We start from the raw sequence: 72,089 nt of genomic DNA, 5'->3' as shown, positions 1-72,089 counted from the left end.
GGGACACCAACAAGCTCTGTCTCTGCTCAATGCTTTATAAACTAATCTGTCTTTCCTCCTTCCTCCTCACCTTTACGTCTTGCATCAAGCTTCCAGTGTTTGTACCTGTGACAAAGATGATAGTGTCTGTTTCACCTCTTATTTCCCATCCACTCTCACTGTGCATAATAAAAAAGGACAACACTGTTTTGTGCAAGAGAGAAAGACAGCTTCCATTAACAACCATTAGAGCGAGTGCTAAAGGCTCTATATGACATTTAATGTTTCTGCTCTCTCTGATTTAAAGTGGTCAAGACAATGATAAAAGGAATGAAGAAAGTGAGAGGAAGAAGATGTGAATATATCGGAAGGAGGAAGCCTTTGAGTAATGGCAACGAGTGCCAAATGAGAAAAAGGGTTTTAATTATTAAGCAGCTATTCTTTCTCGATTTTGGGGCAATCGTGAAACCCAAATCGTCCTGTCATTACATCAGACATAAAATCAAGAACCAGAAGCAGGATTAGGCGAATGATTTCGCTCACATCTGACTGCTTTCTCACACAAAAGTGGAGCTCATCTTCCACTCGTGCTTCTTCCCCATCGTCAACCCGCTCCATCTTACTGTCTGCTGCAGCTTCAATTCTCTTCTTCTTCCCCCTCGCACTTTTAGCTTATCTCGTCCTTATTTTTATGCCTTGAAACACCTGCCTCCATCTCCTTGCCGAGTAGTCCAGTTTTTCACAGCGTCACTCGTGGTCTTAATGACACTCTCCCCCCTTTCTTCTTTTTTTTCTTTTTCACATCCCTCTGATCGGTCACTTTCATCCTATCTCTCTACAGATTGCATTTGTTTATCTGTCCAACTCTCAATGTGTTGTCATTTATTATTCATGAACCTGCTTCAGATTGAAAAAAAAGAAAGAATAAAGATACATCTGCATCATGAAGAGGATCCTTTCTGCCTGAATGCGTGTGCGTTCGTCTTCTGCTCAGCTCTGCATTGGTGAAGTGAAGCAGCTTCCGACTGATTTTACTGCAGTGTGCTCGACTAGACTTTCGAATGCTTGACTAAAGAGTACAGATAGAAAAATCTACTAAAATAATCATGCTGAATGTTAAATGATGGCAAATACAGGGGAAGTTGAGCACAAAATGTTCCGACAGAGCACATACATCTGATAAGTGACAGCTACAGATAACGTGGAGCCAATTTTATGAGTTTTCAGATAAATAAAAGGCATCTTTTTGCCTGATTTAGTTTCTTTTTCTGTTTACCTGGTCTGTCTTGGTGGGAGATGAATGGACTGATTGTTTGTGTGACTGGGACTCTGGAGGGTCTGCATGTCAAATTCAAATAAAACAACCGCATTTCTTGGGTTTACTCCATCACAAGAACATGACAGGAAATTTACACCAGTTTACAAAGACAAGCTCACTTTTAACTCTGTTCTTGTCATGGTCCGGAGTCTGCGACTCCGTGTTTATGTTTAGTCTATTAGTATTCTGTGGTTTTGGTTACCTTGGGTGTTTGTATTCTTCTGTTCATGTTCCTATGTTCTGTGTCCCCCAGTCTGTGTTTAGTTGGTGTGTTATGTCATTGCGTGTATGTGTTTCCTGTTTTATTGTGAAGGTCTGCGTCTTATGTGAGTGTTCTCAGTTTGCCTCCCTAGTCTCGTCACGATAATCACTCCCAGCTGTGTTCCCCACCTGCGTGTAATCTCCCTGTGTTCTCTGGGTGTATTTAAGTTGTGTCTTCTGTCATGGTAGTTGCTGGTTCGTCTGTGTTATTTCCCTTCCACCCTTCTGTGTTGATTCTCTGGTCATTCTCCCTGCATGTCACGTTCGTATTCCGGTTAGTGTTTTATTTAGTTTTCCCAGTTTAGAGTTTTCACCGTTCTGTTCCTCGCCACCCTGTCTGTTGTACCTTTTAGTTGCAAATAAACTCACCCTCCACTTCAGCAGCCTGCAGTTTGGATCCATTATTATTCACACGGCTTGCCCCAGCAAACCGTGACAGTTCTGGCCTTTCTGAAAATGTGGCAGTGAACAGAGTAAGTGCTATGTTGGTTACATGCACCAGGCCAGGAAGAAGTCAAATAAACTCGGAGTAAAAAGTAAGGAAATTGTGAGGAAATTGGTTGATTATTTATTTGTTGTCAGAATGCTTCTTGGCATTACAAGCTATACCGTTGGAAAACCTGTTTATTTCCCCTTAAATGGTGCCACATTTGTAAAGATTATGCATTTATGTCTCGAGCACATGGAGTCCGACATGGTTTTAAACTACTTTCAGTACAAGGTTGCTTAACTTCATTATATTTTACTACTCTCAACAATGTCACATCCACTGGCATACAGTCATCCGGTGCGCGCACACGCACGTAACAAATGTGAGTCTCTGTTTTTTGTGAGACTTCAAATAGCCGAAATACCTCCACACTACGGAACTTCTCTGGCCTTTCCTTTCGACAATCTCTCCGGCATTGGAACCGTCATCTGTGTTCTCTTCGGTAACCTGGTCACCCAAGCTCTCGGTTGATTTTTCTCTAGTCGGCACACTCATTTCCTCCATTACCCGGCCGCACGGCGGCTGGCTGATTCCCAAACAAATACACATGTGCGGCTTGGCACTTGAGCTGTACGTAACAAGTTACGTGACGTGACGCTGCGGCTGTGATTGGTTCGGTTCTGTGCTACTTAATTTGTATTGGATATTCATCTTTTTTATAAGAGAGGAAGAGAGAGAAAGATGAGGTCCATCATAATAGTTTCATTTTTCTATCGAGAAAAAGTTATTTCGCAATACATATCATTATCGTTCTATCGCCCAGCTCTAGTTTCAAGTTACAAGTACGAATTCTGACCCAGTTTTTCTTCCTTTCATCTGATTGGCCAATGTCATGTCAATCACAAATTTAACTATCCAATCAGAGAACAGATGGGTTTGACTGTCAGAGGGGCACTTTTTTTGAACTGCAGGTCCTTGAAGGGTAATACAGTTTGAAGCTGGAGGATCTCTATGTAAATATCCGATAGAAGCTAGGTCCCCAAACTTTCAGTAGCTGTTGAAAGGATAAAGTTGTGGTATATCAGTGGTTAGAAATACCATTATTACTTTAGGATTAGTTTAACACAAAGTCAGGGCTGACCCGGGACCATGGCTGTGAGTCACAGTGCGCAGCATAAAGGTCCTTTCACATCGGACACAGCATGTGCTGCTAATGCTAACTGCTAACTAAAAGCCAAGGATCCAGAATTTGTTGCGCTGGCTGCTGAGCTCTGTGGGTTTTTGCAGCAGCTCTACCTGTACTAGATGCACCTGCTCCTTGTTGTTTGTATCTCTGACTTTATTTCCTCTACAAGAGTTTTTTTCTTTTTTTTTTGCTGGTTCTTCAAATATTCAATAAAAACATGTATGCTCATTCAGAACGAAGAAAGCTTTGTAACTATCCCCACTAGTGAAGACTGTCATTTCCACAATACTGAGACCCCCCAGGTCCACAGCGCTGTTGAAAAGGCTCTGGAGGTCCCTGTATTAACCCTTTAAAGCCAGTCGGAGCGGACACGCTCCATTTTGCGTAACTAATTTTAAATCACGGTAGCACTGCAACCACGTAAGCTAGCGCAATAATTTTTTTTTGCATATGAAACCGGAGGAGTTGTACTTGCATCTTATGCCATCAGCTTGTCCTAGGTCACAGTTTCCTTCCACATACAGCTTTGCAAAAACTGCGTAAAAAGCACTTGCAGCAAAAAAACATAATATTCCAGAAACACGCTTTGCCGATCCGATCAGCTGTTTGTAACACTTCCTAGTCCATCAGCGCGAACTATCGCATGTCCGCCATGTCCCGCCCGAAACCGGAAGTGACGTCATTTTGCGGAAATGTAGTTTTTTACCATCAGGGCCTTATGAGCCTATATTTGTGTTTTTAAAACTTATGTTTGACTTTATGACTTTCTGTGTCGTTTCTGGGATGCTTAGGACTCATATTGCACTGCTGGAAATAGTTTATTTTGATGCATATGCTGTTTTTTTTACAAATTTGCATTCTAATATTTATTTTCGTTTTTCCTGCAGTATATTAAAATTGGTGTATTTCAAAAATAAAACTATGAAGACACTCAAAATAAATTTCCTGTGGTGGGAAACTATTTTGTGCAACTTTTTTGTATTTACAAAGCCTCTTAAATTTCTCTAACTAGAAATATATGTTAAAAAAACAAAAACGATTTTCAAATTTTTTTTAGTTTATTGCATATTTTGCAATTTATGTAATTACTATGCACTTAATGCTTACATATTATTAAAATGTGGGCTTTAATGGTTGATTTGATGTATAGCGACTTGGAATGCTCCCACAAATGGCACTACAGCATGTAAAAATATAATATAAGCTCTGGCGGCCTTGGTTCTATACTAGGTCTTAAAGGGTTAAGCACGTAAACCTGTGTTTTCCTTCGTGGCGATGAAGGAAAACGCTGGGCTGGCATGTAAAAGGGCATTTATTCCCTTCAAGGACCTTAAGCTCCATAAAGCACACCTCCAACAGCCAAACCCACCTGTTCTCTGATTGGATAGTTAAATTTGTGATTGACATGACATTGGCCAATCAGATGAACTTGAGTGCAGTTTCACACGTATTTTTTGGCTAAGTCCACACACAAATCTTTTTTACGCACACACAAATTCTTTTTACACATACAAATCTTTTTTTACACACACACACAAATTCTTTTTACACATACAAATATTTATGACCGCAATTTGAGCCCATACCAGTCTGCATGACTGAGTGCTTGATTTTATACACCTGTGGTAATGGAAGTGAGTGGAAAACCTGAATTCAATGATCTGGATAGGTGACTGAATAATTTTGGCAATAAAGTGTAATAAAAACAGCAAAGCACAAGTATCTTCAGTCTTTGCAGGGACTGAGGTTAGTCTTGCCGAGTGTTTAAGTGGACGTCTGTAAGTACACCGCAGAACATTGCAATGTCATAATGATTAATGTAGTTCATTTCATCTGTCATTAGTTTCAACGGTTGGTGTATATGCCTATAAATAACCATCATACTGTACCCATGATCACATCTTGCTATGCCCCAGGCTCCGCTGGTCCTCTCTAATACAAAGCGACAGACACCCACTCATGTAAACACACATGCTGCTAATTTAGATTCAACCACTTATTCATCAAGCACAATCTATTTGCCAGTATGATTTGCACAGACAGACCCATTTATGTTAATCACTATGATTGAGAAGCACATCATCTGCAGATTAAGCAGATCTTGGTTGTACAGCCCGACCTTCTTCAAAACTTTCTTGCTTTTGTTGCTCTGTGTGTTTTGTACTATGTGAGCATTTCTGATCCAATGCTTGTCCTTTTTGGGTTAATTTAATTTTAATTTGAATAAAACACATTATGCTCATCTGATAATTTATTTCGCCAGATCTGCATCTATTCATCTTCAGTCTACAAGAGAAGAACCTGTTTTATCATCTCCTATAAAGTATTGTGTCCACTCTCAAGGCTGTTTGAAGCAGCTTCAAAGGGGGCCCACTCATTCGAAATTCATTTCAAGTAACACGTGAAGCCGCTTTTCATGGGCTAAAAATAGTTCTCATTCTCAGTCAGGTTCGGTAATAGAGGCAAAGCATTAGAAACACGGTGTGCAAAGCTTTAACTGTCTGTTCTTTGTGAATTTCTGAGAGGTCTCATTTGAAAATGCTACCATTCTTTGTTCGAAGAAAAACAAATACAAGAAATAACGTCTCTGCTGTTGAAATTATTTAACAGACAGTTGGCAGCACATGTGCCTGCATTTGTAATCCAAATTTATTTTCTCTGTCCACTGGTCCATGTGATGTTGATGTCCAAGCTGGTTGAGATATGTTCCAAAATGTTTCGGGTGCCGTTTGAACAGTTCAGCATCTTGTTTTTCAGATGCTGCATATACATGAGTTGAATTTTAATTCTACTCTTGTATATGTGTTGCTGTTTTCTCCTACATCATCATAATAACATCAGCAACTGACCAGCCATGCTGTCTGAGCATTCAGAAAGCGTTAGCTGAGAAGTTAGCTAATGCTATTAGAAACTATCACAAACAAACCAACATGAGTGACCTAAATTCGACTAACAGCAAAGCTAACTTGAGAATATATTTGTTATATTTGCATAAACAAATAAAGAAAACGCTTGAAGTGGTTAGCATTTGTTCCAGAAATGAGGTTTCGATTAACAAAAGCATTTTTTTCTTCTTTTCCCACCACATTCCAAAGCTATGACATCACAATTACATAACTGGTCACTTGCAATGGTGGACCAATATTTTTATGATGATGCAGTAACAACTATAACACATGGATATCAGATGTACCTCTTGAAATTGTGAAGCAGGGGCTACAGAAAGAAGCTTTACTATAAGAACTGTAGAAGAAGTGAATCATCTCTGGGAGCTCGCAGTCAGGTCTGGAGGTTCACTGATGCTGACAAATTGGCTTTTAGTAATTTGCCATGACCAGATGTGACTAATGAACTCTCTACTTCTGGTTTCTACCGTATTTTCACGACCATAAGGCGCACTTAAAAGTCTTAGATTTTCTTCAAAAAGTACGGCGCGCCCTATAGCGCAGTGCGCCCTGTGTGTTGTAAGGAGGACGTAGTAGAGAACACCATGAGAACGCTAAAGGGTGAAGTGTGGGCGTTGATCGTATATACCGGACAATCGCACATACCTGTATAAAAGGACAGGTATGTGCATTATGTGGAACATCGTTGTTTTAACAACCCTGAAAATGGCAAAGAGACACGCTTATGAAGCACAGTTTAAACTGAAGGCCATCAGCTATGCGGAGGAACATGGAAATCGAGCAGCGGCGAGAGAATTTAAGATTAACGAATCGATGGTTCGCAAATGGAGGAAGCTAGAAAACAAGCTCCGGCAGGTCAAGAAAACGCAGCTGAGTTTCCGCGGACATAAGGCGAGGTGGCCCGAGTTGGAGGAAAGACTCGAGCGGTGGATCATCGAGCAAAGAACGAGCGGGAGAAGCGTTTCGACGGTCACCATTCGGCTAAAAGCAGTTTCACTAGCTGAAGAGATGAACATTGAACATTTCCAAGGAGGTCCGTCTTGGTGCTTTCGTTTTATGAAACGGTGCCATTTTTCCATCCGGACCAGGACTACGGTAGCGCAGCAACTTCCAGCGTATTATAAGGAAAATCTGGCCATCTTCCGCTCCTACTGCAGCAAACACATCGGCGACAAAAACATCCAGCCCAGCCACATCACAAACATGGACGAGGTCCCGCTCACTTTTGACATCCCGGTGAGTCACACTGTGGAGAAGAAGGGGACCAGCACGGTAGCGATACGCACAACGGGGTATGAAAAGTCTTCTTTTACTGTTGTGCTTGGCTGCCATGCTAATGGACAGAAACTGCCGCCTATGGTGATTTTTAAGCGAAAGACTTTGCCTAAAGAGAAGTTTCCAGCAGGAATCATCATTAAGGCAAATGAAAAGGGCTGGATGGATGAGGAAATGATGAAAGAGTGGCTGAGGGAGGTGTATGTAAGGAGACCAGGTGGTTTTTTCCACGCATCACCATCGCTGTTGATCTGTGACTCTATGCGTGCCCATCTCACAGCCGATGTGAAAAAACTAGTGAAACAAATGAACTGTGAGCTTGCTGTCATTCCGGGAGGCCTGACAAAGGAACTCCAACCGCTGGACATCGGTGTGAACCGCCCGTTCAAAGTAAGGCTGCGAGCGGCCTGGGAGCGATGGATGACCGATGGAGACCACAGTTTCACCAAGAGTGGAAGGCAGCGCCGGGCGAGTTACGCCACAATTTGCCAATGGATTGTAGATGCTTGGGCTAACATGTCTGCTGGCACTGTTGTTCGAGCTTTCGCAAAAGCCGGCATCATTTCCGAGGAGCCGCACGGCACAGAAAGTGACTCTGACAGTGAAGAAAGTGAACTTGGCATGTTTGATGGAGATTTAGTGCAGCTGTTCAATTCAGACACAGAGGATGAGGACTTCGATGGGTTTGATTGATGATAAAAATGTGAGTACCAAACTTTGTTTTGCTCCTGCTTTATTTTTAAATACGCACACTTGTATGCTTGTGTGTTGTTGATGATGACGATTACTGGTAATAAAAATGTGAGTACCAAACTCGGTTTTGCTCCCGCTTTATTTTTAAATATGCACACTTGTATGCTTGTGTGTTGTTGATGATGACGATTACCGGTAATAGAAATGTGAGTAAGGTACCGAACTCAGGTTTGCTCCCGCTTTATTTTTAAATACGCATACGGTACTTGTATGCGCCCTATAATCCAGTGCGCCTTATGTGTGTGTTAAATACAGTAATGGCACACATAACTGAGACTGCGCCTTTTAGTACAGTGCGTCTTATGGTCGTGAAAATACGGTAAATCACTCTGAGTGCCAAGTCTGACCTCTGTCTTAGATAACACCAGTGAATAAACAGATGGTAGTAAAGGTGAAGAAAGTAAGATGTGCTCATTTTGTACAATATTCTTTTATTTGTATTCCAACTAGAAGAACAATGAATGTGATTTTTTTGGTTCTATTAAGCAAGGGTGGTGTATTTACCTCCAACTGTGTTTGAGAATCACAGTTCGTCCCAGCCACTATGGTGGTAAACTGATTCCACGTTTTTTCCCCTGTGTTCGATCTTAGCAAAGTTGGAGCGCCTGTTTCTCCTTCAGCTCATTGCTCCGCTCTCCAGTGGATTCACATGCATAGCTAACCTGCAGCTTCCTGTGGAGCTCTCCGTTCAGAGCCAGAGTCAATTCGTCTTACCCTCGCAGCCTGCCACCTCCACTTTGGATTCCAACCTGCCTGCTCAACATCCTGCCCTCAAACAGCCATCTCCCTCTTCATTATTCATTCTCCCACCCCAAATAAGGGATCTAAACTACCCACATCTGCCCATACAGTCTAGTGTTTCAGCTCCGGTCTCCAATCTCTCCACTCAGCTTTTGATAGATTCAGGATTTGTAAATAAAACCCTTAAACTTGCTCAGCGCTGTCATGTCTGCTCCTTGGATCCAGAAAACCTGGTAATCATGAAAGCCACATCGTGCAAGTGGGAAAGGAACATGGACAGATTTATTTAGATTTTCTGTTATTCTCATAACAAAAGCAGGTGCTTGTTGCGCAGCTATCCTTTGCGATGATAGTTAAAGACTCAAATCATGGCTAGAAGTTAATATGAAATCAACTTTCCTTAAATTTCCTTGTTTAATTAAAGAAAACCACCAAGTGTAACCATTTCCCAACCCCATCTTCCCCGCCCCCCAAATAAAAGATCATTCACTGTGTATGTGTCATGATAATCAGCTCATCTGTGAATGATGACTCCTCCAACAGTCTGCCTTTTCAAACTGTGGCATGGTTTCCAATTTGGCAGGAGGCACTTGATCTGCTGAGGCAACGAGTGCAGAGAGACTTTAACTATTTATGGGCATGTTTGGAAGCCCGTTCAGACTGGAAGAATAGAAGAAGACAGCGGGAGAGAGGAGGAGGAGGAGGCAGTGGGGAGGGGAGAGCTGTGACATAATGCTGTGAGGCAGAGCTCCGTCTGCTGGGACTTCCATGATCCCACTCGGTTCCTGGTAAACACACTGCTAACAGCTAGGTGAGGGAGCGGCTATTAATAGCTCTCCGCGTACCCGCCGCACCCACCCTCCATGCCACACACACACACACACTCATGCATAAATGTATTCAGTGACACATGCATACAAGCAGCCGCGCTCATACATAAACAAACACAGGTGGATGCACATGCTGCCACGGTCACGCTCTCCTCTCCTTTCTTTTGTCCCTCATCTTTCTCTCCCACCCCACCCTCACCCTCTGTACGTCTCTCCTTTGTGCTCCCATTCTCCCTCCGTCTCCTCTTGGCACCACCAACTCTTCTCCCACTTATCATATGCTCTGTAACAGATGGTGGATATGATAATTACCAAACAGAATAAACAGTAAGTAAATGAAAAAAATCCTCAGTGACTCCATCTCTCTCACACACACGCTTTTGCCACCTCTGACAGTCTGACGACGTTGTCCAGGAGAGAAGAGCAAATCCTAGGTAGGATTTATTTTTTATTTTTTTTTGGGCAAAAGGCTTAAGGTTTCGCAGTCACAGTTACACAATTTCATGAAATAAAGATTGCAGATCTTTATCCCTGCCGTTATCAGTGTGACAGTAACTCTCTCCCCAAGAGCAACCAAACCAATTACAGCGCCAGCAGTTTTAATGAATCCTTTGATTAGAACGAAACACCCCGATTGCAGTTTCTGGTGCTAAATCCTGCCCCTCATTACAAACCAGAATAGTACATTCCCTCTTGCCCCCTTTTCCAGCCCATCTTCCTTCATTTCTCCACATGTGCCCTGTTTCTTTTCCTCTATTTGCACATCTGTTATGAATGCCCCATTTTCATCATGCTGTTAGATTAAGTGGGCTACGAGTATTACAGGTGGGTGCCATCAAAATGCTAAAACCTCTTGACTTTTATTTTTTCTTTATATTATTAAGTAGGTCAAGCAGACAGTACAAAATGTGGGTTAAAAAATATGAAGCTCAGCCCAGCGGAGAGCTGCACGATGACAGCTAAACTGATTATCAGGATTATTGTGATCAACACTGAGATCACACTGAGTTATTTATTATGATCATTAGTGAGGAAAACTGTTTTACTGAGCTGTCATGTAAACAAAACACTGCATTCACAACCACGATGTGCTGCATTCCTGCATGTCCAAATCATTGCATCCAAATAAAATGAGTCCTCCATATTCTCTTAAATTCAGCAGCTCTTAGAATAACCATAAAAAATGAATTTTTACTTTGTGCTGCAAACTTGAGTCTTTCAGCAAGTGTTCAGCAGCTGTGAAATCCATCTCCTTTTCCCATGCAAAATGTTGTGCCAGTGCAGAACTGTAATCTGATTACTTTTTCAAGTAACTAGTAAAGTAAGGGATTACTATTGCAAAAACGGTAATTAGGTTACCGTTACTTTCCCGTAGGAACGCTGCGTTACTAAAACCGTGATTTTTTTTGTGAGAATGTCTCATGACAGTGATGTAAGCGAGTGCGATGTTCCTGACAACAGCTGTGTGCAGATCAACAATGGAAAATATATCGAGTGCAGGAGAGAGTATGAGTGTGCAGCGTTTAAAGCGTGGAAGTACTGACCTTACTTTGAGTTTGATGCCATAAAAAGTGACAAAAACATTAGTGTCCATTGTGCGTGGGAAGAAAACTTATTTTTACAGCGAAAAAAAAAACCCTAAACAAGCACCGAGTGCGCAACGACGTAATGGGAAATTCACAGAGAAACTCGTGGATTCTTCAACTGACCGCGGCACACCTGCACCAGGGTAAACCTCTGGTGCTGGGGTAGGCCCAGTCCTGCTTTACAGGTGAAAATAGAGCAAAAGGACCGCTAGTCTTTGACTTTATTTATTTTCTGCTGTGTTTTACTTGCATCTATTTGAAAGACTGAGTGTAAACACAAAAAATATTTTATTTTATGTGCTGGAATGTGCAGAAAATAGGTTTAAATGTTAAACTAATTTATTCAAGTCAGAGAATGTTGCATATAATTTTATTTTTGCTTGATACATAAAGTTAAAAGATTAAAACTGATAAAACAAGTTTAAAAAAAGAGACTTTTCCATTTCATTACATTTTGTGTGATGGATTATGTAGAAAAAGTAGAATTGGGCTGAAAGATCTATCGCTTTATCACCTATTCAGGTTGTAAATCGTGTTTTTAAAAAGTAACTAAGTAACTAATTACTTTTGAAAATAAGTAATCAGTAATTAGTTACTGATTACTTTTTTCAAGTAACTTGACCAACACTGCTCACCACCATGTTTACTGGAAACATACACTGTATTGCTAAAAGCCTACACTGGTCCATCCAGACGTAGGCAGACTGAAAAGGTGTGTGATTGAGAGGCGGTCTAATATCTGTTGCATATTTGTCTTTTACCGTTACTGTTTACCTTGTTACCATCTGGCAGACGTTACAGGAGTCTGTCTGCTCGGACTACAAGACTTAAAAACAGTTTCTACCATCAACCCATACGACAGCTCAACCACAACACTTTAAACACACACAACACAGTCCACAGAACGCACTCAGAAGCTACCCTGCAGCTTCACAAGTACTCTGTATAATCTGCACTGGTCACTCCACTTTACTGATATTTATATTTAAAAAAGAAAAAAAGTGCAATACTGTAAAACAGAGCGTTCTCACTCCCGAGGCGTAACATGTCGACGTTTTGTCACGTCCTGCGGCGTTCCTGAGGAACGCGAAAGGAGACCTTCGGCGTTCTTATGGTACGCGACGGGTTATGGCTGGAATCCAGTGCAATGACGCTCCCGCGGTAGTAGACGTTCCAGCCCTGTATTCCAGCCCTAAACCTAACCTTATCCCTAGCCCTGACCATAACCTTATTCCTGACCTTAACCAGGACTTTAATGATGTTAAATAGCGTGTTTCTAAGCGATTTGAAGAAAAAGAGCGAACATGTGTAGGTTCAGTCCAGACGGTTCTCATATTTCCTCTTTTTCCGAGGTCGTCATTTAGGAACGTGGTGGGTAGCCGAAAACGTAATATGGTGACGATTTGTCACCTAGCGTAAAATGTTACGCTTTGGGAGTGAGAACGGGTTGTGTAAAAAGTGCCACTAAAAAACTTTTGTACTGTTCAGTAGTGATGGGTCGTTCGCGAATGAAATGACTCTTAGAGCCGGCTCCTTGACATGAACGATGCGAGCTGGCTCCTTATCGCGAGCCGTCACGTGGGTTTTGTTTTTTTTCTTTCTCTCAGCCTCTCTCTCGCACTTTTTTCCCCGCTTCACTCTGCACGCAAGCCTTGTGGTTTACACTGGGCAGAGGGGGAAGGGGCGGTAGCAGTAGCACAGGAACAGAGCCAGAGGAAGAGAGAGAGAAAGAGAGCCAGGGACAACAACGTCACATTAGAAAGGTTTAGTAATCATCCACAACTATTTTCAGTTGCAGATGATAATGGATTCAGAAAGTTTATTCATGCAGGCCCATATGACACAGAATATGCATCTTCTTTTTGTTTTCATATTTTAATTTATATTTAATTGTGTTGTGGTTTGCAGTGTTTTGTGTTGTTTCACTTTAAATTTGTAAAAGGAAAAAGCTGAAAATTTAAATAGTTAAAAGTTGAAATGTGAATAGTTGATTTTTGTATTATATGATTCATTTATTACATTTTATGTGGAGTGAATAAATAAAAGTATATTTACGGTGGCCCCTGGAGACAAAGCACGTACAAACTCAAAAACACGTAAAAACTCCGAAGCACATAAAAACTCAGAAGCACATAAAAACTCAAAACACGTACAAAACACAACAGAAGTGCTCCAGGATGCTAGGCGCAGTGTTGAGCTTTTGTTACCTAGTGGCTACACAAGCCAGCAAGTACCAACGACTGGATTTGGTGTGTGGTAGTAACAGGTAAATGAACCCTTTTTTTAAAATTATTTGAATATATATGAGTGCCTGTGTATAAATACACAAACAATACACATGCTTTCAATTGTGTAATTTAAGTGATCTAGTAGCTCTGCTTTGGAAGTTCAGTTCATGCTAGAAATGTGTTTTGAAGTTTGTACATGTTTTGTCTCTAGGGGCCACCGCATATATTTATATATAAACATATATAAATAAAACCACTTTTTTTTTACGTTAGTAATTCCTTTTGTGCATAATTTTATATTATTGTTAATAATAAATTAATTAAAGCAACAAAACAACCCGAAGAGCCGGTTCGGAGCCGAAAGAGCCGGCTCTTTTTAGTGAGCCGAACCGAAAGAGCCTGATCTCTAAAAAGAGCCGGAAATCCCATCACTACTGTTCAGTTTGTACTGCTGCTCATTCCTGCCACTGCAATATCCCATCTGCCGCCCCCCGTCACATTGCTATTTAAGATTTTCTTTATTTAATCACTAGTGTGTACATATATTCATTAGGGGTGCAACAATACTCGTATCGATATTGAACCGTTCGATACAGTGCTTTCGGTTCGGTACGCATATGTATCGAACAATACAATTTTTTTTATTTATTTTATCAACTTTTCTTCTGATGATGCTGTCTGCGTTGAGCGCTCAGTGGATCTGCGTTCGACTACTCCACCTAGGCTGCACTGTCGAGTGCAGATCCACTGAGCGCAGCGCAAGCTAGCATATCAGGCGTTGTGTGGAGGCGAGGAAAAGGAACCCAAACGCAGGACTCGCAGGTAGGTGAAGACTGGTGAAGGTTTATTATAAGGAGTGGATGAACAGAACAGAGGTAGAAAATGGCTGGCTGGCTGGCTGAAGGACTGACTGAATAGCTGGCTGGCTGAACGCAGGCGGAAACGACAACATAACATCAATGACACGACAAGGGCTGAAGGGAAGAGAGGGCTTAAATACACGACTAACAATGACAACGATTGGAGACAGGTGAGTGAACAGCTGAACCTAATGAACTAATGATAAATGGGAAGAGGACTGAACATAATGCACACAGACCAAGGCTAACACAATAAAACAGGAAGTGGAACAGGCAGTAGATAAACAGTGAACGTGAACTGAAAATACTGGGTCAACAACCCAGAAACCCTGACATAGCAAGACAGAAGCTAAGCTTGTTGCGACATGGCAACTGCCTCAACGTTACCTGAAATTGAACCTCCCCCACCCTCATTCAGATCTGGCGTTTGGAACCATCTCGGTTTTCATGTGAAGCATGACCCTGATGGTAAGCGCGTCATGGACAAAAGTTAAACAGTGTGTTGGATGTGCCACACAATGCTCAATCTTGGGAACTAGTGCGTTAGCGCAGTTAGCTCGTTAACGTGTTGACGCCGTCCAGCCCCACGCACGGGGCGATCCGTGGTAACTCGTTAACGGAGATTTTCCGCGTTATGGCGTTAATGTCATTTTAACGAGATTAACACTGACAGCACTAGTGGGAACACAACGAATATGACTGTACATTTACGCCGACATCATCCTAGTGCAAAGACAAGTGGAAGCAGACAAAAACAACAAGCACGCATGCTACAAACTTCACCAGAGTCATTTAGACAGCCGTTAGCACATGATTCTCCTTATGGGGACCTGATATGTTTAATATGCTGCTGAGAATATAGCCCAGAAGAAGCGTATAGTATAGCTTTTATTTTAGAAAGAACCATTTCTCTGTAATAAACTCTCTTTTCCAAAGATGAGTAATTTCTCGATCAGATAGATTTATTTTTTTATTATTTTGTTGTTTCAGCAACATTAAATTTAAAAACTGTACTTTTGAGTTAAAATATATATTTACAATTTTAATAAATGACAAATTAAAAAGGAATGACCATTTTTTGTATCGAAAAAATATCGAACCGTGACACCAAAGTATCGAACTGTGAATTTTGTGTATTGTTGCACCCCTAATAAACTAACACCCAGCACGCCCCTGCGGGCGGTTTTTATACATATACATATATATATATATATATATATATATATATATATATATATATATATATATATATATATACATACATATATATATAATTTTTTTTTCTTTTTTTCTCCTTCTACTGTACCATTCTGCTGAGTGACTGTCTTCTGCTCGTCGAATACATTTCATTGCAATGTTGACCCTGTGCTAACTTGCATATGACAAATAAAACTGAAAACTACTGTGATGTCACTGGTTCGAGCTATAATCAGGAAACTCCAAGCTTAGGTAAATAGCTTGGACTGACACATGCAGACAGTGATTTATGGAGCGCATGATTTGCTTTGCCTTACTTTTCTAGTGGTGGAGCACAGTACTGCTGATTTAATTGTAGGATTTCAAAATTGTGATCAAGATTCAAATTCAATTAATTGTGCAGCCCTAATTCGTAGCACAACTAACAATTTTTACTTCTGCCTTGTGGCAGGGTGTGGTTTGTGTCAGGTCTTTGTCACACCCCTGTCTCCCACAGGTGTGAAGGAGGGAAACAGGAAATAAAGACCAAGAGGGAAGAGGAGCATGCAAAACTGTTATAAAGGGCTTCATTTCTTTCTGTTGCTCCAATCTGAAAATACTCAACCACAAACTGTGGATAAGTATCGATCCTGTCCCACTAGTATCGATCCAATAACAGTGTTGCTATCAATACTGTCGATATTTGGATGGATTCGCCCACCTCTACTCTCGCACTCTCGTTATTTTCTTGCAACAACTCTAAGTGAGATTTCTGTTACATGTTGGAGACACAGCTATCTCCCTAAATTCTTTCTAAAATCTTGTTAATTGTGCCATTGCTGGACATAAAATCCCTGATGACTATTGGCCAGAGGCTCAACATTTGGGTCCTTTTCAATATATAACATTTAAATTGACCTTATGAACTTATAAATTAAGCAAATTACATTTAAGCTGTTGCCTTACTTCATATAACTGCCCCCAGACTCATCAATTACACCTGCTCGTATTTACATTTTCTTTCCTTCCGCTTAAAAATCTCTCAAACATGTTCCTCTCCCCCTCTTAGTCTCCATTTCGTCCTCCTTTGCTCCAATACTCTCCACCTCCTTGAATATCTCCCCTGAAGCTGTATAACAATTAATGAGGCCATATATCATAATTAAGGCAAAAAATAATACTTTGTCTCCTCTCCCATCTCATATGCTCTCAATTTTAATGAAGCTCTCGCTGAGCCAGACAAATCATCTGAAAAGGAAGACGACTTCTTAACTGCTTCTGTGTGGACATATTTGAAGTGACACCTCTGGTTTTGCTTCAACAAATCTGTTCCTAATAATATCTCGGCCGCCCTAAGTACGGGGGCCTTGTGTCCAATGTTCAGTCAAATATAATGCTTATATCTTTGTGCAGTCAGGTGTGGGCTTTGTCAAAGTTTTTATTCACAGTTCAACTTTTTCTCTGCAGCAATTTATCTGAAAGCATCTTTTTTTTCTTCTACTCACAATCGTCTCCGAACATTTATCCCATACAAAATAATTTCTCTTGTTTATGTCAGGCTAAGGTTTCGTCATGTCTCTGTTACCCCACCTGCAACCGTGAAAAACACATTCGTTACAAATGAGGAATGGCAGTGGTTAGGTTGGGTGGTCCCTTGTTGTATGTTGTGCCAAAGCCTGCCCAGCCTACAAATGTACTGCCATAACTCTTTCTATTCTTAAACGTTCATCTGTCTCAATAAACTTACACACTTGTATAATGTGCGTGCTGCAGTACCTGATAAATGGGACCCTGTGAGCAGGTATGACACAGAGCAAGAGAGCCAGCCAAGCAACAACCGCACAAACACACTCTCTATTACTCCTTTTGTGAATGCTCGTGTGTGTTTTGTGTGTGTGCTTCTGTGTAAATTGCTGAAAACAACCATCAACACCCACAGCAGACGTTTAAAAAAGCAGTTAGTTCGTTCTGTTAGTGCTTTAAAATTCATTTTTATCATGAAATTATTATGTAAATCTGCATGATTCATCCGGCTCTAAAAAAAAAAATTGTGTGAGTTTCTGAATAACAATACTGACTTGTGAAAATGATTGGAGTCCTTCTGACAAATATGATACATTTTAACCTTGTTAGCGTGTCCGTATGTTGATTTCAGGCATAAGCAACCAATCATATCAAAGTGCAGAGAGCAGCTAACATATTTAAATGATAATACACTGGAGAACACAGCAGTACTGAAGGCACATTATACTTCTCTTTACATCTTAGCTTTAGAGTCACATCATCATTTGAGCCGACACATGCACAGCAGCAGGAGATGAGAGCGGCATTACTTGTTGACAGTTCCCAGTCCTGCCAGCATTAGATGGCCAGCCCAGTACAGACAAATACCAGGGTGCAGCAGCTCCAGGCAGGTCTGTTATTGATATGAGTTTGAATGAAATTACATTTAGGAAGGAGAAGCTTTTGAGTCTTATTTTCATTTTCTTGTAAAGTTAAAGTTTGACGATCTTTATGATTTGCATGCTTTGCAAAAGCCAGTAACTATAACCAAAAATTGGAATCCTAAAATTTGCATTTTTAATTAAGGTTTTAAAGCCTTATTTCATTGGCAGTTATGTATTCTACAGGATCTGTCACACAACACAACTGCATTGGCAAAAGTCTTTAAAAGTCTACGAAAGAAATCCATCCAAAGCAGCTTTTCCAGTACAGGCTAAAGAAAAAGAGGCTAACCCAAAATAGTTCATGCCTTTAACTTAACAGTCTAACCTCACACCAGTTTTTCTTCCATGTCCAACACCCAGCATCCAGCCTTCTCCCTCTCTTGTCTCTCCTCCATCATCTTCTCAGTGAATTTATGTTTCCTGTTACTCTCGAACTTTGATCTGTTATCTACTTTGGCTCTAGGCTTGATATCAAGAGGACACTCAAATCTTATTTTGTCTGGGCTCACCCGCGCTCAGATGACCATTAAATCTTATTTTCTCATTCCCTGGTGCTGCCTAACTGAGTTTACCAGCCTACTACCAGGAACAAGAAGGGTTTTCCAAAACCTAAAACCCTAAAGCCAGTTGCACAACAGATGCAAACAAAGCATTAAAGCAGTGCACATCACGTGTGACCCAATACAACACTTTTTGGGCTTTTGTGTGTGTGTGTGTGTGTGGGGGGGGGGGGGATAATCTGTAGCTACTACTATATCGTTACTGGAATAAAGACAAGTCACTCATTTGGTATTGTAACACCCTAAGAAAGTATGTGCTTGAAAAACCTTCCAAAAAAACCCATCAAACAAAATAGCTGTCTGCTATTTTGCTGTACTTGTATTAGTTGCTTTAAGCAAGTAATTGGAGATGTGCAGCTCCTGAAGACCTGGGATGATGCGTTATCACTCACCGACACAGTGGATTTGTTTCCTCCTCTGCCACATTTAGAGAAGCTCCATAAATTGATGATAACTGCGTTTTGGTCCTTCGAGGAAACACTCGAAGAGTTCCTCGAAAGACACATTTGTATTGTACAATTACTGCTGGAGCCCTCTGATGTATTCTTTTATTTTCTTGCATGATTAATATTGCACAGTTTTAATGAGGAGTTATCAAGCGCTAAATGCTGTGTCGCTCCAAACATGGACAACAAGTTTTAGGGTAAATGTCCTCCACAATCACAACAGAAAAAAGTCTCATTGATTTGCACTGTTTCACAGATTTGACTGAGTAAACATAAACAAAAATACTTGAAGGGGAAGAAACGCTTCATTAAACAGAGTTGTCTTTGAAAGTTAGTTTCCTGCCTTGACACGCAGCAACAGTGCCGCTGCAATTGTTGTTGTTGTTCAGGCTGCTCAGCACAATAATTACTGGGGGGGAACCCCAAAGCACAAAGAACAGGAGAGAAAGAGAAAGTGCAGGAGTGTGTAACCAGGATGACACACTGTTTGCTGCTGAGGATGAACCCAGTCACCTTCATAGAAATACACTGCTTAGAAAATATTCCAACCAAAACCAGGGAAGCTAACATTTTCTGTGATTTATTCTAACTTTTGAAACTGTACAAAGGAGTAGTTTTAACCATTGAGTTGTTATACCATTTTTCCAGGTGTGAAGAACATTACACTGGCAAACTGGCATGCTGTGTTTATTTATTTATTTTTTTTAAATGAATAGTGTTCAAAAGGAGTTTGTGAGTAAATTAGTCACACTGACAAGCAAGACAACAAAAATACGCCCATGCAAAACACATTCCTGCATCCTAAATATTAGTTGACTGTTATTTGACATATCAGCTAGTTCTGCTGTTTAGGTAATATACTGCTGAACAGGTGGTCGCCTGGCTACTGTAGAAGTAAAGCTTTTTGGCTTCACCTGCTTCCTGTGTGCAAGGAGGAGAGATGAAAGTCTGGAGTCCAAAAAAAATAATGTAACTGTTTGATCGATATGTTTTGACTTGGGGCCTCCAGCATGCCATCGATCTACTGGAAAATCTGTAAGTCACATCAGATTTCATCATGCTTAAAAACGAAGCAGCTGTCAATCAGATACTTTCCAGATGGAATTACATGGTGGATCAAAATCTGATGGTACTTTTCAGTGTTCATATTTCATCAGCTTTATCAAGATCTCCAACATCACTGGCTGAAATGCAGCCACAAACCATGACAGAGCTTCCACGGTTTGACCTCCTCCATACATGCTGACAGTGATTTGAACTTCATCAGACCTGCTGGCATTGATTTTTAGTCCAGTTTTTGTGTATTTTTCATACACCAGCCTTTTCTCCCTGTTTCCCTTCCTTAAGAATGACTTCTTGACAGCCACCCTTCTACTGAGACCATTTCTGATGAGGCTTCGGGTATTTTCTTTCCTGTTTCTTACTGTTCATCAGCTGTAGATTTTTTTTTTTTTTTTTGTAAGGCCTGACACTTCTTTAATTCTCCTCCACTTGTCCAGTTTTCTCAAATCATGCACACCATACTGAGATATGTTCCCAACACTGGTTCATCCCTTCTTTGTTCCTTAATGATTCATCATAGGTATGTGGTTCAACAAAAAAACAAAAAACAAAAGACTTCCTCTGAAAATGCTCAGGTAAAGCTGGGCAGACACTGCGATTTTTTTCAGTCGCGCGATTCAGCTCCTGCTCAAACTGTACAATTGACTCACAGGGGTTAGAAGTTCGTGGTCACGATGCAGGGTCTCACACTATACGGCCCGATGCTCTGATGCGACCTGAGTGCTCACACTGTGCCTCCATAAAATGAAGGTTATAACAGAAATTCTGTCGCTCTCCCTCTCTGTCTTTCACTCACACAGACACGCACACCACCACCATCAACTTTGCTAAATTGCTAATGAAAAACATTGATCAGGCAGCTGTGATTGAGCAGCAATGTATAGATCCAACCGTTTTCACAGTTGTTGTGGTCGTGATAATTTTGTGAGGCCACATCGAAAAGGCTCGGATGAGCTTGCCATAGTTCTACAAGTTGTGCCTCCATCGCTTGTGTCCAGATCACACGCTGCACTGCCGTGCTGCGCCGTCTTTTCCGCTGGCATTTGTGTTTGCGCGTGCGCAGTGTGAGAAACTGTGGTGACACCAAGCGATTGATGATCGGGAGCTGGTCGTGAGGTGTCAATCGCTTCTCGTTACCCCACGTATACTACACGACGCACGATGAAGGCCAAAATCGGGCCGATCGCCAAAACGGTCGCACGACTCAAAAATCGGCTCAAAATGGGCCAAAAATCGCACAGTGTCTGCCCAGCATAAAAGGACTGGACTGAACATGAATGAAAAAGCAGTCAATGTCCAGACGAGGAAAAAAAAAACTTCAGAAAGCAGGGAGAGCTACTGTTTGAGACCACAAAAATTACAAAAATCTGGTTCTTTGGAAGCCCATTTATAAATAAATGCCCATTTATAAATAAATGGGCTGTAGCTCAAGACTTTTGCACAGTTCTGTGCTTTTTGAGGGCATTTTCACATCAGTGTGTATAAAACTGTTTAAAAGCTAGCAAGGGGCAGCTAGCTAGTGGAAGTTCTATGAGTTCTGTTTCTATGTCCTCCTGCTGGCACCAGGCCTGCTGTCGAGTCCAATAATGACCACATTGTTTTGGTGCCATCAGCCACACTGGTGGCTAAATGTTTGTCTTACTCACACACAGAAAAACACAAAAGAGCTTCCCAGCACAGGCTTTTAACTTTGTGTGCATCTGTGCGTGTCCTTGCTGGTAGTTAATGTGGTTAGGGAAGAAAGCACAGACAGCCGGGTGGTTCGGAAGAGCTAGTTTGCTCAGAAACGTGCATGTTTGGGGGTTCACGTTTGTTACCTGTGTATCTGTGCCGAGTTAAAGGCATGTGTGTGTTTGTGAGAGGAGCGGAGAGAGAGTTGGCCTAGGCAGTGGAAAATGTGCGAGCCAGAGACGATGACGTTGGCTGAGCGGAGAAGAACAAACTACTTCCTGAAAACCTATTCAACTCTTTGACTAAACACTCACTCCAGCAGACCTTCTGCAGCTCTCTTTTCTCTCTTTCAATGGCTCCAGCTGAGACTTCCTGTGTAACTCAGTTCAGAATCAGAATCAGAATGGGGTTTATTGCCAAATGTTGAGCAGGTTTACAACATTAGGAAATTGCTGCGGTGCTTCAGTGCAAACATGCTGTCATAAATAGCACTTAAATAGACATGGAAAAAAATAAAAGTAGGGATAAGAATTAAAAGTGCTACGTGGAAAGATATGTGCATGAGATATACATGAGATATATACATGAGAATAAGAATTAAGAGTGCTACGTTGAAAGATATATACATGAGTGCAGGTGGTGATCAGTGCCAAACATAGAATGATGCAGTGACACAGCGTAGGGTCATGTGTTAGTGGCGGGTTCATACAGCACTGTGGCACATACCCAATTAGACAAAACAGGCCTTTAATTTTAAAAGAAAATTTGAAACAGCATTAGATGGTAAATATCTAATTTGCTTATCTCATTTCTATCTTTAATACTCTGTGTTGTCTAGAAAACCTATTGCTTTATTTTGAATTAGTCAGCTATAATGCCACATTCATTTTTTGCCAGTTGATTATAACTGATAGTGCTTTTAATCCACTTTCTAAATAGTGTGCAGTTCAACAAACTACATAATTAATACACAATAAAAAAAAGCTTCACATTCACTGTCTCACTTTTAGTAACTCACAGAGCAGTGAAGTGTAACTTCAAGCTGTGACGAGGTTTTATTGTAACAATATGACTCTGTGGGTTGGTCCTGCTCCTAGTGGTTTCCTAAAACCACTAGGAAATGTTTATGTTCATTTTGCAATGTCGCACAACTACTTGCAAGCACACAAATGCACGTGACACACATGCCAATCATTTGCTGCTTGGAAGTTTGCAGTTATATTCACCCACTTCAGCAGCAGCACAAAGAACAAGGACACACACACACCGGAAACACACAAACACAAACTGGGTCAGGTAATTAACAGTTTGTAGATCTCAGCCAGCTTTAATCTAATCAAACCACCAGCCTACGTTTCCCCCATGGGTTTACACATACACACACATACACACATATGTTTGGTGCAATTAAGCACAGCTTTGCCCCTTCCACCTCTCAAATATTTGTTTCTCTAAAAGAATATAAATTTTATTAATTTAGTTTACGTTTGATCGCAGGTCAACACAAACACCATCGTCTAGATTACGCTATTCGCAAAATATAACTGAGCAACGTTACTTTCATTTGTTTATGCTAAGGGCAAAATTATGTGTAGAATTCATATTAAAAACTAAACTCGTTACAATTTGCTATGGAACAAGGCGAAAACATCACTAACCATGTGCTTTAGAGCTGCGGGTCAATATTAATAATGTTGAGCTTTATGTGCAGCTTTAAAGCAAATATCAGGCATCCACGTTTCCAGGTGTGCTGACATCACGGTAACAGATGTGCCCATGAATTGCAGCTCGATACTCAAACAGAAAAACAGGATGCTGATTCTGTGTCATATCTCTAACCAACCCCATAAAATATATGACCCTGGGTTCAACAGTACAGTAGTGTGCAAAAGTCTTGAGCCACCCTTCATTTCTTTATCTGCTTGGAAGAAAAATATAAACGTTCTTGTCGTTTTTTAAACTGCTCTTGAGCAACAGTTCTTCAGGCTTTCTGGACGTCCTTCGAAGGCTTTCTTTCGCTGCTTTTTCACTCATTTTCAGTGCAGTCCTTGTACCTGAACATTTTTAGACGAAGGATTTTTTTGTTAGTCAAGCCCCTTAATACTGAAACTAAGAAATTGGTTTGGCTCCAGACTTTGCATAGTATTGCAGTTCACCTGCTGAACCAGCCTCACAGCACATTGTCAGCTTAAAAACAAGGAAATGCTTGCAAAGAGCAATACGACTTCAGAGAGACAATTCATCCTCATTTGTTCCATTAATCTTGAGCCGAAGAACTGAGTTAATTAGTGTTCAGTGTGCCGTAAACTCAAACTCAGCCAACATGTCATACAATCAAAGAGTCCAACTCAATTTTAAGGCTTTTTGAGTCTTTTTATAGTGCATGAGCCCATAAAAGGGATTCTGGAGCAAGACCAACCTGAATCTAGTTCATTATGCTTTTTAAATATATATTATGAAAGTAAAGTCAGCTGTTTTCAGTGCAGTGAGTTTGAATCACCATTAATCAAGCTATAACACCTTAGCAAGACTAGAAGAAACAAATCATCTTCCAGTAGATTCCTACAGAACAATTTTATTAAGTCAGCACTGAACATTTAATTAGGCATCATTTGAAAATAATTCCATTGGTCATGCTGGAAAGTATGTTCAATCTTTATAAGCATACATATCATCTGCATTTCAATATTTCAATGTATGAAAGACTTCTGGTAACAGAAGCTTCACAAAAATGTATCTACAGTTGTGAACAATGACCAGCACACGTGAACAGATATCTGCTGTCTCCACAGAAGAGCCCCCAATTCTGGGATGTTGTCACATATTTCACCATAGTGAAGTGAGTTTATATACAGTCAGCAGCAACACAAGTTGAAGTAAGTACTAATGTCTCTATCTAAACTGTCAAACATTAAAAATTAAAGATGCTATGCCATTTATAGGAACAATACACAGTGCTAGCTAACTCATCTCATCTTGTATGACCATCTAAGCAGATCTGTGCCATCTCGGTGTGCTCTAATTCAGCCCTAAACTTGACATTATTACGCTCCTGCAGCTGACAGTTTCATCATTAGAGAGATTTCTCATCCCACTGCAGTTCCTGTTATTATTTCTGCAGCGGTGACATGGTTTATTCATCTGTAAAGTCTCACCATGTGTGTGTGTGTGTTTGTGTGCTGCACTGAGAGTGGACAGCTGTAGTTGCCTAAGTCCTGCCTCAGGGCCGCCTCCTCCTCGCTCTTACTATGAGCTAGATTGGGAGCGGTGTGGATGGAGAGTGGAAAATAGTCTGAGTGTATGGAAGGAAGGGAAACATTTCTGCAACCTGGTTTAGCTGCAGTAAACAACGATACAGAAACCCATCTACTCCCAGATACACATACAATGTGAAACCAAGAGTAGTGCAGGGACAAGTGGCTACTTCTTTGCTCCTGGACAAATTTTCTGCCTCATTGAGTTCTTTTGGAAATGGCGGGCAGCAGCCACTACAAGATGCTGCCCCCAACCAGAACGACAATGAGACCAATAAACACATGAAAGTCTATTTATTGTCCTATTTCTTTCGGCTCGTATTTGCTTCACATAAACAAGCAATCCGGTCCCTGAGCATTCCCTTAAGGCTGTGCGACCAGATTTTCTCTTATATAAGGGTTATCATCATGTGGTACCTGGAAAAAAGGGAGTAACATTTGGACCCGAGTTCCCATTGAGACAAAGATGCTGTACAGGCATTTATACAAGTCAATTTGTGACACTGTCATCAGCTTCATTGACGCTTGAAGAGGGTTATCCTGCTAAAGGCCATCTCAGCAAATTCAATTCTTGCTACAAAACTTCATCTCGAGTGTGCAGAGGTCTTTCCTGATCTCCTAACGAGGGTTATGACGGTAACCAGGTCCACTCACTCACACACAACTTCCTATCTTTTTACTACTTTCCCATTAATCAGCAACTAAAAAGACAAAAAGTGAAAACTGGAAGCACAGAATCCAGAACGCACCACCTCAATCCCATAATGCCGTTTTAATATGACAATTTTAATATCCACAGTATGGAGTTTGAGCAATGTTCAGATTTTGGGCTGTAATAGCTGCATATTTTTATCTATGCCTCTTTGTGTGTGTCTCCGTCTGTCTCGCTCACTATGCCACGTGGCTTTATAAGAAGAGGACACAGATTTATCTCAACTAAATAGAGCTGGGCGATATAAGATTTTTTCATATCACGATATGTTTTTTTCATTTCAGGCGATAACGATATCTATCACGATATAAGCCAAATAACTGTATTTGTAAGATTTAAATGTGCCGTTGCTCACAAGTAAAATGTGAAATAATCAGCAGCTTGTTTTGATTTAAATATTTATGTCCCATAATAAGTTCAACAGGGTAGATGTACTTAAGGAACATGAGACTTTTTCAGATAAATAATATTGCATTTAAGTTTCAAAATAGAACAAACGAAACAGACTAAATTGTCAATTCCACTTAGAAAAAAAACATTAATTCTAAGAATAAATCTTAGTTTGTTTTACAGAAGAACAGACAAAATTGACTAACTTTTGTCAATATCAAATAAACTGAGAACTAAAAGGAAATTCTCAATCTCTCCTTGTTGTATAGCTTAGCTTTTCAAACAGTTTTAACAGTTACTTTAGTCTGACAAAAGCCGAATGACGAATTAGCGCTTTCAGTCAGAAAGCGATTTATTGTATTTCCAGACTTGCTTTCGGCACAATTCACAGTGCGCGCTACTCTGTTTTTTTGTCAGACTTGAAATAGCCGAAATACCTTCACACTACAGAACTTCTATGGCTCTTCCGTTCGATAATCTCTCCGGCATTGGAACCATCATCTCTTTTCTCTTTTCGGTAACCTTCGGTCACGCTCTCGGTTGATTTTTCTCTAGTCGGCACACTCATTTCTTCCATTACCCGGGCGGCACGGCGGCTGGCTGCTTTCCAAACAAATACACATGTGCGGCTTGGCACTTGTGCTGTAGGTAACAAATCACCTGTCGTGACGCTGCGGCTGTGATTGGTTCGGCTCTGCGCTAGTTAATTTGGATTGGCTGTTCTTCTTTTTTTTTTTTTTTTTAAGAGGACAGGAGAGATGAGGCCTATCGCAATAATTTAACTTTTCTATCGAGAAAAAGTTATTTCGCAATACATATCGTTATCGTTCTATCAGCCAGCTCTACAACTAAATATATAACACTAAACTACATCGTCCGTGTAGCATCCAGTCGAACTGAGAAGGCCAGAACTGATGGTTGTTGAATGACCTTTATTATTCCTTGCCGTGTATAAGACAACAAACCAACGTAAGAGCTAGACAAACAAATAAAACAATTACCACGTTATTCATGTAACACCATTTTAACTGCTCATTACGCTGGTCTAACCGTTTTCTATTAAACTATACAATACATTTTATGCGTTTCAGATTGCTCAAATTAAATCATGTTCATTACAAACCTTGTTCCCCTGTCGACTGTAGCTAGAAACATTCGTTTGTGTACAATTTAACCATGTTTTTCTCTCCCTTTTCTCCGTTAGCAATAGTTTACCGTTTTCTTGCGTCTTTTTTGTACATCAAACTAGTTACCGTTAGCAACATTCACTTCCTGTTACACAGGATGTTACCACAAACATTATATTACGTGTATATGAGCTAGCTTTACATATCCGCCGTTACAGTCCGGAAAGGTAATTGGACAAATACAGTGAAATTATGCTCAACTGCACATACACTTTAACAAGCAAACAGCACAAACTTCATATTTCCCTAAGTTCTGAATTTCTGTTTTGAAGAGAAACTATTACGATTACCAAGAATAATTTGATATATTTATACTGTTTTATACCAACTGACAAATGCATATACATGTATAAACTACAACTCAGGCTTTTCAATTTACCTATGGAACCAATCAATCCCTAGATAAAAACAATCACCATCATTTAAAACAAGTGAAACAGTTTTATGTGTTATAAGAGCAAAACAAAGCTAGCAAAAGGACCCATCTTCTGTCTATGTGACGGTTTCATCATGTAGACCGTCTATGTGCATTGATATGATGATGACATGATGATATAAATGTCAAATCTCAGAGCTCAGCTGGACTAGGCTTCCTCTTTACATGATTATGTTTTAGCATGACTAAAAACAAGACAGCGGAGAGCAGGACAGGATGAGGGGAGGAAGCCATGCCGCAATCTAGACTTTTGCTACGTACATAAAGGTACAAATCCACCAGACAAAGTTAAAATCCAGATTGAATTAAAGTCTAGACAGGAAGGCAATAACGGATATAGATCCAGCAATCAGCAACCTTATGAATAACCACAGACAGAGACACGACACAGCAGCTGGGATCTACAATTACATTATCTTTGTCTTATAGTAGAGGACTACAACCTTAATAGAGAAAAAAAACAGTCATTTTTAACCTGCTTTAACTTTGGTTTGCTTTGAAAAGTACCCGCTGGCATTTCCTTTCACCTTTTGCAGTATTGCTAATGTTGCTACACAGACAGGACAGGGAGAACAAGCCATTCCTAAATACAGCAACAGACACCTTTAAAGGCTTCTGTGGTCACCATAATCAGAAAGGATATTGAGTTTTTCTCTAGGTCTCCTTGTATGTCTTTTCTTTATCTGAAGCAGCCCTTACACACATGCCACCAAATGATCTGACAAGTACAGAAATAAGAGTGGTTATATTAATACTGCTTATGATTATTTATTTTAAAAAATGACTATGTCTAGATAGATAGATCATATAATTACACACTCGTGAGAGGCCAAATTATCAAAATCAAAGCACTTGACACATAAGCATCCTTATAAGCGTGACCAGCTACACCATCACCGAGTCAAGGTTGAAGGAGTTGCTCAAGAGTTTGTTCACGTCATCCACCGGCATGTGTGCGTTTTCAAACATCGAAGCATGACTGGTTGATGGTTCCCCTTGTTACTGGAGTGCAGAACACAAGAAAAATGATCAGCTGCATTTTTCTGTGTAGGTTCTTAGTCATCCAGGTCATGGTACTCTGAGAGGCTTCAAAATAAAGTGAATGAACTTGTTCAAGTTTTCTGAAGACGTTTCACCTCTCATCCAAGAAGATTCCTCAGTTCTAACACCAAATGGTGGTGTGCCCCAGGGAGTTAAATCCTAGAGGGAGTTGTCCCTATAGACTATTGATCATGTTCATCATCACAAGAGCCAAGGTGTGAGAGGGGGTTGAGGGGCCCAGGAAGGGATCTTAAAACTGCACTGTAGACAGTTCAGTAGTTGTTCACAGTGGACAAAGATGGCCTCTTTTACTCTTCTTTCAATCCATCTGTGTTCTCTGTCCAAAATATGAAGATTGTTATCCTCGAAAGAGCAAACATTGACCTTTAGATGCAGATGTACAGCTGAGTGTTGACCTGTCGAGTTGGCTCTTCTACACTCAACAAAAATATAAATGCAACACCTTTGTTACTGCTCCCATTCCCCATGGGATGGACGTAGAGACCTAAAATTCATTCCAGATACACAATATAACCATCCCTCCCAAACAGTGGTCACAAATCAGTCCAAATGTGTGGTAGTGGGCACATCTGCCATATTGAGATAATCCATCCCACCTCACAGGTGTGCCACATCAGGATGCTGATCTGACATCATGAGTAGTGCACAGGTGTACCTCAGACTGCCCACAACAAAAGGCCACCCTGGAATGTGCAGTTTTTTGCGCTATTGGGGGTCTGGGGACCCAGAACCGGTCAGTATCTGGTGTGACCACCATTTGCCTCATGCAGTGCAACACATCGTCGCATGGAGTCTATCAGATTGTCAATTGTGGCCTGTGGAATGTTGGTCCACTCCACTTCAATGGCTGTGCGAGGTTGTTGGATATTCGTGGGAACTGGTACATGCTGTCGTATACGCCGGTCAAGCACATCCCGAACATGCTCAATGGGTGACATGTCCGGTGAGTATGCTGGCCATGCAAGAACTGGGACATTCTCAGCTGCCATCTTCCCTGAACAATGTGAACCATGATTCATCCGTGAAGCGCACACCTCTCCAACGTGTCAGACGCCATCGGATGTGAGCATTTGCCCACACAAGTCTGTTACGGCGGCGAGCTGGAGTCAGGTCAAGACCCCGATGAGGACGACGGGCATGCAGTTGAGCGTCCCTGAGACGGTTTCTGACAGTTTGTGCAGAAATTGTTTGGTTGTGCAAACCAATTGTTCCAGCAGCTGTCTGGGTGGCTGGTCTCAGACGATCTTGGAGGTGAACCTGCTGGATGTGGAGGTCCTGGGCTGATGTGGTTACACGAGGTCTGCGGTTGTGAGGCCGGTTGGATGTGCTGCCATATTCTCTGAAACGCCTGTGGAGACAGCTTATGGTTGAGAAATGAACATTCAATGCACGGGCGACAGATCTGGTTGACATTCCTGCTGTCAGCATGCCAATTGCACGCTCCCTCATTGCTTGTGGCATCTGTGGCATTTTGCTGTGAGACAAAACTGCACATTCCAGGGTGGCCTTTTGTTGTGGGCAGTCTGAGGTACACCTGTGCACTACTCATGATGTCAGATCAGCATCCTGATGTGGCACACCTGTGAGGTGGGAGGGATTATCTCAATATGGCAGATGTGCCCACTACCACACATTTGGACTGATTTGTGACCACTGTTTGGGAGGGATGGTTATATTGTGTATCTGGAATGAATTTTAGGTCTCTACGTCCATCCCATGGGGAATGGGAGCAAAAACAAAAGTGTTGCGTTTATATTTTGTTCAGTGTATGGCTGTTTGGTTTCTCGGATGCAGCGGTCTAAGTACTCCTCGCTGCACTGCACAGCATACACTCTGGTGTTTAGTTTGTGTTTGGGAGTCGTCTTTGGGACGAACCAGTTTTTGTCTGAGGGTGTGGCTCTCTGATAAACCTGCTAAATTAGGGAAGATTATGTTGTTCTGTTCGTCATTCTGTTTCTCCCTAGTTGGTGTCCCTAGTGACCTTCTTTCCTGTGCATCTTCACTGATTTGATAAAGACCCAGCTGGGATAACCACATGTTTTAAGAGCTGTCTTTACATGTGTTCCTTGTCTTTCCCTGCTCCCTTAGAAGTAATTTGATGCACATTACACACATAGCAGCTGGGTGTCAGTTTCCAGCTTCTGGTCACCAACTACAAATAGAAATTACTAGTCACATCTTTACCATTAATGTGACCACAGCACTAAAGTTTTAGATTCTGGAAATTGCTACCATCAGCTCTTGCATTAACTGAATACAGCCTTTTATTAGATGCTATCAGACTGGTAAATGTTCATGTCTCTTACTTGCCTTACCACAAGATCACATGCATTGCTTCAGTGAAAATGCTGTAACCCACAAGTTCAAACTCTTCACTGATGATGTACTGTTCTATAACTAATAACTGAATAATGACAGATCATGTTTATCTTTCTTTCCCTGTTATGGTAGCAGTATTATAGTAATGATACTAACCTTTCTTCCTCTGACCTAATCATCTTTTAATATTCTTCACTATCTATGAATTTTATATGACAGAGCTGAGTGTAAAAGCAAAGCTCTCAATTTACCGGTCGATCTATGTCCCTAACCTCATCTATGGTCACGAGCTGTGGGTAGTGACCGAAAAAACGAGATCGCAGATACAAGCAGTGGAAATGGGGTTTCTCCGAAGGGTGGCTGGCCTCTCCCTTAGAGATAGGGTGAGGAGTTCAGCCATCCAGGGACAGGCTCAGAGTAGAGCTGCTGCTCCTCCACATTGAAAGGAGCTAGTTGAGGTGGTTCAGGCATCTGATAAGGTTGCCTCCTGGGTGAGGTGTTCCGGGCATGTGTTCTCCGGGAGGAGTTCCCGGAGAAGACCCAGGACACGCTGGAGAGATTATATCTCTCGGCTGGCCTGGGAATGCCTTGGTGTTCCCCCGGACAAGCTAGAGGAGGTGGCCAGAGAGCAGGAGGTCTGGGCTTCTCTGCTTAGGCTGCTGCCCCATTGACCCAGCCCCAGATTAGCTTAAGAAGATGGATGGGATTTTATGTCTGTACTACCAATTTATCTGCTTCTCCATTTTTCTTTGTTTTTTTCATTATTATTCAACTAGAAGTATAATCATCAAAATCCAACTCTTTCCTTTAATATTTATTCCAAATGCATTAAAATTGCTATATGGTGCAACTACTCTGAAAAACAAGAATTCATTTTACAATTTATAATCTATACAAGAGACAGAAGTATGTGTTCCTGTTGCCCAAAAAAAGAAAAGATCTTACTATAACTAGAATTTCTTGCAACATGTTCACTCTCAAGGATGCTTCCAAGGATGCCACTCTAGTTACATATACATACAATGTGTACTGTGAGCAGAGCTTGATACTCCTAAACACTTAGAAATGTTCGTAAGGTCAGAATGTATCTTAAGAGAAGGCCTGCAGAAAAGTGAGGCCCTCCTCTGAGCACACTGGTTTGTCTAGAGTGACTCCTAATCGGCCATGCATACCTGAATGATTTGGTATCAGTTTGAAAAAGTGAATTATCTAGAACTCACTGCTGTTTTCAGTCCGGGGATAGATACACTTGGAAATGCCTGAAGGTTGGATCCTATTCTTTTCCCTGTATCTGTAACTCTCTCACTCCTGCGACCTCACCAGCTTATATGACATCTGTCACCACAAAATTTCCCTCTCTGAGCAAAGTGTATCCTCAGAGACAGAGTGGAGTGATGCGAGTTGAGTTAGCATTGTATTGTCAGCATGCAAGCACATGCTCTGTAGAGCACCGGGTTCATGCACACACACACACACACACACTCTGGAGATCAGAGTGCCAGAGCTGTCACTGGGGTCAGTGGGGAGATGTGCGATATCTTGACAGAGCTGAAGTGCTCACTGACACACAAACACTGCAGAGCCTCACAGTCTGTCCTTGTCCCTTGGAGTGACCAAGAGAGTGTATGTGTGTATGGTGAGCATGTGTGTGTCCACTGGCTGTTGTGTGCTTTTGGTATTAGTTTAAATTAGACTGATATTAACTCTTAGATGCACATAGTGGGGGGGGTTTTCTGGCTAATTTTTTTTCCAGAGAGAAATCTTGAGAGAAATCTCTTTAAATGTCATTGAGATTTAACCTCCTAGGACCTGGCATCCACATATGTGGACATAACATTTTGGGTTATTTAGACCAAAATACTCAATTTTGCTCTACAAGGGCCTGGTATCCACTTGCAAGGACATCATACTGCTACTGTTCTATCGAAATTTTAAATGAATATCCTCATATGTGGCTCTCATTTTTCATAGAAACAAAAATCTGGTAAAAAAAAAAAAAAAAAAAAGAAAAAACATTCTGGTAATGCTTTGTCCTTTTAATCCTTTTAATTCATCGGGTCCCAATCAGCCAAAATATCAAAGACAAATTAAAAATGCATGCTGTGGAAGAGTTCAGGTCTTAGGAGGTTAAAGACAATCTCTAAACATTCAGTGTAACATGTAAATATTCTGCATACTTTGGTTGTAACGAGTAGTAATATGACTTACTGTTGATTTCCTATCACTTTGAAGCAGTCTGGCCAATCTCTCTGCCCTCTGACATCAACAAAATGTTCTCACCCAGAGAACTGTTGCTCACTGGATACTTTCTTTTTCAAACCATTGTTTATAAACCATAGAGATGGTTGTGTGGGAAAATCTCAAGACGGGCAGCAGTTTCTAAGATACTCAGACAATCTGGAACCATTAACCGTGCCGCATTCAAAGTCATTTAAATCATCTTTCTTCAACATTCTGATGCTCAGTTTGAATTTCAGCAGACTGATTTGATCACATAGACATGATTAAATATGTGAGTTAACGAACTGTTAAACAACTGTACCTAATGAAGTGGTCAGTGAGTGATTTGGTTTCTCTGTCATCCAGCCATTATGCTGGATGGAGATTGGAACGCCAGAGACCAAACTACCAACCTTCCAGTTAGTGCATGACCTGTTCTACCACCTTAGCTACAGCGACAGACAAGACAAAGATTGAGCTATTTAATAATAATAATAATAACTTTATTTATAAAGCGCTTTTAAACAAAGTGCTGTACAACTATTTAAAACTAAAAAGATAAAAAATAATAATAATAAAAGCGATACATAGCAATACAGGTAAAAGACACAATACAAGTTAAAAACAGTAAAAATTTAAAAACTAAAAGCCATAGAATTTAACCAGAATGACGAGACGTATGTTTCAAGTAGTAATGGTGAGGCTTTTTAAACCTAAGAGATCTACCTGCTGTCAAGAATGGTGGTGGTAGCATCATACTCTGGAGCTGTTTTGTTGCCAGTGCTACTAATACATTGTACAATGTAGAACGAAGGAGGACTACATCCAAATAATTAGCAGGCTTATAAGAAACAGCTGCGCTTACTACCAGAAGGAGGCTTTTGGCACTCTTGTCCATCCAAGGTGGCTGAGAGCATTAGGCAGTTAAGTGCTGCAGATCTCTCAAGGAAAGCTACTCCGTTTAATATTGCCCTTTAGAGAGTGGTAAGTGGGACTCTTGTGTTCATCATAACGTGGCATATAGTAGGGTGGACTTTGACAACTGTTTCCCTCTTTTGTTGCAGGTTTGCACTATACTGCTGCTGTATTGTCATGCTGTTTTGTTGTTATGTGATGCTTTTATAACGAACAGTACTTTGGGGTGTAATTGTTTTATGTAGATCTTTTATTAATTAGTGGAACGTTTTATTGCTTTAGTGGAGGTGCGGCCGCTTGCTGAGGGGCTAGGCACGTGAGGTGGAATCCCCTTCCCGATGCATGCGAGTGTACACACCGAGCATAGGTAGATTGCACCATTTAGAGTTTAGTGTGAGTGACAGTGAGGTCTGCAGTGAAGTTACACGGGTGAGTAATTGGTGGCACCCTTGGGCACTCCTCCCTGTAGGTTGCCTCCTCAAGTGGCCGGTCTCCACTATTTTGTTTAGTTATTCTTTTATCATGCTGTGATTGTTTTAGGGTAGCATCGTGGTAGGGAGTCTGGTCATTTTAATCATCGTTTGTTAATAAAGTGTTTTAATTAACTATTTTGCCGTCTCAACCCTGCTACCTTAGGTGTCTTCCTGATTTTAGTTATGTTTTTAGTAGTTTCTCTTAATAAATTTTGATTTGTAAACTTCCTTTTTCTCACCTCTACCGTTAATAACGAGTCTGTGGGCTTTGGTAGCCAGTGCAACACGTACATTGGCTAGAGAAATCTTTCCTGGGGTGTAACGCCCTCCCCCAGGTGGCGTTGTCAATATCTTAGAGGAATAACCGGGGACGGTAACTATCGCCACACCACATACACATCAAAACTGCTTTTAAAATGGATAAAACAGGCTAGCATTAAGCTTCAGGAATGGTCTTTTCAAAGCCCAGAGCTCAATCCTCAAAATTTGTGGAATATCTTTAGGGGTCTCTGAGCCTAAGAATTTAATTGCCGGTAGTGATCTGCCATTACCTGTATATGACAAATAAAATTTGAAACTAAAAAGCCAGGTCGGGGCAAGCCAACTACTGTACAGTTTAAAACAGGGATGTCAAACTCAATTGCACAGGGTGCCAAAACTGAAGGCACAATTTAGGTCGCAGGCCACACTATTGTTTTAGTGAATACACTAAAACAATGTTTGCTTGGGTTTTTTCTTTTTTCTTTTTCTTTTTTTAAAAAACATAAATGTGAATAAAAACAGACAGGAATATTATTCCAGATTAAATAAACTTAAAAAAAATAAACCTTAACTTTAACTATTTTGCTCTTCATAAAAATATATCCTGTCAAAATTATGCAAGTTAGAAATATGAACATGCTGCCAAAAAACCCCAGAAAAAATAAATGAAAGCATACACAAGGTTGGAGCCGCATGTAGACTGAGCTGGGGCATTGCTTCAGGAATGGAACTAATAAACTGTGCGGGCCATTCAGTGTCGTACTTTCCCTCGAGTGTACCATTACACTACAGCTCCATCTGAATCTGCACAGGTGCAGTTCAGCAAAGTCCACTGACTTTGTTCAACATTACTTGGCAACAGGGAAAGTGAGGCAAGTTGCACTGGTGCATTTGTGACAGCTTCACTTGAAATGCCTTCACCGCATCATACATGCCATGTCCATGAACTGACAGATTTCCTTGCTGAGCTCAAAAACTCGATTGAGAACTTTTCCCCAACTCAACCAACAGATCTCTGTGAGGAACCTTGGAGTCATTTTTGACCAGGACATGTCCTTCAACGCACATATTAAACAAATATGTAAGACTGCTTTCTTCCATTTGCGCAACATCTCTAAAATTAGAAATATCCTGTCTCAGAGTGACGCTGAAAAACTAGTTCATGTATTTATTACTTCCAGGCTGGACTACTGTAATTCATTATTATCAGGATGTCCAAAAAACTCACTGAAAAGCCTTCAGCTAATCCAAAATGCTGCAGCAAGAGTCCTGACAGGGACTAGAAAGAGAGAGCATATTTCTCCTGTTTTGGCTTCCCTTCATTGGCTTCCTGTTAAATCCAGAATTGAATTCAAAATCCTGCTCCTCACATACAAGGTCTTAAATAATCAGGCCCCATCTTATCTTAATGACCTTGTAGTACCATATCACCCTATTAGAGCGCTCCGCTCTCGCTCTGCAGGCCTACTTGTTGTTCCTAGAGTATTTAAAAGTAGAATGGGAGGGAGAGCCTTCAGTTTTCAGGCCCCTCTTCTGTGGAACCAGCTTCCAGTTTGGATTCGGGAGACAGACACTATCTCTACTTTTAAGATTAGGCTTAAAACTTTCCTTTTTTCTAAAGCATATAGTTAGGGCTGGACCAGGTGACCCTGAATCCTCCCTTTGTTATGCTGCAATAGATGTAGGCTGCCGGGGGATTCCCATGATGCATTGAGTTTTTCCTTTCCAGTCACCTTTCTCACTCACTATGTATTAATAGACCTCTCTGCATTGAATCATATCTGTTATTAACCTCTGTCTCTCTTCCACAGCATGTCTTTATCCTGTCTTCCTTCTCTCACCCCAACCGGTCGCAGCAGATGGCCGCCCCTCCCTGAGCCTGGTTCTGCCGGAGGTTTCTTCCTGTTAAAAGGGAGTTTTTCCTTCCCACTGTCGCCAAAGTGCTTGCTCATAGGGGGTCATATGATTGTTGGGTTTTTCTCTGTATCTATGAAGCGCCTTGAGGCGACTTTTGTTGTGATTTGGCGCTATATAAATAAAATTGAATTGAATTGAATTGAATCTCTGTATGATAAGGAATTTCGGCAAACTCTGAATCTATTTCCCTCATAAAAGACTGAAATTGATGGTGATTTAAACTTTTAGCTCAGATAAAATTTACGGTTTGCGTTACGGTGATCATTACCTTTTAGGACTTCACCACACAGCTTTTCCTGGTGTATGATGCAGTGATATGCTGTTAACTGACCGGTACAGTTCTCCTCCTGCATCTTTACTCGCATCCTGCTGACTAGTCTGCTTTTTTTTCACCGCACAACACTGGCGCTCCATCTGTTGTAAGTCCAACAAGTTTGTCCCAGGGCAGTTTCATGTCGGTTACACTTTGACATACGTTTTAAAAAATGTCTTTTCCTGTCGTTGTCGCGTGTATCGATTTAATGTTCAATATTTCCTCTAGACAGCTGAAGATGGCCAGCTGTGCAATGTCCATCATGTCTGTACTTTCATCCACAGCAAGAGAGTATGCAATAAAGTTTTTGCTTCTTTCACACAACTGTGTTCTTAAATCAGTGGCCATCTCACAAACCCAATCAGCAATCATATTTCTCCTCAGGCTCACATTTGCCAAAATCTGCATCTTTGTCTGGACACAAGACGTCGCACACCTTCATCATGCAGCTCTTCAGAGTGGTACCGGGCTGATTTGGCAGTCTCCTCTACTACAATAAAACTTGCTTTCACAACAGCTTCACTTTGTGATTTTGCTCTGCTGAAATGTCAGATTCTTCTTTAGCTCTTCTACATTCTGTAGTTTCTGCTCTGCATTTAGGTTTTTCAGCTTATCCTGATGTTTTGTCTCGTAGTGCAGTCTTAAATTAAATTCCTTAATTACAGCCACATTAGCTCCACTAATAAGACACACGGGTTTACCAGCAATGTCTGTAAACATATTCAGTCACCCACCGGTGCTGAAAGGCTCTGCTTTCAGAATCAACTTTTCTCTCCACCATTGTGAGCGGCTAGCTTCGCAGACAGAGAGTGTCACCACCCAGAAACAGATCACCATGTACCCCAACCAGAAGCCTTGGATGAACCGGGATGTTCGTCTCCTCCTGAAGGCCCGCAACACCGCCTTTAGGTCAGGAGATGCACACGCCTACAGTACAGCCAGGGCTAATCTAAAGAAGGGCATCAAAAAAGCCAAACACCATTACAAAAAGAAGGTAGAAGAACACTTCTCCAACTCCAACCCCCGATGCATGTGGGAAGGACTCCAGACCATTACAGACTACAGGACCACCAAACCCTCCCCCGCATCCTCTGATGTCTCCTTCCTCAACGAGCTCAACAACTTTTATGTTCGTTTTGAGCGAGGGAACCCCACAACCAAAACAGACATGACGCCAGACGACCAACCTTGGACTCTCTCCCCCACCGATGTAGGAGCGGTGCTGAGCAGGATCAATGTCCACAAGGCTGCAGGTCCTGATGGCATCCCCGGGCGTGTTCTCAGAACATGTTCTGGGGAGCTTGCAGGAGTGCTCACAGACATATTCAATCTGTCCTTGGCCCACGCTGTGGTACCGGCCTGCTTCAAATCCACTTCCATCGTCCCGATACCCATCTAGCTAGGGCTGGGCATCGTCACTGATTTCTAGAATCGATTCGATTCCGATTCACAAGGTCCTGAATCGATTCAATCCATGATTCGATTCAATCAGATTCAATTCAATTTGAATCTGGGAAATTTTGCCTCAGACAGTCAGAAATATTATAATTCAAATCAGTACATTTACATATTTTTGTATCTATAAAAAGAAAGCTGACACACACAAGACTTTATCAAAGGTGTGAGCATCACAGCAAATGCCTTTGTGTCAAAGTAGCTGAAGATAAAACACAGAAAAACATGAAGGTGATTTTTCTGGCCTGGGATTTTATAAAAATATTCTGCAGTACATCAAAAACGAAAGAAAACCATTAATCAACTTATGAACATTACCTCTGAAGTTACAGTGGTTTTATTAGAGACACGGCTGAGCGTTTTGCATTTTGTATAATTTTAAAAAGTTAAAATTTGTTCAGAAGCCTATTGAACGGCAGACATTAGGTTTTCTTTTCGGAAGTAAGTAAAAGAAAAAAACCCATCAGCCGATAGCGCTGTAAACAACGGTAGTCTTGTGCGTAACAAGCAAGCGAATAATGCGGAAAACAGATTTCGGGGATGGACAGGAAACTGTTCTTGAAGTATACAGAGAAAGAGAGAGAGAGCTGTGCATGAAGTGTGATTTTTATTGTGGTGGAAGCAAAACAGCAAAAGTAAGAGGGAGTCCATGACGATGTTTATGTGATGTTTGGATCTTCTTTTGCTGCTGGTTCGGTCAATATTGTTTGGAGAGAGATAAAACTAACAGCTTTAGAATCAGCGCAAAAAGAGCGTGGACCCGCCGAAACATCAGAATCAGCAAGCTGTCAGCTTTCAGCCCTGACCGTGTCTGGTGAGAAAGGCGACATCTCACTGATTATGATCTGCGGTCTGCGCTTTGTGTTTGTCTTTCTGCAGAATCTGCGTACCTGCTCTCATTTACTGTTTTAAATGTTTAAATTTTGTGACGTTTCACCTGAGATTCTGGAATTTTGGGTAAAATACATTTATATTAAAAAAATCGATTCAGGATTTTAATGAATCGATATCACGTTATCCAAGCCAGAATTGATTTTAATCGATGAATCGTTATTAAAACCCACCCCTACATCTAGCCTCAATGACTACCGCCCAGTAGCACTCACCCCCATCATCACTAAGTGCTTAGAGCAGCTGGTCCTAGCACACTTCAAATCCTGTCTCCCCCCCACCCTGGACCCCCACCAATTCGCATACCGCCAGAACAGGAGCACAGAGGATGCAGTCTCCATCGCACTGCACTCTGTCCTCTCACACCTGGACAACAACAACACCTACGCCAGAATGCTGTTTATAGACTTCAGTTCAGCATCAATACAATCCACCCCTCACAACTCATCAGGAAACTGACAGACCTGGGCATCAGTTCCCTCATCTGCAAATGGTTACTGGACTTCCTGACCAACCGCCCCCAACATGTCCGGCTGGATAACCGCTGCTCATCTACAATCACGATGAACACCGGTGTACCACAAGGCTGTGTGATGAGCCCTTTCCTCTACTCCCTCTTCACCCACGACTGCAGACCTGCTGATGGTTCCAACACCATCATTAAGTTTGCAGATGACACCACGGTGATTGGCCTCATCAGTGACAACGATGAGGCCGCCTACAGGGAGGAGGTGGATCGTCTGGCTGAGTGGTGCGACACAAACAACCTGCTGCTTAACACCGAGAAGACTAAGGAGCTCATTGTGGACTACAGGAGGAATGCTGACCCACATCCACCCATCCACATTAAGGGGACGGCTGTGGAGCGTGTGAGCAGCTTCAAGTTCCTGGGAGTCCACATCTCCGAGGATCTCACCTGGACGACCAACTGCTCCAAGCTGGTCAAGAAGGCTCACCAGCGCCTCTTCTTCTTGAGGACTCTGAGGAAGAACCACCTGTCCTCAGACATCCTGGTGAATTTCTATCGCTGCACCATCGAGAGCATCCTGACCAACTGTATAACAGTCTGGTACGAGAACTGCTCTGCCTCGGACGGGAAGGCGTTGCAGAGGGTTGTGAAAACTGCCCAGCGCATTGCCGGAGCACCACTTCCTGCCATAAAGGACATCTACAGGAAGCGGTGTCTGAAAAGGGCTGGGAAAATCATCAGAGACCCCAGTCACCCATCACATGGACTCTTCACCCTCCTGCCCTCTGGGAGGCGCTACAGGAGCCTCCGGACTAAGACCACCAGGTACCAGAACAGCTTCTTCCCCACAGCTGTCAGACTCCTGAACTCTGCCTCCTGACATCTGACCCACGTTAAACTCATGCACTGAACATACACACACCCACAATGGACAACTGTACCCTCAAACACAATAATAACATGGACTGAACCACCACTCACAACCACTAGCACTTTATATAGCCTCTGTAGAAATTATCCACATATCTCACTTATCTTAACTGCACTACTGTATAGCTCTGTGTAAATAATCATTCTGTACATACGATAATTTTTAATCCTACAACTGTTTATAACTTGCATAGCTCACATTTCTGTATAACTGTATATCTCAGATTCTGTATAGTTTCTTATTTCATATTTATATCCTGTTCATATCCTGTACATAGCTTGTACTCACTACAGCCTGTACATACTTATAGTTATAGAATATTCATAACATACTTCATACCATGTACATTATAACATACCATAATAGACCCATTTCTGTAATATACTTACATATCTATATTATTGCTAATATATATTGTAATATATCTATATCATGGCTAAAGCACTTCTGGATGGATGCAAACTGCATTTCGTTGCCCTGTGCATGTGCAATGACAATAAAGTTGAATTCTATTCTATTGACTATGTGCACGTTAGCATATGCTACTTCCGGTGCAGAAACTCCTGTGGGGAGCTTTGTTTCCGGTGTCCTATTCACGCCCTGTTTACGGTCCAAAACAAGTTAAGCAAATGAATGAATCAAGCGGCGATTTACATTTCTATAGATGTCTTGGGCATTTACCCAATATATCTGTAAATGATGCTCATCGACTTGTTGATATTTTTTCCCCGCGCCTCAGGGCAAAAGAGAAAAGGGATTCAAATGTTATATTTCTCAGCTGTCCCTCGTTTATCGCGGGTTTTATGTTCTAAAAATAACCAGCGATAGGTGAAATCAAGTAGCCAAATTTATTTTTTGACGGTGCAAAACGTTTGGTGGACATCGTGGACATACTGTACTGCACTTCAGATTCACACTGCTAGCGATCGATGCAGCGATTCTGTACTGTACAAGAGAGACATCACGGAGGAGATTGTCTGCAGCGATCAGGAAGCAGGACACAATGTGACGTAAAAAAAAAAACGTGCAAACTTGCACTAAAAAAATCTGTGAAACAGCGAGGTGAAAGGTATCTTCGCAGTAGCGATTGACCGCAAAGTAAAGCTACCGGAAATGTAGAACCCCACATCCGGTCTCAAACCAGGAAGTTAGCATTTTCTCGTGCACAGGGTCAATTCTATTCTAGAAGTTTGACTTGATTGACGCGGGAATGTTCCCAGTTAGCCTAGCGGTCAGCAAGGAGGCTGCAGCGCTGCATTATGGGATCTGTAATTTGTATATTATTAGCGCCAAAATAAATGCAAACTTGTGAACACATGTGTCTGCTGTGAACAGGGTCTACAGAAACAAGCTAATTAGCTACACGAGTTTTTTCATTTATTTATTAGCAGTCTGTAAACATACTCAACAAGCAAGTACTCACTTCTACTTGAGTATTTATATATATATTGTTTATATTTAGCTAGCCCACTTAATGCTTATAGAACAATACTCACAAAATGTACTTGTGACCTTGTGAACAATAGAAATGTATGAATATTTTTGAATGTACATGTTTTACCAGTAATTTTGACAAAATCTACACTTACCAGTTACTTTAGCAGTCTTCAAAGCTTGTAGCTAGCAATCATCATGTCCTCGTGCTAACATTAGCTTCCAACCTGTGCAGGTGTGGACTAAACCAGTGGCTCCAGGCTGAGGGGGGTGCGGGACAAAACAATTAAGTCCCAATAACCTAATGAAAAGAAGAGTTGTTTATTTCTTCTCTATTTAATTGGCTTACAATAAATAAATTAATAAGTTAATTACTTCACAGCAGTGGTGGTATTGGCAGTAGCAGCTGCTCTTACAGTTATGTAACACAGAAGTCCTGACAATATGCCATAAAAAGCATGCAAAGTTGAAATGATGACTGTGAGCTGCTTTTGCTTCACCTGTTAGTAACCAGCTACATATCTGGGCAGAACCATTCACATCTCCTCTTACTTTTTATTGCCACCCATCAGAGAGCTGGCAGTGTTAATTCTCTTTCCTCGTCTGTAACTGTGTTTTTGTAGGATGCTAAGCTGCCGAGTTTGTGCTCTTTGCTTCTTAAAGTCTTAAAAAGTCTCCTTTTCTGTGTGGGGGGTACTGGTGTGTGTGTGCGCTTGTCAAGACTCAGCAAGCAGTGAGTGGGAGGACTGAGACCACATACAGTAGATGCCTGAAACATAATGGAAATCGGATTTGGCACGCCGGTCCATCTTGGCGAACTCAAACACCCACCATGGCCTTAAACAACTCAGAGACAGTGCTGCTGCTTTAAAGGTCACGCAAAGTTAGAAATCTCTTTATTTTAAACAAACATCTGGCTCTTGAGCCAAGATGAAAGGGCTTCAGCACAGAAGAAACACTTTGTATGGCTGCAGGAGCTGCAAACGCACCTTTGAATGGTGTAAACTGTGTTTTGTTTTGTTTTTGTTTTTTTGTTTTTTAAAAAAGGGTAGCATCATCTGGGAGGTAGATGCATGCTGTGGGGTTAATTGTGAGATATTCTTCTTCAACCGTCTTGCAAAGACGGTTGGACCTACCGTGTGATTCTGAACAGCAAAAAGCAGATGCAGTACACTCTGAAAGACTTTTGGGTAATCTCATTAAAGCATCAAAGTGGTCTGATGCGAACATTTCTTGATTCACTCCTGAAAAGTGTTTTAGTAGTGCAGCAGTAAGCACACACTGCATGTAGATAGGGAATGAGATCGGTAACCAGCTGGGAGCAGCTCGTTGATAAGTCTTCCCCTTGTTGTGCTGATAAAAGGCTGCTCACAATTTGACCCACGGGTTAACACTGCCAAGATAGCAATAAGGTAATAAGGCAACAAAAAAAGGAGGCTTTTAGGTTTTCAATTTATGAATGATTTGCTGCATATAAGAAGAGCAAGGATTTGCACAGTAAGAAATCACTCTATCAGCCAATAGCCTGCTAGGAAATAAGTTACTCTAATCCACTTGATCAAGGTCCCTTCATTAAAGCCTGTTCAGATATTCTGTGACAAACCTTGAGTTTAAAAGCATAAAAGACATTATTTCAAGATTATATTTGCACAAACCCAAAAGATTTTTTATTAAAAATGAAGGCTTTACCAACAGCATTGTTTACACACAATTCAGGTTTAAGTGCATGCACTGTGATTGCAGTGTAGTTTCTCGTGGACATGTGTTGATGCTTCGGGATCACTGTGGGTACAAGACGCCTTTGTATTTCTGTAGCATTGTTTTAATTAGACCTGGATTTCACCCCTATATTTAACTCTAATTAAGGTCACCTGATGTGCAGGTAAGAAATGTGAGGAAAACAAACCATAGCAGCAATTTTGTGTCGAGCAAAAAACATAAATGAATAAAGTCAATGCTATTGTGTTTCTATCCCCTTTATTTACATTTCAAAGAGAATGAGTAACAGAGAGTTCCCATCTAGCCATCTTTATGAGTGTGTAATCTCTTAAATGGTAACAGTACATTGGCTTCTGTCATGCTGTTTTGTTTTGTTTTAATAAACACTCCTGCTTCTGAAAAAGATGGGATGCTGTGTAAAATTAAAACACAAAATTGCAGTGATTTGCAAATCTCAAAGCACAAATTTTATTCACGACCGAACAAAGAAAACATACATTTTCAAAACATACATGCTGGCAGAGACATCTTAAAACAGTTGGGACAGGACTACGTTTGCCACTGTGTAGCATCCTCTCTTCATTTAACAACAGTCTGTAATTGTGGTGGAGCTGAAGGAGAGCAGCTGCTGGACTGTTGGGAGGTAATTGGTGTCCCATTCACATCTTTTTCCATTCAAGATGCTCCAAATGATTTCAGTTGGTGAAATGTCGAGACTGCTGGCCAGTTCAGCACCAGGACTCTTCGACTGTGAAGCATCATCTTGCTCAAACATGCAAAACCTGTAAAAGAGCTTTGTTGCTCTAAAAACCTGTATATACCTTTCAGCACTGATGGAGCCTTTCCAGATGTGCAAGCTGCCATTTCCATAGACAATGAAGCACTGACAACAAGCCGGAAAATCCCCCTCCTCGTCAGTCCAGAGGACACGACATCCATCTTTTCTAAAACAAACTCCAACATTTGATTTCTGTGCCCAGTTTCCCACTTTGCTTCAGTCCATTTTAAATGAGCTTTGGCTTGATCACGATCATGTTCACAGATGACTTCTTCTTTGCATGATGGAGATTTCACCTGCATTTGTGGATAGGGTACTTCCTGAGCTCATGCAATCTTTGAATCATGCCTGTTAATGATGAAGTGCTGCCTGAGGACCCGAAGTTCACAGGTATTTTATATTGTTTCCCCATCCTTGTCCCTTGCGCAAAGAGATTTCTCCAGATACCCCGAATCATTTGATATTAAAACTGTAGACGAGGAGAGTTTTCACAATTTCACATTCAACTTATAGATGCCTTTTTGCAGATTGAACCTCTGCCTCTCCAAGATGCTCTTTTTATACCCAATCATGATACTGACCTGTTGCCAATGAAACAGTCAGAAAATCTTCCAGATGTTACCCTTTATTATCACTTCTTCAGCCCTTTGTTGCCCCCGCCCTGCCGTCGAATTCCCCTTTATGCAATTTTAAATTAAATTTGAACATTTGATACATGTTCTATTAAGAATAAATAAAGGTTTACAAGATTTGCAGATCAATTTTTTTTGCCTTTTTTTTTTTTTTGGTAAAGATTTAGGGTTGCATTTCAAAAGAAAGAAAAAACAAAGAAGCAGCTCAGGCCATTTGCATTACATTTTCATGGATTCAGTAAAAAGGCTGGAGATTTCCCAGGCAAGCACACACGATTAATGATGACAGGAAACATTTTGGGACCTGACTCGAGCGCATTTTTATTTAACGTTCATAACTGTTAAAAACATGTATAAAATTGGTCCTGTTTCAGAAACAAGGCACGCATAGTCATGTCAATGTTCAGTGTTCATGTCATTATTAGCATTATCATTTATCAGCATCATCATCAGCATGTTCCATCTCAGTATTTGTCTAAGAGTAGTATCAAGCATTCCCTAATATAAAAACACGTTCCAATTTTTTATTTTATTTTTTCCACAGAGGTTAAAATTTTATTCCGAGCAGCAAGACAATATTCATGCAAAGACGGGAGTGGAGGAGAAGATGCGAGCTGACTGGACTGACAGGTCTTTAGTAGTAGGTCTCCCGTTCCACCCAGCCTGGATACAAAAGGAGGAGAAAAAAAACTCACTTGATTTAGAGGAAAACTCATTGGACACATTTCATTATACACTTTATTTTAAAGCATGGAAATAGGCAGGAGGATGGCAGAAGATTAAGGAGATGCCAATTTTTCCATTTTAGCCACTAGCCTCAGGGAGCAAAGAAAGAAGGAGAAGGGAGAAGGGAAAGAAGGGAGGAACGGGTAGTAGAGAAAGTAGTCCACACACACACACACACACACACACACACACACACACAAAAAAGGATAATAAAGGCATGGATTCTGGACTCACCTCCTGGGCTGCGTCTGAGGATCAGCTTACGGATTTCATCATAGATAAAGATAAGCAGGGAATAGGGGAAGGCGCAGAACCACCAGTTGGGCCTGGAAACGCACACAAACACAAAAGAAGATGAGAAACTGATCCAGAGCCCCAGGTCTGGATGAACGACATGTGGTAAGTAAACCAGATTAGAGTCCGTAAAGTACTTATTGGTGGTTTCTGGGGGAGGGCTTTACTTACTTAAGAGGATACATTCTGAGGGCAACATCCATGCCTGGGCAGTAGGAGAGGAAGGCAGCCAGAGCGGTCTCCTCAAACAGTCCAAAGATCAGGATCTTGTTCCTGAAAGAGCAACAGAAATAAATCAGGCTGAATATTTATAGTTTTATATGGTTTTATTGTGCCGGGATGCTGCAGTGGATACACACATTAAATATGACCAGAGCTCCACAAGTTCTTAATATGGTTATGTCAGGCTGCTCACAGACTTCAATTGTGACCATAGAACTGGTTTAAACTTTGTTTGTGGTGGCCAATCACAAGGAAGTTGACTGAAAAGTAAGGACTGCCTTTAAGACTGCTTGTTTTAGACAGTGGCTGACCTGAGATGCACCTTCATCCAGTCTATAATAATAATTTATTTAAAAAAAGAAAGAAAGGAGAAAAGACTTTTGAACTGTGAGATGGGCAAAGCTACTCCAGTCAAGTCCATGAATAACAATGTGGCACTTGAAATGATGAGAATAGCTTCCCTTTAAACAACTGACACTGATCTGAGCGACCGATGCAAACCACAGCCGGAGTGCTTTTTAAATTAAGTATATCCTTCTTAGAGCCCAGAATATATGCAGAGGTTAGCTGGAGTTCTTCCCAGAGAAAGAGCACTGCTACTGCAATGTGGATAAATAAGCATGACATTAAAGGTGGCAGCTGTTTCAGGACCATTTCAGAATGAAATATCCACAGCTAAGTTCAAGCAGAGGTGACGGAGAACAGTGATGCGCCTCCGCATTCACAAACGGAGGGCGTTTTACTCACTTCATGCCCTGCTGGAAGACTGAGTTCCTCCTGGTCTTGCAGATGATCAGATCGGCCCACTGCACGATGACGATGCTGACGAAGAAGGCCGTGTGGCAGGTGAACTCCACGATCTTCCTCTGCTCGTAAGTCTGATGGAGAACACATCGTTTGCATCAGCTGATGATGGAACAAACTGTTACTTGAGGTCTTCCTTACAAATGTTACTCACCCACTGCTGTCCATAGCTGTCCTCCAGGTCATTGATGTACTTGTTATCCCAGGAAACTCTGATCCCCACCAGGGTGGCCGGCAGGAAGCCGTTTTCAGCCAAGATCACAAAGTAGGTGAAGAAGCCTGCCAGAGCCTGGATCATACCTGCAAGAGGGAATGATCATTATATCAGACACTTCATAACATTCTGATGTTTTAATACTAAAATGATGAATACATGCAGTTAATTTGTGTGAAATTAAACTGGAATCAATCATTTATTGATTAAACAGATCAGCTTTGTGCTCTTTCGGAAAAAACGAGACGAATGAGAACGTCGCCGTCTGAGTCGGTGAATATGTTTATCCAGTCCTTTGGGTAATTTTCTGGATCAAACCATTTGTCAATGGGTGAGTAATTAAGTAAATAAATCTGATTAACCAGTCTTTGAGGCATTAACGACTTAGAATAAAAATTACAAGTCGACTAAATTTCATTTTAAAATCATTATCCATGAGATGAATAATCCATAAAAAGATGCTGTGATACTTTAGATGTCTGGCAAGATGCACTGATCATCATCAGATATTCAAAGCCTCCTTAATGCAAACCCCCAAAACAGTTATATCATGTTTTTAAAACAGTAAGGAGGGTGAGAAATTTGTTTGAGTCTATAACGCTCTTATAAGGAAGTTCAAAAATGGTCAGAGGGGTCAGGTTTATTTCTGGCTTCATTACCGAAGAGGGAAACATCAAAAGCCCGAGGCAGTGCTCTGTCATCACTCAAACATACAACACGCATACACTTCAACTCTCTATCACTACAGGACTATTTATGGTGCATGCCTCTCTTCTTGTTATCTTGCTCCACCCAGACACTGAGCTGCCCTCTTAGAAAGACAGAAAGAAAAAAAAAAACAAAACAACATCTAGCAGAGATCCATGTCTAGAAAATGTCATTTCAGTGGGCAATTTCCAGAATTCGCATTCAAGTCGAGGCCATCTGTTTACCGATTTGTCCATAGGCTATACTGATGAGCCTCTCGTTCACCAGCTTGTCTGTTTTGGGGTTTCTGGGCTGTCTCTTCATGATGTCGCTCTCAGCCGCTTCATAAGCCAGGGAGATGGCAGGGACCTGAGAGGCAGCACGCAGCACCAATCAACAAAACAAAAAGCACCAAAAAACATAAAAGTTCAAGTTCCTTGTTTTTCAAATAACTTAAAAATCATACAACTGAGCGATGAATCCCTAACCGGCAGCAGAAAAAAAATAAAACACTACCATGTCAGTTCCCAGATCAATACAGAGGATGGTGACGGTTCCCAGGGGCAGAGGGATGTTGGCGATGATGAAGAGGAGGAAGGGAGTGATCTCAGGGATGTTACTGGTCAGAGTGTAGGCGATGGACTTCTTCAAGTTGTCAAAGATCAGACGGCCTGATGAGACCAAAGCAAATTTGTTGTATTCATAAATGCTCCTACTACTTACACACAAGTAAGCTAGTGTCAATTTGTACAATCTGTTACCCTCTTCCACTCCAGTGACAATGGAGGCAAAGTTATCGTCCAGCAGGATCATGTCGGCAGCCTGCTTGGAGACGTCGGATCCAGCGATGCCCATGGCGACACCAATGTCCGCTTTTTTCAGAGCTGGAGAGTCGTTCACGCCATCACCTGTCACGGCCACAATGGCTCCCTGCACACAAGACGGTGCCAAAGTCAAATTAAACAGAACAGAAGGGGAAAGGCGACGTTCTTTCTTTCAAATGACATTACATCGTGTGACACAGTCTCCTGCCTTGTGAAAGAAAAGCCTCAAAAGGTTTCAGGGAAACTCCCATTTTTGTATTTGACAGCTGTGATAAAAGTGACTAAGAGACATAAATGTGGAATCAGTGGAGGAAGATTCGCCGCTACAGTGTTACGTGTGACAAGGCTTTGGAAGGCTATTCGGTGGCTGTGTTGGATGCCAACAGGGGCAAAAAACAAACAAACAAAAAACAAAAGCCTGTGGGATTTCCTTCATTAAAAAATAAATTAAAAAAAAGGTGAGTGCCTCAATTATTTGTCACATTAGCTCCACACAGTGTTATTATTAGGCCTCCCACTTGAGCTAATGAACAGCGCACCAAGCATATTTTTGAGATTTATTAAACGTTGACAAAGAAAGAAGCTGACAGTTCAATTATTTATAGCCGAACGTGCATCAGTAAACTACCAGATCTATATTTCACTGCACCTGATGTGGCAAATAATGGCTATTAAAGCGTTGAGATGAGAGACGTGTTTGAAACGTTACAGTCATAGCAGTCTGCTAAACGCCGCCCTGCAAATAGCTGTGAAGAGTCTGTGACGCAGAATTGTTTAACGAAACCCTTGATCGGACATTATAAACAGGAATTATTTTAATAAATATCTCCATAGTCAGAGTCCACGTACAACTTTGAGAGTTTTCCCCCGCTTACTGATGCGCTCAGATATTCATGCACATGGTTGAGCTCACAGCTTGACAGATGTTGGCGCTCAATTATTCAGCCAACTTGATAAATCAGACCAAAGCAGCAATCATAACCAACCACTGGGAGAAATTCACAGATGCATTTACATGACAAAGCAAAGGCAGGTGCTGTGTTTGCCAAACTAAAAAACACGAGCACAAACGCTGCAGGTGTTTGTGCGAGCAGGACGGTCTGCTCCACAGCACAGGTGAAAGCACTGTGCCACATTTTCACATTTGTTTTGCTATACCTGTCTCTGGCAGCCCTCCACAATGATCAGCTTCTGTTGTGGCGAGGTTCTGGCGAAGACGATCTCCGTGTGGTACTTCAAGATGTCGTCGAGCTGCTCTGGGGTCAGATCCTTCAGGTCACCACCGTGAACGACGCAGGCCTTGGCATCTCTGTGGGGAAAAATGACATTCATACTTAATGTTCTGAGGGTGGAAATTATAATAGATAATGGCCGAAACACCCAATGAATCCAAGGTCCACTACTGATAATATGTCCCAAATCTTAATATGATAACCTACTGATAATATGTCCCAAATCTTAATATGATAACCTAGATTAGATCTCAAATCCCCTCCAAAAATTGCAGATTAGCTTGGGTAAAAAACCAAAAGTTGAGGCATAAAACGATGTGTGCTGCTGGTAAAGTTTCTGGGCTGCCTTTCCTCATAACAGCCATCCCTCAAGATTCTCGCCATTTAAAGCAATGCATTGTCAGGGACTACAACATCTAGTCCTTTTGCTGAATGTAACAGCCACATTTAAAAAGAAAAAGGGACCAAGAATGTGGCCATGAGGTAACCCCACAGAAAGTTGGTACCTTGGATTGACTTCGTTGATCGGGATGTTCAAACGTGCAGCAATGTCTTCAACAGTCTCGTTGCCCTCAGAGATGATACCCACACCTTTAGCGATGGCCTTAGCTGTGATTGGATGATCACCTGTTACCATGATCACCTAGAACGAGGGAAGTTTGTGCTGATAAGTCCAATAAGTCAACACTCTCATTTATGAAGTCTAAATGTCTGCTTTGAATGTGATCTCCGCATGCATACCTTGATTCCAGCACTCCTGCATTTACCCACGGCATCGGGCACAGCAGCACGAGGAGGGTCAATCATGGACATGAGGCCGATGAAGCACAGGTTCTCAGTGGGGAAGTTCACCTCGTCGGTATCAAAAGCAAAGTCCTCTGGGAACTGCTCATCAGGCAGGTGATAATGGCAGAAACCTAGATTGGACACGAAGTGGTCATTTAGGTTTCAACTCAGTATTATGAATTCAGAAATTTAAACCCCCAGCAGCCACAGAGCCTCACCCAGCACTCTCTCTCCCAGACCTCCCAGCTCAAGGTACGCATTCTGGAAAGAGTCTTTCATCTCGTCATCCAGAGGCTGCTCTTTGCCCTGCATCATTATGGTGGAGCAGCGGTCCAGAATTCTCTCTGGAGCTCCTTTCATGACCAGCAGGTGCTTGGACTCTCCTTCACAGGAATTCTTGTGGATGGAAAGCTATGAGCACAGAACAAAAAAACAAAAAAAACAAAAAAAAAAAAAAAAACAAAAAAAACAAAAAAAAAAAAAAAACAGGAACAAATTTTTTAAAAACTGTTGTTTTTTTTTTTGCACAGTTATGAACCCAACTTGCAATTAAGATAATCTAATATTGTAGATTTCATGTACATGACAATAAATGTGACATTTCATAATGCAATGCATACTTTTGCCATACCTGGTACTTGTTAGTGGAGTTGAAAGGGATCTCAGCAATTTTGGGGGTTTTCTCCCTCATTTCTTGGACTGAGCCACAGCAGAGTTCAATGCACTTCAGCAGAGCCGACTCAGAGGCATCACCAGCCACATCTCTCTGGATGATGAAGATAAAATGGGGAAAAGAATCTTAAGTAGATTATCAAACTATTCAACTGGGTTGCCAAATTACTGTACGGAGAGTTTAGAAAATTGTTCTCTGTTAAATTTACTTTGGAATAAGGCATAGCACAAGAAACAAAATGCCCGTTATAATTTTTCTTCCCATTGTAATAATAGGCCTTGATGAAAACCAACCCCATGTTTACCCTTGCCTCATTCTTGTAACAGTGACAGACAGGAAAATAATGAGCAGTGAAAGAACATGACTGATAGTCTTGGAGCCAAGAGACCTACGTGCAGCTGCGTGTGTGTGTGTGTGTGTGTGTGTGTGTGTGTGTGTGTGTGTGTGTGTGTGTGTGTGTGTGTGTGTTTGGTGAGGTACACAGTAATTATGTAGTTACATGTGTGTGTGCGTGTGTATGTGTTTATGTGAGCCACTGCAGTGGGAGTTATGTGAAGGAAAACAAGCCGGTCTGTCTAAGAGGAAAACATCTCAGCAGGGGTAAAAATGAATAAAAGCCCAATAACAGAATTGGACCCCTGTTAGAAGGTTCAAAATCATTCATAAACAGAATAATGTAGAGCTGGATATGAAGATATGATTTTTAAGACCGATAACTTGGTGATTTAAATGGTCAACATATCGGCCTTTTTTTCTTTTTTTCAATTTTGCCACACACGGAACAAACAGATCTTCTCCAACTTGTTAGGTTTATTTATATTGATGATAATGACAATGCAGTTCCATAATAATCTAGTTTTATTGTTACAACAAGTCAAGGATTACTTGTTCACGCTGTCCGGCTCTCCTCGGATCAGTTGGCAGATATGCCAACGGGGAAGTTGCAAAGTCCCTTCTGGTAGACAAATGTCACCATATCAACACTGATTACACCATTAAAGGCCGTTTCTCCCTTCTATTCTTAGAATTTTGATTTATTTGCCATTATAAACAGCAAATATCAGTCATCGACTTACTGCCAATATATCAGTTGGGTTTTAATTGCCATTGTGAGCACTGGGATAAAAGCATGATTATGACTGTCATACTTTTGTAGCTATTGCCCAAATGGGCTACCAGCTGTGTCTCATATCAGTCGGGCTCTACAAAAATAAAGGTTGTTTACCAGAGTTTAATCTGCAACCCCTCCCCCAACTGATGAATGCTGTGAAGTGTCATGTGGGCCTGTATTTAAAAGGGGGCTTTTATCATAGGCTTTACAGGATTCTTTGGTCAGTAGCACGCCACAGAAATTATCAGTGGATCTCCCAGCTAAGTCAGCCCACTGGAAACACCAACACAAAGTACTGAAGCTTTGACACTCTTGATAAATATGTCCTAAACTGCTTTATCATGAAGCATAGACAAAAGCTGCAGCATCATTACATTTCCTTTCATAGAATCGAGCCGGTCTCTTGTCCTTTGTTAGAATATTTAGAGAGGCATTCACGCAACCGCACAGGTGTTACAAACACTGGGAATGAAGTGAACAACATTAGAGGATAAAAACCAAACAATAGGGCAGAGGAACACTTGTGTTTTTCAAATCATTTGAAAAAAGGGCATATTCAAATTTAGATAATGAGTCAGCAGTACTGGAGTTTTAAATCCTGCCCACATAATGAGCACACAAACTAAAAGCTTACAACAACAGAAAAACATTTCTTACTGTTGAACAAAGGATTTAAGAGCACACAGGCTTCTGTTTTTAGCTCTTAAAGCTAATCATTTCCTAAAATACATAAACACATACACAATTCATGCAGGGGAAAAAGAAAAATCCCGAGAATGACTCAATTTGATTCCAATTATCCAAATAAACAGAAGGACAGGTGAAAGGCCTACCTTTAGAATGGGAACGTTGCTCTGCTCAGCCAGGAAGACGGCGCGGTTGCAGAGTCCGGCGATTCTAGCCAGAGAGGCCCACGTGGCAGAGCTCCTGTCAAAAGAGGTACCGCTCTGGTTCTCAGTGGTGTCGGCCTCATGGATCTGGTTGTCAAACCACATGTGGGCCACAGTCATTCTGTTCTGGGTCAGGGTGCCAGTCTTGTCGGAGCAGATGGTGGAGGTGGAGCCCAGCGTCTCGACAGCTTCCAAGTTCTTTACCAGGCAGTTCTTCTTGGCCATACGCTTAGCAGTCAGAGTCAGACACACCTACAGAGGAGAATGCTTGGGTCAGCCAACTGTTTGAGAACCACTGGATCTTTAAGACACATGAAACATCTGGACTCACAGTGACAGTAGCGAGGAGACCTTCTGGCACATTGGCGACAATGATGCCAATGAGGAAGATGACGGCCTCGAGCCAGGTGTACCCAAGGATGAGGGAAAGGATGAAAAAGGACATGCCGAGGAAGACTGCCACACCAGTGATGATGTGGATGAAGTGCTCAATCTCGATTGAGATTGGGGTGCGTCCGACTTCAAGTCCCGAGGCTAGCGTGGCGATACGACCCATGACGGTACGATCTCCAGTGCTGATCACAATACCACGGGCAGTTCCTGTCACAGGGATAAGATCATTAAATAAAAAACAATAAAACATTAGCTTCATTGTTCATTCTGTGTCATTATACCTTCAACACAGTTGGTCGAGAAGAAAGCAATGTTCCTCGTCTCCAATGGGTTCTCGTTGGAGAAATCAGGAGTACGAGTCTGGGGCTCTGATTCACCAGTCAGAGACGAATTGTCCACCTGAGTGGAAACAACACAACAAACATATGGTAACATCTGCCTTTAGTTAAATAAAGATCACTGAAAGGGTCTTGACTTCAGGTTTGGGACCCAAAACGGGTCAGCGATTTGCTTTTTTGTTTTCCATAACAAAATAAGTGCCTGTTAATTAATGAGGCACAAGTCAAGTAACTAAAATAGTGACTTCAAAGGAAGAGTCAGAGAGGGTAATTTGGTTCTTCATGCTCTACTTCACAATCACATGGCAATCTGATAATGAAGTGTTAAAAATACAAACAGAGTGCATGACATTGTTTGAAATCCACAATAAAAACAGAATTAATTGGTCACAGCGAGCCTGGATTTTATGAAAGGAAGCACTATTTTTAGAGAGACATTTCAGGAGCTTCGAATCACTAACAAGCACTGAACTGAAGGATTAAAAGGTTTCCCCTGGATGATACTGATGAGAAATTGTTTGTTAAAAATGAAATAGAGGCAGATATAAATAACTTATGGAGCGCCCACCTTGCAGCCGTGGGCGGAGATGATTCTCAGGTCGGCAGGGATCCTGTCACCACCTTTCACCTCCACTAAATCACCAACCACCACATCCTCAGCGTTGATGCTCTTCTTCTCACCGTCACGAACAACCAGGGCTTGCTATGAGAGAAGAGAAATGAGAGAAACAGATGCTGATGTGAGACAAATGGAGTCGGGTGAACGTCCAAATCCGTTTCAGCTGATTTCAGAAAGCACTGTGTGATTTAACAGGCATGAGACTGAGACGTCCCTCTCTGCTGCTCAAAAATAATAAACACAATAATAATCACTGTGACAACACTGCTTTCAGTGTAATGTAATCCATCAGCAGGGGTCTCATTAGGATAGCAAGAAAAAAAAAAAGCTCAAATGTAATAGGCACCTGTGGGACCAGGTTCTTGAAGGAGTCCATGATCTTGGAGCTCTTGGCTTCTTGGTAGTAGGAGAAGCAACCAGTGATGATGACGACAGCAGAAAGCACAACACCCAGGTATAACTGAATGGCAAAAACAGCGAGTTCAGACTTTTCCCCAGCAGTTCCTTTCTTATCCAACTTAGCTTCCTTTATTCTGTTAAGCTTCTGAAGGTAAATCCTATTAGGAATAAGTGTCTAGCATTGCCTGCTTTATGATGTTAAACTGGCTGAAATCATTTTCCACACAGTTAAGGACTGTAGCTTACATTATCATTCGCAGGTTCCTCCTCCATTGCAGCCTGGATACTATAGGCCAGGAAACAGAGGATGGCACCAGTCCACAGAAGCATGGAGAAACCACCAAACATCTGAAGGAAAAAACGAGAACAGGACTTGCCTTTTAACTCACGAACTTTATGAAACTTGTGTCACAATTTAACGTCGACGCCGAACCCCCTGACAATCTCCAAACAAGGAAGATTTTGAAGTCACCTGTTTGCAGAATTTGACCCACTCTGGGGTGGTTGGAGGAGGAGTGAGGGCGTTGGGTCCATCACGGGCCAGGATCTCAGCAGCCTTCTCACTGGTCAACCCCTGACATGAGAAAATACCGAAACAGAATGTTATAAAAATGCGCCAAGCTGACACGCAAGAGAGCTTGGACAACGATGTCTGCCTTTAAATGTCTTCATCACCATTTCCCAACCAGGGACAAATACACACACTGCCAGATATTTAAGCCCAGGGGGGACGGTAGGTGCTACTAGTTGCCTGGAAACACATCATCAACGGGAAAAAAAAAAAAACCTACACAAAAAACAACAACAACAGGGCCATCTACTTCATCAGCAGGTAGGAGGAAGATGAAGAAGTGAAGATGAGAGGAGCGAAAGATGAGGCAAATGGGATCATATGAAATCAGGGCAGAGGGGCGTCTGTGGCTAATAAATTATTCACAGCTGCTTTAGACGCATGCATGCGCACGCATGCATAGCTCGGAGACCCCAGTTAGAGGCACTGATTAACTACTCTCCTTGATCCCTCCTGTATGACCAGGAGCACATTTGCATGAGGAGAAGGGGGCCGTTTGGAGGGTGCGACTGAGATGGCAGTGGCTGGAGACTGGGGGAGTGTCTTTAAGACAGGAGTGTGCATTACAGTTCATGCATTAAAGCCAGTGTATGAATTATACAATACAGTCGTCATGCCACTGGGCTAATACCAAGAAAGTTAAGTGCATTTCAAAGGAGCTTGCAAAGAAAAGCGTCTGGACTTCTTTAAGTTGCTTGAATACGTTTCACCTCTCATCCGAGAAGCTTCTTCAGTTCTAAGGTCAAATGGTGGGGAGTCCCAGATATAAACCTAGTGGGAGTTTCCCCCCACAGAGGGACAAAAGGACCCCCTGATGATCCTCTAATCGCCTGAGCCAAGGTGTGAAACTGGGCGTGGGTCCCAATCAGCCAGAGTTTCAGGTGAGTTCATTGTGAAACCTGGCCCCACCTTATCATGCGAATTCCTGAGGTCAGATGGCCCAGGATGTGGGACTCTCCACCATTTGACCTTAGAACTGAAGAAGCTTCTCGGATGAGAGGTGAAACGTCTTCAAGCAACTTAAAGAAGTCCAGACGCTTTTCTTTGCAAGCTCCTTTGACTACGATGACCTGGATGACTGAGAACCTTCACAGACTTAAGTGCATTTCCTTTTACACAGTGGCATGTGAGGTTCTGCACTGCAGGGTCTGTCACAATAAAAACAAGAGCTTTTCAACTTACAGTTATGACAAGGTGGGAACATACCTGAACTCCGCTTCCTCCAAATGATCGACAGCAAAGATTTTAAAACTTGATTCAACTCTCTGTCACAGTTCAATTTCCATTGCTATTCCTCTTTGTCCCACTGTTTTTCAATTAAAGGTTTAGCTTAATGCAGTTGACTTAAAAGTGAGGTCTAGGAAGCAGAGGGCTGCAAAATATTTTCTCTAAAAATCATAATATTCTGTTCTAAAGAGTCCTCTTTATAGATGGGGGGCTCATTTATACCAGTAAAATTAGTATATTGCGACCATCACTCCCTCCCACGTTATTTTTGGACCTGCATAATCTCTGATATGCCTCATCAATCTGTCATGAACAGCAAACCATCCCTGCTACTGCATAGCTTGGCTAATCCAGCTAGCCAGCTGGCGAGCACAGGCAAATATTTTAGCCAGTCCACAGCATCAAGTGACGCAGCTAAAAACTGGTATTAGGATTATGACTGGGCGGAGGGCTCTCTCCACTGGAAGTGTTCCCTGGGCCCCCAGAAGTCTCTTGAACCCTCCTGGCTGAAACACACGAACAGAGCCTGAAGATGAAGTAGCAGCCTCGACAACCCTTCGTCACGCGAGCACAGATCGCTCCCCTTTTTAAACAAAGTCTCGTGTTTAATTCATCCGAGCACCATTAATTATTCATGTGCCGAATGTCAGCTGTCAGACCGAAGAGGGAAAACAAAAAAAAAAAAAAAAAAGGAAAAAAAAAAGGGGGGGGTTAAAGGCAAACAGCAGCCAGTTTGCAGCTGGTATTGCAGCTTTTTTTTTTTTTTTTTTTTTTTTTTTTTAAATCTAATCTAATCTCCGTGATAGATGGAGACACTTTGATGGAAATACACTCTCTCTCCCCCCCCCCCCCAAAAAAAATTACATTACGATGCCAGAGTCTGGAGACGAGGACAGCAGCTGCCAAAAGTTAGACTGTTTAAGGTTTTTAAAGCAGACAGAGAGCCAGAGGGCAGCACATTTTCAGCTTTCACTCACATTGGTGAGGTCCGTTCCATATTTGCGGTTGAGCTCGTCCAGGGTTAGCTTGTGATCATCCTGCAGGGACACAGAGACAAAGTGGCATCAGACCAGAGTTCATGTAATCCAAGTGTGTGTGGGCTCAATGTGCTGAAAACCAGTGATATTTACCTACATTTTACAACGACTTCCTCATATAAGATGAATAAATGAATGGAAAGATAATGAGCCAACAGAAGACAGAGAGAGGAGATGGTGAAGAAGAGGTGAAAAAAGAGAAAGGAAAAGATAAATGTAAAGTAAGTAGAAGGATGAGCTGAAGGAAGGCAGCAGGCAAAACAGGAGCATGAAATGAGGAAGCAAGAAAGGGAAAAGAGGAAGGAGTTAGGCAGGAAAAAAAACTGGAGAAAAACAACAATTAGGCAGTGGCAGGATGAAAAATGATGTTTTTTTAGAGGACACTATTCAGAATTTAATGAGAAATTAACATGTGATTGGTAAAAGAAGGTATGATAGATCAACAAATGAAACTTTTTACTTTGACAGATTTGTGAATATATTGACATCAAACACCAATTTTATGCTCTTTAGTACTGGCTGCATTTTGGTATTCCTTGTGGAGAGGTATATATGAAGGAAGTAGCGGTAGAAGATGAACACAATGGAGAGGACAGAGTGTTCAAATGAAAGGCAGGGGACTGGACAATCACAGGAAAAGGTCCTGAGGTGAACAAACGTAGCAAAAAAAACAAACAAAAGTGACCACTGACACACTCACCATGTCCACTTCCTTCTTTAATTCATCCATATCCTTTTCTTTCTTCTTACCCTTGCCCTTCTTCTTGCCGCCCTGCTCCGAGGTCGCAGCGAGCTCATACTGCTCTCGTCCTTCCTGGAAACACAAGGCAGATGGGGGTTAAAAAACAAACAAACCCAACAACAACAGAAAATGAGATACTGTTTAGTTACAGAAATAACTTTAGATTATCTCAAGAAGCTTTGTGAATGATACCAATAATGCATAAATTGGCAGTCAAAAGGTACAAAGTATAGTGTTAGTAATGAGACACCACTGAAACGGTTATTGTTCTCTCGAGTCACAGGAGTTATATAGTACTTTTCTACTGCAAGCTAATTGAGTGCTTTCTTACTACAAGTCATATTCACCCAGTCTCACACACACATTCATACAAGTGTTTTTCTCTATACCTAAATGCTTTCAACCTAACAGTCACACTGAGATGGATGCATTGGGGGTTCAGTATCTGGCCCAAGAATACTTTGACATCCACACTGGAAGAGCAAGGGATCTAAAACTTCCCAAAGCAATTTACATTTTTCCAGTATTTTTTTCCCCTCTTTTTACACATTACATTACATAATTTTTTTTTATGCGAGTGCATCTGCCATTTTGCTGCTCATACCGAGGCTGCTAGTTTGCGGCCAGCTCAGAATTCTGGATAGACAGAGGTGGTTTTCCTATGTTAGCTTCTTTAAAATGTGCATGTTCAGCTGGGTGAGGGTGATTAAAGTGCCACCCCGCACAACTACGCACATTTAAGAACTCACCAACGACCACGGTCACTTTGCTAACAATGTATGCAAACTGCTGCTTTGCTAAATGACCTATGTATAAAAGATTCTTTCTTTATTGGTTTCCTAATGAGATCTGACATTAAATCAAGACATTAAACCAATCGTTCAGTCCCAGAGTATAAACACAAAGGACATTTAAAAAAACAACAAAAAAAACAAAACAGATTTCCAAGTGTCCAAAAATCTTACTGTCATGACCTTGATATAGTCGTTTTTTGATGTGCCACCACTGGATAACATACCAGCACAGATAAAAAGAAACCAATACATGTGAGGCAGTTAATTCTGAGGCATTGGACAATTCAGAATTCATTCTGGGTTTATATCCACATGCCTATAATACAACTTCTACCATGTAGTTATAAAGCCATATAAGATCAAATCTTCGAGCCTAACAGTGAGTAGATTCCCTCCTGTGATGCCAAACCAGCTTTGATCCTTTGGGGAAAGGACATAAAACCTCTGGGAATATCCTGTGGTTTCTAACACTGAGACTTTGACCCCGGATTCTTTGGGTCATCTGGGTCATGTGGGCTTGCGGTATGGGGCGCATTCTAGAGAGGCCAGAGGAATGCTTGGGTCACTCTATTTGGTAAATGTAGTCCTTTAATAGCAGTTTTTGCTGCATGGCATTGTGCATTTCCCTGCTGGGGGAAGACTGTTGCCACTGGTAACTGCCATGGCCCTTACAGTGGGGTGCCTTTTCTGCATTGGTATTTGCGTGGATGGTTTGATCAAAGTGACATCCACATGACATTCAGAACCCAAGTTTTGTTTGTTAGCACAACAAAGCAACAACATGATGGATGTTATTCATTTCACCTGGCAGTGGTTTAAATGTTGGGCCAGTGAATATTAATCACTGCATGACACTTTAAGTGGGGGTGCGTGCCACTGATTTAAATGAACTGCAACCACTTGATGGCACACCCATGCTAAATAATAAAATGTTACAACTTGAAGGTGAAACTTCATGTTCCAAACCTTTTCTGTGCAGAAACAGACAGAATCATGCATAAGTAACACGATGACTACTGCCGAGGTGCATCTGATGTCTCATGACTCCAAATGCCAGAAGACATTTTGCCTCCATGTGGGTCAGTGCACTTAAAACCAGATACAAAAATAACAAACATGGCCTTGTCTAAACCTCAGAAAACCTTGACCTAAATTGGTGAGACAAACTGCCACAAACTTCAGCCAACAGTCCAAGAAAGAATAGTCACCTCTTAACTTGTCACATACATGTGGACACCATCTGTCACTGCAAACAGCTCTCTTTTTCTTTCTTTTTTTTCCCCAGTAAACTTCTAAAAGCCTCTTATTTAAAAAAAAAACAATAATCCATCTGTAAAATTGTGTTTCAGCAACTGACAATTTTGAAAATTTAAGTCAATTAAGCTTTCAAAGGATCAGTCGAGCTCTAGAGGCACATCTTTATCTGCCAGCATCAATAGTCTCACTTCGGAGAGGAGCAGAGTTTTTGCGCTTACTGGTCAGTTGCGAGATAAGACTTTCTGTGGTGAGCCAGATTACGGTGCTGGGTGAAACCAGTTTCACTTGTTGAAAACACCCACGTTTGCAGTAAAAGGTGTCACTGTTGCATGCAAACGCATGCACACACAAAGCACTTTATTCACTCGCCAGTTTTCTAAATGCAACGTGAACAGTTATGCACCCCAGCCAAACACCAGAGTGGAACAATAAACCACACTAGTCATTTACTGGTAGTCACACTTATATATATCACCCTATTTTGTTGATTTGAAACTCCAACTGGGACACAAATTCTCTTGCTGTAGGCAAGTAAACAGAATATCTCCAAATTTGGATCTTGCAGTGTCCACATAGAATTACTCATAGTAGTGAAAGCAGGTTTAAAAATTATCAAATATGGAAACACTTCTGATTTTACATTTCAAGACAGAGCAAGACTGCGCAAAGACAGTCTTCTAAATGGCCAAGCTAGAGAGACGGTGAGACAGAGTGGGCAAGTGGAAGAAAGGAAGTCACAGGAAACAGCTAGGGGTAGAAGTAGCGTTATTTTTAAAGCTCAAAACGCACAGCTCTGAAGCAGCACTTATGAACTCCGTTCTTTAACAGTGAGAAACATCGCAAGGCAATTCCATGTGCTGCTGAACACCTTCATCCTGTCCAGGGTTTTAAATGAGGTGAATAATGAGCCTACAGTTTTTATTGACACCATAACCAGATGGCCAACATAACCACTCCTTATATATGAGGACATGAACATTCTGCTTTCAGACTGCCAAACTCAGTGGTTTTTATGATACTCCTAAAAGACTAAAGTTATAGCCTCTATAGAAAGACTTGGTGATATGATGAAACAATCTGGCAATAATAGGAAATTATACAATTTTACTTTCATTCAGACTTGCAGGGTTTCTGAATCAATGCAACTGATGTGCTTTTTAAAGCTTTTTACCACCGATCAGTTATTATTTAGTCACATTTACAATGTTGAACTCTCAAAGGAAGATAACCGAAATTTTCAAATTGTTATTTTATTCCAACTGTCCAATTTAACAGATCAGCCAAAAGCTGATATCCACTTAAGCCCAAAATGAAGTATCTCAACAATTATTTTGTACATGGCCACTTGACTAAGTGCAGACATTAAAATTCCTGTTCTTCTTTGAGGGCCACCATAAGACTGAACACTTAGCTGCCTTTAGCCTTAATGTGGCACATTAGCAGGCTACATAAAGACTGACTGTGATTAGGAATACTGATAACCATCGCCATTTAAAAAAAAAAAAAAAAAAAAAGTCGATACTGATATTTAGAGATTTGAAAAATCCCACATATCAGCTGTTTTCCCTTCTGAAAGAAACAGGTTTGTAAAATGCAGGCATTTATGAATCCTCACTAGTTTAAAAATTATTGTTTTATTGCAGACTGATCTCAGTCAACCAACCAACTCTGATCAAGTCAGCTGGTTGTTATTTGTTCCAATTCAAACACAGGGGAGTTCCACCTGGTAGTCAGCCTATGCAACAGCAACACTTACACCATGTTCAAGTGTCTTTTTCCCATTACTTAATTCATTTATTGGTTGTTATCAATGACACTACCAATATACCGGCAAATACCCAATAGTTCAGCTCATATATCACAGATATATGAAGCAGGCTGTAATTGTCTCATAGTAACGGGATGTAGGTTTTTATATATTTCAAGTAAGATAATGTTGATATAACCTGGACAATTGGATAACTCTATTGCCCAAATGGGCCACTAGCTGTGTGTTTTAACAGGTTAAGCACATGTTTGATTCTCAGGGTTTGTGCTACGAGGGAGAGAAAGCTAAGCTAGTGTGTGCTTCAGGTATGTAACAGAAGACAGCAATTCTAGAAGCAGACATCGATCAGTGGTTAAGTCCCATCAATAATTCAGCGCTGTACAAGGTACAGCACTTTAAAGGTGTTAGCATGTTAGCAGAGAAGGAGGCTGTCCAACACCAAGTGACTACCAATTTGCTTCGCTCGTTAGGTGGTGATATTTTGGACCCAGAATGACTATAAATGAACATCCTAACCACAGTCCCAGTCATGGAAACATGCTAACTAATATTGTTTTTCTACCACATTAGCCCTTAAAGTTTCCCAGAGAGCCACCAGAGCACTGTGTGATCCCAAGCACATGTTGTTATTGTTGCTTGAGCCCCCCTGGCCAGCTAAGCTGGGAAAACATCGAGCCTGGTTCTTGCTCTTAGCCTCTGGAACCTCAGGGGGCCCTCAGGGACCATCTGGCTTTAGTGAGAACACTCATGAAGAGAGGACCAGAGCCCAAAGTTGGACACACATTTGTTTCCAACAGAGATGACACCAATTTGAAGAGTCTGTAAAGTCCATGTCCTCCATGTATAAAAGTTCACATCCTGAACAATGTTTTATTGATAAAAATTCATTCACCTCTGGAATTTTGGATATGAAGAATGCCAGGCTTGTGTATACCACCCGTTCTAATCAATCAATGAAAAATCATGCATTTGTCTTTGATAGCTTGTGATTATGATTTGATCATTTATCATCCAGGACTGCATGCACTCCTCAGCTGAATGGCCTCAAGAACATATCACTTGACTGACGCACGTCAAATATATCATTAGACTTTGTGCAAACATTAATCGTCCTCAGAAAAAGAAGTTGAACTGCAACCATTTTAATTTTGACTGTCCAACTTAAATAATAATTAATAATTAAATATCTGTTAGCTTAAATAATTACAGTTTTTGGTTCTTTAATTACTATATAATAGTAGTTACATTAATTATCCTATTTAGGGTCAGACTGATACAGGATTTTTAAGACGAATACTCATGTTCAGTGATTGAAAAATCATATTAGCCGATATTTTCAGGCACACAAACCAGTTTCTTCATACATTTGTTATGTGTAGCTACTAATTTTAGGATAATGACAATTTTATATGCCTATTTGTATTGTTGGTTTTTGTGTTTGTCTGTAGACACTGATACTAACATAGCGGCAAATACCCAGTATTAGTCAACTGTAATGGTTGGGCTCTAGTCCTAATAGGAAAGATAAAAGTTTATAATTGAAGTATCCAGAAATGAAATTAATAAGTCATTAGTATTTTTTGTCACAGCAACAGTGTATTTATGAATATGAATGATACATAAAAGAGGCCACAACAATGCAGAGAAACCCCAACTTGGACTAGTGATCTGTGAGTTTTTAAACACCTGCTATTTCAAGTCTTTCACTTCAGGTAAAAGATCAGAGTCTGAGAAGATGCCAGAATAGAAACACTAACCTGCTACAGAGCACAAAGTCCCTGACGGCAGACTCAAAAAAGAAAGCAGCTGACAAGCAACAGTCAAGCCGGAGCTGCTGCACCGCTCCCCTAAGTCTGCTCTTGACATTTCTTTTAAAAGACAGAGTAGATTGATAAGTAAATTTCCCTGCGTCTCGCACCTCAGTCAGTTGATTTGTCATTGTGCGCCTCAGCCAAAACACTTTTTTTCCCTCCCAGCCTTGAACTGGAACCTAAGTTTATTCTTAATCAAGTGACACTCAGATTATTTGTAATCACACAGCATTTCATTCAACTCATTGCTACTGACAGCATTCAGCCTCTAACTCTAAAGGCATTTGCCTTGACTATAAAGACAAAACAGTGTTAATGATCCCTCTGTAGCTCACTGCCAACACGTGGCCTTAAAGTCAGCCACAGTTGTCTGCCATTTCTTTGTTCGGTCTTTGATGCATTACTGTCGACGCACCTGCCTCTGTGTGGGGAAAGCCCCATTTCATCAGTTGCATCAGTTTTAAACCCAGTGAACTTGCTCTGGTCCTGCCAGATAAGGGTGACACATAACTAAATCCCATCCGGGATTTTACCCACCCTCCCCCAGTCTTACTTGCACTGTACAGAAATGACTGCATCCCCCGTGACGGCGCTGCACCTGTCACTTTACTAACTACTACTGAGACATCATAAATTAACACGCAGAGGTGCTGCACCTACACTTAACTCCACAGTCACATGTTGACAGCTCATCTTCCTGGTGTCAGAAGAGGCAACAGAGAGTCAGGTGACTCTGAAGCTTTCGCGGTCTTTTTCCGCTCGCAAGACAACAAATCAAAGCACAGAGTCAGAGATATCAACTAGATTAAGGATATCACACAAGACATCGCTGTCTGCATATTTCCTGATGCTTATTTAGCTCGAAGCACAGCTGCAAACAAATACTACTACTTTGAGGATTCTGGGGTCCAGTGCACTTACACTGAGAGGCTTCTCATAACCTTGAAGAGCAGCATTCAAGGTCAGTGAACTCCTTACAGCAGCAAGGTGGTTAAGATTAGAAAGAAAATGCAAGGATGAAAGTGGGGAAGGAGGTGGTATGAAGACAATACACTGACAGATGATGAGCAAGGGAAAAAAATGAGAGGGAAGGATCTGCTCTACAAAAGCAAACGTCATAATAAACTGGTATGAATTCTCCCTGAACAATGGCCTTTTGTACTACCCTCACAAAATCTGCATCAAACACACAAACAACAGCCTCACAGAATCGTTTCATGTGCTTGGTAAGACCACAGGCACGTGGGCCATGTTATCTGTTATGATGCTGACCAGTGCTCATTGTTTTTTTTCCTTGCGCCTTTTTTTGGAGATTTTTGGGAATTTCAAAACAGGCTGGAACCACGCTCTCTTTTGTTTGTCTGCAAAAAGGCTACACAGTCCAGGAACTGTCAGAAAGATTTCGCAACATTACAGACCGATATCAGTGACATTGAGTTCAGCTCAGCTTTTATTAGCGATTGAATCCCGTGAGAACTAACCGGTAAGAAGAAGGCTTGAGATAGAAAAAGAAGCATGACAAAGTTGGGGAAAACAGTGAGGGTTTGCATCTCCGAGCAGAAGCAACTTCAAAAGCTGACCCCACTCCCAGCCTCCCGGCTTTTGCTCCTCGCATGGGAGAACAACATCCTAGAGGCTCAAGTGGACATCAGAAGAAAGCGGTCGAGCAGCCACATATTTTAAAGTGTTCGAAAACGTTTTACAGGCAGAATTCCTGTGAGCGAGTCCACCCTGGTGCCAGGGTCTCTTACCAGATACAAAAGCTGCTCATTCAACTGTGCCCCCACAAACACACACAGACTGTCCTGGGACTTTGCCCGGTTGCCACCAGCGACTGTTGCCACACCTCTGGAGATATGTGAATGGACAAAGTCACGTGTCACAGCCCCTCCTCCTCCCCCTTTCCTCCCATGCCCCCTCCTCCTCCTCCTTTATTCTTTCATTTCCTCCAACTACCCCTTTTTCTGTTTAAACACTGAAAAGAAAGTGTGTTAATTTAAATGTGGGGGAGGGGGGGGGGGGTCGTGTTTAAAACTCCCTCCACGTCCCTGTGACTCTCAGCTTTTTTTTTTCCCCCCATAAAAAAAAAAGAAAAGAACAAAAGTGAGTGAATGAATGAATGTCTGGCAGTGTTTCCTCAAGAATTCAAACTGCAATCTTATGTCATAATCGCACGAGCCAACAGCTCAGTGATTCAGCCTGCAGATCCTGGATCTAGATTTTAACATGGCGTGGAAAATTCCCATATTTCCTCATGCAGGAAAGGAGCACAAAAGACAGCCACCCGTGTGTTCTCTGCAGGTTTTTGGTTTTTATGTCCATGTTCCACATTTACTCAGCTACAGGCTCGCAGGGAAAGTTCAAAGAGCTGCCACGGAAAACAAATCACACGGCTCAAGCTTCTTAGCAAAACAGAGGGGAAGGCTCAGGGAGGGATGGCATGTGGAAGAATTGGAGGGAGGGAATTAAAAATAAAAACGAGGAAAGCCAGAAAGAATGGCAAAGCAGGAAAGAAAGAGAGAAGCTAAAGATGGCAAACAGATTAATGGAACGTAGGAAACACAACGGGTAAAGATTGACTGAGCGTAGGAAAAAGAAGCAGAGAGAAGGGGGTACGCGGTGTTCGGAAACAGACAAGGGGTACTGTGTGACAAAAGTCCCAGTTAATTCACAGTGACTGCCAAGCGGAAAGAATGTTAAATCCCCAGTAAAGAGGGGGAGCGGGACAAGAGCGGAAGGAAAACAGGTACAAACAGAGAACAAGGGGGGAACGAACTGTAAGGAATGGATGTGAAGGTGTAGATTAAAAGTGGGCGGGGACTAGCATGCCAAGTCAGCTTATGGTGGGAAGATGAGAGAGAAAAGTCTTTGATACGAGTGAGGGGAGTGCCATCCAGAAACAGCAATATTACCATCTTTTCACTGTTCACAGCATGTACACTTCAATGTTTCAACTACACTCGCATAGTCATATTTTCCATGCAAAACTGCAAGCTCAAGATCAGAAAATCCTCAGCTGTGTCCTTAACCAGTACTTTCACAGAGCCAATCTGCCTGTCCATAGATTTCAGATGAGACAAATTCAAGGAAAAACTTAACAGGTGTACACGTTCCTGTACACCTGCTTTGGTCATCCTTTGTATTGATTTGCCAAGTTTCTACAACTCCATTAGGGTCCTCATTTGACATTCCTAAGGATTGTGGTGGAACTCCCCAACATGTCCGTCCTAAAATTTTCTAATAGGACTGACTGCACCCTCTTCAAATAGTTATCATTAGTGACTGTATTGCCTCCTTTCTACTAGCACCTACTCATCTACTACCTACTCACTTGACTGTACTCAGTTTTTAGGATTTCCCATTAGGTGGTAGTGCCTGGTCTACTGGGCTGGGACCAACAGACTTCATGCCACTGATTCCCTCAAACATGGAAATTAGGGAAATGGATGCACACAAACCAAGACCCTAGTCCAAAGACTAGGTGCAGACATTTACCATCAGCTTAGCAGCAGGTATACGCCTCTGTTTTCCATTGCTGTGTTGTATTTATTTCACATGTAAATGTTGTCACAGGATCTTTGGGCCACATTGTTATAAGGACCCCACCCACAGTGAGTGGTAATTGAAAGGGAAAAGGCTTAAACTGAGCCAAGTTGAATCCAGTACAGTCGAGTTGGTGCTAGTGGAAAAGAGGCATGTGTGTCCTACAAAGAGGGCATTATCATCCTGAAGAAGCTTACTCCCATCAGAATGAAAATGACCAGCGGTCACATTGTAACAATATGACGGTTGAAAGGTCAAAACTTTGTCAAAACTCAACCCTCATAAACCCAAGTCAAATGTTACCACTTTTAGCACTAAAGAAAAGAAAACCCCAGAAGGGTGGGAGCCAAAACACTGAGGCTTTGCAATGCAGAGTCTAGAAACTGATGGGAGATGTCAAGGAGGCTATGGCAGCTATGGACATTTCAACCAGTTAGAAAGACCCTTGTCACATTTGAGTGATGTACTTTCAGCTTGCTGGAAGGCTGATATTGAATCATAAAAAATAAAAAATATTTCTCTTCAATGTGTCATCCATCCAAGTATGATTAAGACAACTGGGTAGTTTAACTCTCTATAACTGCAGAACGCATGCTGCACGAAAACAAACAAATTCAACCTGACAACCCAATATTCATGCAACTGTGACCATTTCACCCTACCCCACCCATTTACCAGAACAGGATAATTTCGTTGGTGAAAGGAAACTGCTATAGCTAAAGCGTTTGAATTGGTTGTAAAAACGGATGATTTTGAAGACCTGAAACTTCTTAATAATTCAGCCAACTGAGGAGAAAAAGATCTTAAAGGTTGAGTTAGGTAAGACTATGAAATATTTAGTCCACTTCGCCCCCATTGCTCCCCTGAAAGCGTTGACAGCTGCCTCTGCGTTCAGATCCCCCACTCCGCAGTGCTCGCCTAGTTCAAGTGCAGAAGCTGCAGTTTGAACAGGTGAGGTAACCTCCCATCAGCTTCTGCACTGCGAATTTAAACAAAAGGAAAAACAAGTGTGTGTGTGTGTGGGGGGGGGGCATAAATAAATATAGATAAGCTTCAGCTACCTGCTCCTCTTTCCTAAAGAGCTTTTAATCCATGAATGGATCATTCAGGTTAAGAGAGTGCACTGCACAGAAATGTCCGCAGCCCCTCCATCATGTCTGGAAGTTGTTCGGCAGTGGCAACTGGTGCCTCTTGGCCCCCACCTCCCTCTTTTCAAGCAATCAATCCACCCTCTTGCTAGCTCACTTTGCTTTTGTCTCTTTATTGCACTGTGCTGCTGATGTGGTGAGGAAAATATTTTTTTTTTTAAAAAAGGGCGAAAGAGTAATGTCATCCTCATATTATGAGGGGAGCAAGTGGGAGGCACACTTCCCCCCCAAAAAATGATCTTCCCGTACCTGTGCTCACTCTCTGCCCCACTTCTTCTCCATTGCAACTTAACCCCCCCACCCCTTCGGAAGGCTCTATGGTGGCCATCATCTCTTCCAAGTCTAGCTATTTGTCCGTGCCAGCACTGAATGTATTTGAGAAAAGGAGAGAAGAGGAAAGGGAGGGAGGCAGGAAAGGAGGGGAGACACTGTGGGGGAAGTGGAGGCTCGAATGGGGGCAGGGCATGGCTTTCATCACATATGGGAAGGAGAAAAAAGAAGCGGTGGCCAAGAAGCTGAGAGAGAGTGAGGAGAAAACTCTGCGGAAACAGAAGGAGGGAAAAAATGAAAGAGGAACAGACTGAATGAGGCGTTCTGCTTCACATCTCCCGCCAGATCTCTCTCAGCCCATCTTCCCTCTCCCCTTCATCCCACCTCTCCATCCCTTGCAGGCTGAATCTGTAATGAGTGCTTCCCCTGCGCAGAATGGCAGGGTGTGGCGACTGCTGACATTACATGCAACTGGCTTCAGTTTCATCCCCTACAATTCAAGCCGGGGAGGAAGGGGACGATATCAGCCATACCAAGAAGCAACAGAGGAACAATAACAGACTGAATCTTTCCATGTAAAAAAGCTGGACACTAATATATGATGAAAAAAGACAAGGAGGCGTGGGAATTTTAAATCAATTTTAAAACATCACAAAAAGGGCTTAAACTGTCCTCTTTTCTTTTTTCTCTTAACAATGCCTGCAAGCAGCTTATAGCAATTTTAATCTATCAGTGATGGATTGCTGCCACCATGGAGCACAATTACCCTTTCATCCATTATATTCCTGCAGTTAAAGTCACAATAGTGAACCCGCATGACACAAAACTACCCAGCAAGCAGTCGAAGAAATTCTCCCTAAAAGGAGGTACGGCTGACTTCAGATAAGTTTAAGATAGCTGCTCACAGTTGCAGGCAGAGAAAAATGGGTCGGGCTGCTAACATATCCCTCCCACTGCCAGGCTGTTATTCCCAGAATAAAAACGCCTGGTGCTGAAATAAAATAAATAAATACATACAAGTAGCGAGAAAGAAAAGCCACAGTTCTTCCCTAAAGGCATACATTTCTGTGCTATGTGTTGCTCACGAAGAGCTTTCCCACTCGAGTTGAAGCTTAAAGTGGCTCTAAAGTCAGTAAAGTGAGGACACCGTTACTTTCTCGAGCGGGTTTATTTCCACAGCTGCACCGTCGCAGCTGGAAAACTTTTGACAGCTCAGGCGGTTCAGAACATCTCGTTACATAACGGGACGCCACTCAAAAGCATCTCTGTGAGCGATGGAAACTTACTTCACAGCGGTCTTTATCCTTGACGGGCTCAAGTCAATGACAAAATACATAAATAACAGAAGGAGAAGAACAAGAAAAGGGGGGAGTCTCTACTCTCTGAGGGTTCGAAACACGGAAGTACCCCTCAAGAGGCATTTGAGGAGAAGGCATTTTGAAGCGTTTCGAGCGAATCGCAACACATGGTGTAGCATCAGCATCGACTTAAAGCGAACCACTTGTTTGAATGGCGAACTTTCAAATATCTCCTTTTGCCTACCGCTTATTCTCAGCGGGAGCAAATAAGAGCATTTGTGGAGTCGAACAAAGAGGTAAAATAAACATTTTTTATACTCACTCCTCGTCCCATGGTTGCCAAAATGCGGGGTTAATTCTTCCCAGTTCAAGTAAAAAAAAGAGCAACGAAACTCCACCTTAAATTTATATACAGTTAAAAAAACAAGCTAAACAAAAAACAAAGATAAAAAAATAAAACTCCTGGATGTGCCTGTTATTATATATATATATATATTTTTTTTTTTTTTTAATTTATTTATTTTTCTTTATTTTTGTAGTCAGCACGTGTCACTCCTCCGCAGCACACATCCGAGCTCGCAAGCCGTCGCGGCAGACCCTCCAATACTTATAGACGGCGTTTCTTCCATAGTGACGTCGACGCCATTTGCCATGGTAACCCCACGGATGAAGGCGGGGCATCCTCCATTATTGGGCGTTTTTTTTTCTTTTTTCTTTTCTTTTTTTTCTTTTTAAGCGCCACACACAAACACACACACAATTCAACACTGATGGGCACTAATCTGCACCGCAAGTAGTCCAAAATAAAAATGATAATAATAATAATAATGATAATGACAATACTAACAATTAAAATATCATGGCAACTGTTGATTTTCTATGTTAAATGTTATGTATCTTTGCTCATTCACTGAACGAACTATTTGTT

General features: G+C 41.6%; 1 protein-coding gene across 1 annotated transcript; it reads right to left on the bottom strand.

The window, feature by feature from the left end:
* Positions 1-45,778: 45,778 nt before the first annotated feature.
* On the bottom strand, positions 45,779-71,752 carry LOC146681104 (sodium/potassium-transporting ATPase subunit alpha-1). Its single transcript, XM_085449216.1, has 23 exons — positions 71,484-71,752; positions 59,231-59,344; positions 58,471-58,530; positions 56,168-56,269; positions 55,942-56,043; positions 55,643-55,756; positions 55,246-55,380; positions 54,621-54,738; positions 54,278-54,546; positions 53,890-54,198; positions 51,904-52,038; positions 51,491-51,683; positions 51,228-51,403; positions 50,993-51,129; positions 50,413-50,563; positions 49,192-49,360; positions 48,947-49,101; positions 48,676-48,799; positions 47,684-47,829; positions 47,473-47,603; positions 46,675-46,776; positions 46,444-46,535; positions 45,779-46,146 (listed from the first exon to the last, which is right to left on the bottom strand). The coding sequence occupies exons 1-23, from the start codon at positions 71,493-71,495 to the stop codon at positions 46,118-46,120; spliced, it is 3,075 nt and encodes a 1,024-aa protein (XP_085305342.1). The 5' UTR covers positions 71,496-71,752; the 3' UTR covers positions 45,779-46,117.
* Between the last annotated feature and the right edge of the window lie 337 nt (positions 71,753-72,089).

Source organism: Copadichromis virginalis, linkage group LG23 (assembly GCF_057382275.1).
Source record: "Copadichromis virginalis isolate Kocher_CV1m ecotype Utaka linkage group LG23, C_Virginalis_male_GT1.1, whole genome shotgun sequence".
NCBI lineage: Eukaryota > Metazoa > Chordata > Actinopteri > Cichliformes > Cichlidae > Copadichromis > Copadichromis virginalis.
The sequence above is the reverse complement of the archived record's forward strand: the minus strand, read 5'-3'. Positions and strand labels throughout refer to the sequence as shown.

Bases quoted from the DNA above. Each gene is read 5' to 3' on its own strand.
- LOC146681104 (XM_085449216.1), bottom strand. The intron at 54,547-54,620 runs GTATAATGACAC...TCCCTGTGACAG, and splicing joins CTCGACCAACTGTGTTGAAG to GAACTGCCCGTGGTATTGTG. The intron at 48,800-48,946 runs GTAGTGTTTTAT...GCTGCCTCTCAG, and splicing joins TTGATCTGGGAACTGACATG to GTCCCTGCCATCTCCCTGGC.